This window comes from Mercenaria mercenaria, unplaced genomic scaffold, assembly GCF_021730395.1.
Source record: "Mercenaria mercenaria strain notata unplaced genomic scaffold, MADL_Memer_1 contig_2827, whole genome shotgun sequence".
Taxonomy (NCBI): Eukaryota; Metazoa; Mollusca; class Bivalvia; order Venerida; family Veneridae; genus Mercenaria; species Mercenaria mercenaria.
Window position 1 is genome coordinate 1 of NW_026460910.1, and position 57,722 is coordinate 57,722.

At 36.6% G+C, this 57,722-nt stretch overlaps 2 protein-coding genes across 2 annotated transcripts; both read right to left on the reverse strand.

Moving 5' to 3' along the window:
• Positions 1–19,794: 19,794 nt before the first annotated feature.
• On the reverse strand, positions 19,795–22,497 carry LOC123532195 (uncharacterized). The gene has a single exon (XM_053533508.1). The coding sequence runs from the start codon at positions 22,495–22,497 to the stop codon at positions 19,795–19,797; it is 2,703 nt and encodes a 900-aa protein (XP_053389483.1).
• A 53-nt stretch (positions 22,498–22,550) lies between these two features.
• On the reverse strand, positions 22,551–24,155 carry LOC128552469 (uncharacterized). Its single transcript, XM_053533509.1, has one exon. It carries the CDS (start codon positions 24,153–24,155, stop codon positions 22,551–22,553), a length of 1,605 nt encoding a protein of 534 aa, XP_053389484.1.
• Positions 24,156–57,722: the final 33,567 nt, after the last annotated feature.

A 57,722-nucleotide genomic window follows, 5' to 3' on the forward strand; every position in this document is an offset into this window, starting at 1 on the left:
AATCTGTATGAACTGTCATAATTATAATACAATGTATGTAGTAAAAATAAACAAGGCAGTCTGAAAGACAGCTAAATCCCCCGCCACTGCTATGGATAGTGAAAGGGTAAAACCTTTGATTTTAGCTGTGACCTTGACCTTGAACTGACATGGCTGACTCATGAATTCTGCACAACGTCTTGATGGGGTGATCATTTGACCAAAGTTTCATGAAAATCCTTCAAGGGGTTTAGGAGATACAGAGCTGAAACCTTTGACCTTCAGTTGTGACCTTGACCTTGAGTTGACATGGCTGATTCATGAGTTGTTGATGAGGTGATCATTTGACCCAAGTTTGATGAAAATCCTTCAAGGGGTTAAGGAGATACAGAGTGGACACCAAATGGAAGGCTCAAACCTTCAACCCTTAGTTGTGACCTTGGCCTTGAGCTGGCATGGCTGACTCATAATTTCTGCACATCGTTCTGATGAGGTAATCATTTGACCCAAGTTTTATAAAATTCCTTCAAGGGGTTTAGGAGATATAGAGCGGACACGAAATGGAAGGCTCAAACCTTTGAAGTTTCATGAAAATCCTTCAAGGGGTTTAGAAGATATAGAGCGGACACAAAATGGAAGGTTCAAACCTTTGACCCTAAGTTGTGACCTTGACCTTGAGCCGGCATGACTGACTCATGCGTTCTGCTCATCATCTTGATGAGGTGATCATTTGACCCAAGTTTCATGAAAATCCTTCGAGGGGTTTAGGAGATATGGACCGGACACGATTTTGCTACGGACGGAAAGACGGACGCAGACCATTCCTATAATCCCTCCGCCACGGCGGGGGATTAAAAAAAGTTATTAAACGATCAAAATTGATGACAGCAGATAATTCAATATTTTTGTTAAATGATGTATATATCTCAGAATTATCTTGAAGCATTTAATCCGCTTTACATCATCCATAACTAGCGAGATAAATCCTATAACATTTCAATAATCTGATCCATGTAAGGCATATTACATAGGTTGTTGAAGTCAGCATCACCCAGAGATTTTTGCAAAATGCACCACATATTTTGTCTTAATTAAATTATGATTTGTTCGACAAAACAAAATGAGATATACAGCGACTGATTCTGTCGCCAACTTACATTTAGGACAGATTGCATTTAATATACGTAGTGGTAAAACTTTACTGACTACGACGACAACAGTCTTACAATAAGGCAAATAGTTCCTATATAGTTGACCAAAGCGCCATATATTTACATGGGATTAGTTTTCCGTGAATGCTCCTAAAGCCATACAAACTTTCATCGAGGGCCAAACGTAACCTATACTCATACGTTGCTAGCCTTCAGGAGTAGCTCTTTTTAACAATTGACTCCATTCAACAGAGCCAGGAAATTTTGCAGTGATCACATAATAATGCAATTATTGTCTTAGACCGTATTTTCCAAGTATACGATAGATATCGGGCATATATCCAAAGATTTTGCTAGGTTTATTAAGTACTGTATAACACGGACATTAAATAATTCTTTCACTCGTTTATGTGGGTTCATATTACTCAACTGACCAAGAAATAACAGTTTACGTTTATCAATTTCTTGCTCAAGAGTTAGGGCACCTATGCATCAAAGAGCTACATCTGTCCTTGTACGTCGCGGCATTGACAGCATAAATTTAATACACTGCCGATGAGCCCTTTCAAGCGACTGTAACTGCATGTCCGTTATGCTGTATCATAGTTCGCAGCCGAACAAAGCTTTCGGTAAGACAATAGTCTGATATAGAAATAGGTAATAAGGTACAGTTACCTGCCCTTCGTTACCCAACTAAAGGAAGTGTATCCGAGAGAAAAGAGGTCCCTCATTTCATGATGGATTTGATTGTAAATAGATATCCTGAGCTTCTGAAAGTAGTCAAATTTTATAGATCTGATGTAAATGAAGAGAAAGTGGTAAAACATTGCTGGAAAATCATGTTTTTTTTGGCAAATGACTGTCTGCGGATTTGTACAAAAAGTAGGCTGAACCGCTTCACTTTGTAAAAATGCAATACACTATTCATTCTGACAGATGTGAGGAGAAAAGTAGCAGGTCAACAGGTCACTTAAAAGTGATTTTTGTGTTTCTCTCGGATATATTTCTAAAGAGCAGGTATTTGCATTTGTCTTCAGAACATTGTGTCAAAGCCTTGCATTGATATATTTGTATGTAACCCTATGGGAAATTAATTGTACTTTTGGGCCTGATATGAATGCAGAAAATGAACCGGTGTCCATGTTGGAAATTCTGTACAAGCTTTATTTCTGCTTGGAATGAGCTGAAACTTCATAGACATGTTGTAGATATATTCTAAACATTTACAATTGATTATTTAATCACTTTGGCTAAAATGTTTCAGTTTTATGAGGTTTGAAGTTGAATATATGCCCTCGGCCGAGGGGGAAAATTAAAAAAAAAAAAAAAAGTTACTTTCACTTTTGACAGGTCTAGGAAAGTGGAGTATTTACAGATTATCTGTAAATTTACAGATAATCTATAAATTTACAGATTTTTCAATCTGTAAATTTACAGATCAAGTGTTTGAAAACTACTAAAATTATATTTAGACACAAAATCGCAGCTTGAAATTAATTGATTTACTTACGGTATGTATAAATAAAGGTCAATTGTAACTTTCAGTCATTTCTGTTGACTTTGATTTTTCTTAAAATGGCAAAAACTCAAAGTCAACAAAAATGGCTGAAACCCACAAATGACCTTAATTTATGCATGCTGTAAATAAACCAATTAATTCCAAGCTGCGGTTTTGAGGATAAATGTAATTTCATTAGTTTTCATACACACAATCTGTAAATTTACAGATTGAAAAATCTGTAAATTTATAGATTATCTGTAAATTTACAGATAATCTGTAAATATTCCACTTTCCTAGACCTGTTTGAAATGTTCTAAATATAGAAAGATGTTGTGTAGCAGCCTCTTTTTGAAATCCAGACCTGAAATGGAGGGCTTTTTTCAAAAACATGCTGAAAAATTACAAAAAATTTCTGTGGCGAGCCAGGATTCCAGTTGCCGTCTATGGACTGGTGCCACCAAACAGGGCCATTATATATATGGAGTTCTCAATGTTAAATTACCTGGCCGGGATAGATGGTCTACTGTAACTGTACATAGGTTCAGTTACATGGTGTCCGACAGGATCTTGGTTTTACCCGAGGGGGACGTCTCACACCTGTGCCACCAACCTCTGTGCATTTACCGAGACCATCTATCCCTTGAGCCCCACCATATTAACTGTATGCGACAGAGGTGCAAACACACTGGACATTGTGTAGGGCACAGGCCATACAAGGACTGTATTCTTTAATGGTATGCGTACTATTTGAATGTGTCCGAGCCATGTTTGAAATTAAAATTGTCATGAAACCAACACTGATCCCTGTAGAGTGTGGCCTTTCAAGGTGCTGTATGTACACTGGCTGCAGATTCTCTTACAGAAGTGCTGTGCACTCACATGACCTTTATGTACTCAGATGACCTATATGTTCTTAGTAATGTACAATATTATAGCTATATTATAATCCTCATTGTTTTACGTAAAGACAGAGTCGGCACATCTCGTGATCAGCTTATTTAGCCCGATAAGTCAGCTAATTTAGCTTACTCGGTGAATTTTTACTTGATCGGGATTTGACAAGAACAATAGAAAAAGTACAGTTTATAGAATAACTTTCTCACTGGACAACACCGGAATTATATTTACATTTTCAGATTTCAGATTAATTGAATGTATATATCTTGACTTGTCGTTAAAGGGTATCAAAAAAAAAATCTTCATTTCATAGAGAAAAAGTCAACACAGTATGCAATTTCAAATATTTATTTATTTATATATTTATTTATTTATTTGTTTATTTATTTATTTATTTATTTATTTATTTATTTATTTATTGAATGGTATATATCACTATTGGTTCATTTTGCAGGTACAGTCTTTGCCTCAATCACCTCACATAGAGTAAGAGTGGTCAACATTGTCTCCCCTGGATGTGGATGGCCTTGGATCTAGCTGACCTTTGCTGTAGTCCGATGTAGTGGTATGTGTCTTTTTATACTCTAAATGTTCTTTCAGATTTCTTCCTTGGTTTAGTAATTTCCTGCGGATTGTTTCAGGTTTTTGTTGGTACACCTTCATGTACTTTTCACTACTGTCCATTTGTTTCAGATAAGACCTAGTCTTTTTTGAGAGTTTCACCCCAGAGTGTTCACATTTCTGTATAGCAGAAGTCCCAATACCATTATTCAGTCTGTGCACAGTGGATGCCAGCCGGCCACCAACATTCCTTCCATAGTTAACATTCTTCGGCAATGACGTACTGATTGATCGGTTCACTGCCTCACATTTCTGTGTACTGGTGAACAGACGCATTGTTTCAATAGCAGAGACACTCAGTTTCATTTTGATGATTTCTTGTAGTATAACTCTGTCATTATTGTCCATATTCAGGTTGGTTATCTGGTAGTGATGCAGGAACTTGGACCTCTGCCACCAGGAATTGAGTCGGAACCAGAGCATACGTAGGAATGACGGGCACACTTAGAGCAGTCTCCATCATAACAAGCCACAGTCGCATCCAGGACACTTGGTAAGACCTTCTTGATAGCATTAATATCCCCGGCCTTTTCCTTCCATAGTGCTTTTAGAGTCAGACTACAACGGGCTTTAATGTCTGCACTGAAGGCTGTTTGGTAATCTTGCTTCTGTCTGCGGGTTGAGCCAGGAAACATCTCTGTACTGAAATTTGCTCTGTAGCACTGACGGAATTGAGCTTGTCCGACATGTGTCGGATCAGCCTGTCTTTCTACCTTCCACATTGGGTTTAGTGCCTTAAGTGCTGCATCCACGCCCTCAGCTGATCTGGAATCCCCGTCTGTTGTAACGCATTTGATCAAAGTCCCTTGTAGTGCTAACTGGGTGCCGATAGATTTCCCCATTTCATACTCTGACAGAGGGGCATGTGTCTCATAGTTTGCTGTGCAGTCTGCATGCCCTCCAGGACAAGTCACATTCATTCCTTTACCTTTCAGCCAAGCACCTGTCCAGCACAGTTTATTTTGAACACAGGCAGCTATAATAAACTGTTGGGAGGTCATAGTCTCACATGCTAAACCGATAGCCTGAGAGGCATTCTGTCCAGGCTTCCTGCGGCTGGCAATGATCGGTGAGTTGTACCGTCCGTCTATGGCTATATTTATTATGTTCTCATCGTTGCCACGTTTCCTGTTTACTTCTTTGAGCATCTGCACCTTCTCACTCATGTCGTTATTGTTCAGGTTTGTCACAGCTGTGGCAACTTTGTTAGAAGACTTTTGCATACTGCGACTGGATGGTGGTGGTATGTCCATACATGCTGCCAGATACCGGAACCTTGTATTACCAATTGGAGTGTCCTGTAGACCAGTGGCCAGTCCTATATTTGGAGCTGCTGGGTTAGGTCCAGGCTTGGGAGAGATGACTTCCTTGTACATTTTCTGCTCAGGTGCAACATAATTACAGTTCGAGCATTTTAGTGTAACCTTCCACACATACCCCATTTCTTCTCTCGAGCAACTTCGAAGTCTGGCTGTTGGCATTCCGAGGAGTTCATATGGCCTTGAATAGCTGTGTTGAATGCCTGTGTCATCTTTTCATTGTCTACTAGTCTCATGCCTTCACATGGTTTTGAATTATTTCCCTCTGATTTCAGGTCAGTGTCGGTGTTTGGTTTCGGTCGTAGCAGCCGTGGAGCTCTAGAGAATCCCTCACAGTCAGGGGTGGTTAGTGTTGAGCCGTCTGCAGACATCTTGGTCACCAGAGAGAACTCGTCAGTGTTCATCCGTGAAGTGGAAGGCTGTATTTCAGGTTCATTGTCATCGGAAGAGGACACAGGCAGTTTCAAGCCTTTGTTCCAGGGAGTATAACCCTTCTGGAAATGTGTTTTCTTGCGAGATTTTTCACCTTTTCTTTTCATGGTTGTTTGGATCAGTAATGAAGCAAATAGTGTTATGAATAGTGTGGCTAAAAATTACCATATTTATAGTGAAAACCTGTGTATTAGACAGAATAAGACATGTGTGGCATTTTTGGCAGGACACAGGACCCCGTATATTGAAACAGGCCTCTGTGACAAGAGGTGTGAACGAGAAACTTGTGAATTCAATCGGGAGAAATGACATTCTTTAAGGAGCTGTATATTGTACAGTGTTTGACATGTACCCTAAAGTTGCCTGTCACTTAATGGGCATACAAGTGTTCTTTAAAATGACACAATATATTGCATATACAGGTTTTCTGATTATTTGCTGACTTTTGACATTTGACTGTAATGATAAAAAAAGTGGGTTCTTTTTTTCAGAAAGATACTTTCTGGCAGAATTTAACATATGCATTAAGTCATGTGTGTTTTCAGATGACAATGAATGCAGAAAGAACATCATTTTTTATTTCATTCAATTATTCCTACTTTTAAAGAAGATATTGCAATTTTAGTTTTTTCAGTGCTGAAATTGTCATTCTCAGAATTGTAGCAAAAATAATGTTTTCACCTGTCATAGCTATATTGCTGGCATTTTTCATATGCATGAGTTAGAATGTCCAAACTTCACCGGTTGTTTGCTGATATATTAGATATGAACACCACGAAATATTATTTGGGTTCGGCAAAGATTTTGGGTTAAATAGGTAATAAGGTACAGTTACCTGCCCTTCGTTACCCAACTAAAGGAAGTGTATCCGAGAGAAAAGAGGTCCCTCATTTCATGATGGATTTGATTGTAAATAGATATCCTGAGCTTCTGAAAGTAGTCAAATTTTATAGATCTGATGTAAATGAAGAGAAAGTGGTAAAACATTGCTGGAAAATCGTGTTTTTTTGGCAAATGACTGTCTGCGGATTTGTACAAAAAGTAGGCTGAACCGCTTCACTTTGTAAAAATGCAATACACTATTCATTCTGACAGATGTGAGGAGAAAAGTAGCAGGTCAACAGGTCACTTAAAAGTGAATTTTGTGTTTCTCTCGGATATATTTCTAAAGAGCAGGTATTTGCATTTGTCTTCAGAACATTGTGTCAAAGCCTTGCATTGATATATTTGTATGTAACCCTATGGGAAATTAATTGTACTTTTGGGCCTGATATGAATGCAGAAAATGAACCGGTGTCCATGTTGGAAATTCTGTACAAGCTTTATTTCTGCTTGGAATGAGCTGAAACTTCATAGACAGGTTGTAGATATAGTCTAAACATATACAATTGATTATTTAATCACTTTGGCTAAAATGTTTCAGTTTTATGAGGTTTGAAGTTGAATATATGCCCTCGGCCGAGGGGGAAAATTAAAAAAAAAAAAAGTTACTTTCACTTTTGAAATGTTCTAAATATAGAAAGATGTTGTGTAGCAGCCTCATTTTGAAATCCAGACCTGAAATGGAGGGCTTTTTTCAAAAACATGCTGAAAAATTACAAAACAAATCTGTGGCGAGCCAGGATTCCAGTTGCCGTCTATGGACTGGTGCCACCAAACAGGGCCATTATATATATGGAGTTATCAATGTTAAATTACCTGGCCGGGATAGATGGTCTACTGTAACTGTACATAGGTTCAGTTACATGGTGTCCGACAGGATCTTGGTTTTACCCGAGGGGGACGTCTCACACCTGTGCCACCAACCTCTGTGCATTTCCCGAGACCATCTATCCCTTGAGCCCCACCATATTAACTGTATGCGACAGAGGTGCAAACACACTGGACATTGTGTAGGGCACAGGCCATACAAGGACTGTATTCTTTAATGGTATGCGTACTATTTGAATGTGTCCGAGCCATGTTTGAAATTAAAATTGTCATGAAACCAACACTGATCCCTGTAGAGTGTGGCCTTTCAAGGTGCTGTATGTACACTGGCTGCAGATTCTTTTACAGAAGTGCTGTGCACTCACATGGCCTTTATGTACTCAGATGACCTATATGTTCTTAGTAATGTACAATATTATAGCTATATTATAATCCTCATTGTTTTACGTAAAGACAGAGTCGGCACATCTCGTGATCAGCTTATTTAGCCCGATAAGTCAGCTAATTTAGCTTACTCGGTGAATTTTTACTTGATCGGGATTTGACAAGAACAATAGAAAAAGTACAGTTTATAGAATAACTTTCTCACTGGACAACACCGGAATTATATTAACATTTTCAGATTTCAGATTAATTGAATGTATATATCTTGACTTGTCGTTATAGGGTATCAAAAAAAAAATCTTCATTTCATAGAGAAAAAGTCAACACAGTATGCAGTTTCAAATATTTATTTATTTATTTATTTATTTATTTATTTATTTATTGAATGGTATATATCACTATTGGTTCATTTTGCAGGTACAGTCTTTGCCTCAATCACCTCACATAGAGTAAGAGTGGTCAGCATTGTCTCCCCTGGATGTGGATGGCCTTGGATCTAGCTGACCTTTGCTGTAGTCCGATGTAGTGGTATGTGTCTTTTTATACTCTAAATGTTCTTTCAGATTTCTTCCTTGGTTTAGTAATTTCCTGCGGATTGTTTCAGGTTTTTGTTGGTACACCTTCATGTACTTTTCACTACTGTCCATTTGTTTCAGATAAGACCTAGTCTTTTTTGAGAGTTTCACCCCAGAGTGTTCACATTTCTGTATAGCAGAAGTCCCAATACCATTATTCAGTCTGTGCACAGTGGATGCCAGCCGGCCACCAACATTCCTTCCATAGTTAACATTCTTCGGCAATGACGTACTGATTGATCGGTTCACTGCCTCACATTTCTGTGTACTGGTGAACAGACGCATTGTTTCAATAGCAGAGACACTCAGTTTCATTTTGATGATTTCTTGTAGTATAACTCTGTCATTATTGTCCATATTCAGGTTGGTTATCTGGTAGTGATGCAGGAACTTGGACCTCTGCCACCAGGAGTTTGAGTCGGAACCAGAGCATACGTAGGAATGACGGGCACACTTAGAGCAGTCTCCATCATAACAAGCCACAGTCGCATCCAGGACACTTGGTAAGACCTTCTTGATAGCATTAATATCCCCGGCCTTTTCCTTCCATAGTGCTTTTAGAGTCAGACTACAACGGGCTTTAATGTCTGCACTGAAGGCTGTTTGGTAATCTTGCTTCTGTCTGCGGGTTGAGCCAGGAAACATCTCTGTACTGAAATTTGCTCTGTAGCACTGACGGAATTGAGCTTGTCCGACATGTGTTGGATCAGCCAGTCTTTCTACCTTCCACATTGGGTTTAGTGCCCTTTAAATGTTGCATCCACGCCCTCAGCTGATCTGGAATCCCCGTCTGTTGTAACGCATTTGATCAAAGTCCCTTGTAGTGCTAACTGGGTGCCGATAGATTTCCCCATTTCATACTCTGACAGAGGGGCATGTGTCTCATAGTTTGCTGTGCAGTCTGCATGCCCTCCAGGACAAGTCACATTCATTCCTTTACCTTTCAGCCAAGCACCTGTCCAGCACAGTTTATTTTGAACACAGGCAGCTATAATAAACTGTTGGGAGGTCATAGTCTCACATGCTAAACCGATAGCCTGAGAGGCATTCTGTCCAGGCTTCTGCGGCTGGCAATGATCGGTGAGTTGTACCGTCCGTCTATGGCTATATTTATTATGTTCTCATCGTTGCCACGTTTCCTGTTTACTTCTTTGAGCATCTGCCACCTTCTCATTCATGTCGTTATTGTTCAGGTTTGTCACAGCTGTGGCAACTTTGTTAGAAGACTTTTGCATACTGCGACTGGATGGTGGTGGTATGTCCATACATGCTGCCAGATACCGGAACCTTGTATTACCAATTGGAGTGTCCTGTAGACCAGTGGCCAGTCCTATATTTGGAGCTGCTGGGTTAGGTCCAGGCTTGGGAGAGATGACTTCCTTGTACATTTTCTGCTCAGGTGCAACATAATTACAGTTCGAGCATTTTAGTGTAACCTTCCAGCACATACCCCATTTCTTCTCTCGAGCAACTTCGAAGTCTGGCTGTTGGCATTCCGAGGAGTTCATATGGCCTTGAATAGCTGTGTTGAATGCCTGTGTCATCTTTTCATTGTCTACTAGTCTCATGCCTTCACATGGTTTTGAATTATTTCCCTCTGATTTCAGGTCAGTGTCGGTGTTTGGTTTCGGTCGTAGCAGCCGTGGAGCTCTGGAGAATCCCTCACAGTCAGGGGTGGTTAGTGTTGAGCCGTCAGCGTTGAGGACTCAGGCAGTTTCAAGCCTTTGTTCCAGGGAGTATAACCCTTCTGGAAATGTGTTTTCTTGCGAGATTTTTCACCTTTTCTTTTCATGGTTGTTTGGATCAGTAATGAAGCAAATAGTGTTATGAATAGTGTGGCTAAAAATTACCATATTTATAGTGAAAACCTGTGTATTAGACAGAATAAGACATGTGTGGCATTTTTGGCAGGACACAGGACCCCGTATATTGAAACAGGCCTCTGTGACAAGAGGTGTGAACGAGAAACTTGTGAATTCAATCGGGAGAAATGACATTCTTTAAGGAGCTGTATATTGTACAGTGTTTGACATGTACCCTAAAGTTGCCTGTCACTTAATGGGCATACAAGTGTTCTTTAAAATGACACAATATATTGCATATACAGGTTTTCTGATTATTTGCTGACTTTTGACATTTGACTGTAATGATAAAAAAGTGGGTTCTTTTTTTCAGAAAGATACTTTCTGGCAGAATTTAACATATGCATTAAATCATGTGTGTTTTCAGATGACAATGAATGCAGAAAGAACAGCATTTTTATTTCATCCAATTATTCCTACTTTTAAAGAAGATATTGCAATTTTAGTTTTTCAGTGCTGAAATTGTCATTCTCAGAATTGTAGCAAAAATAATGTTTTCACCTGTCATAGCTATATTGCTGGCATTTTTCATATGCATGAGTTAGAATGTCCAAACTTCACCGGTTGTTTGCTGATATATTAGATATGAACACCACGAAATATTATTTGGGTTCGGCAAAGATTTTGGGTTAAATAGGTAATAAGGTACAGTTACCTGCCCTTCGTTACCCAACTAAAGGAAGTGTATCCGAGAGAAAAGAGGTCCCTCATTTCATGATGGATTTGATTGTAAATAGATATCCTGAGCTTCTGAAAGTAGTCAAATTTTATAGATCTGATGTAAATGAAGAGAAAGTGGTAAAACATTGCTGGAAAATCATGTTTTTTTGGACAAAAAGTAGGCTGAACCGCTTCACTTTGTAAAAATGCAATACACTATTCATTCTGACAGATGTGAGGAGAAAAGTAGCAGGTCAACAGGTCACTTAAAAGTGATTTTTGTGTTTCTCTCGGATATATTTCTAAAGAGCAGGTATTTGCATTTGTCTTCAGAACATTGTGTCAAAGCCTTGCATTGATATATTTGTATGTAACCCTATGGGAAATTAATTGTACTTTTGGGCCTGATATTATACGGACAGAGGGTGAAGGCCGTTCTTGTTTACGTCAAAATTTGACATACCAAAACACGTTTACGTATTTATTTTAGAACATGCATCTTTGATATTCTCATCAAGAGACATGTATTTATCGCAAACGATTCCTAGGTGAACATATGACTCGAATTCATTAATATTTTGGGTACCTAAGCTCCATTTTCTATTAGTTTCCTTAAATACCTTTTCAGCCTCGATAAAAAAATAATACCACATGTACTATACAGCAAAGCATAAGCCATCTCTTATTGATGTTCTTTTATCTAGTGCAAACACATTTTAGAGAAAATCTGCAATGTTAATGCGGAGTGATGTCCACAATATGATAGCATTTCAGCTGGAAGTAAAAATGTTGACATCGATAATTTTAATAATGAACCTGAAAACAAAATTGGCAATCTTGATTTTAGTAACAGTGTAACTCATGATGTCAATAATGCACATGTACGACTGTTTTAGTTCCATCTTTTTAGAGGTTACAAATAAACATGCACCTATCAAAAAGAAAAAGAAAATTCAAAACCTGCTCCATTTATGAACAGAGATTTAAAGCAAGCTATTTCTAAAAGAGGCTGCTTCATAATAAAAAATACGTTAAAGATAAAAGAAGTAAAACATGGGAGTCTTTTAGAAAGCAGCGTAATTTGGTAAAAAAACTGAGACGGAAATCAGTTAAAACTTATTTCATTAAAAGATGTCTTGGGGGAGTCAAATAAAGGGTCTTTCTTTCAAAAAGATATAATATTAAATAAGAATAATACATTAATTAATGACCAGCAGGAACTCTGTAACACTTTTAACATTTTTTTGTTGATGTGGCTAAACACATTGAAGAAAACTCTATTCCAGTTAAATTTAATGGCAACCACCCATGTATTATTATGACTGAAAAATATTGTACATCTCGGAACTCAGTTTTCGCCCAGTTTAAGAATCATTTTACATAGATAAGCAAATAAACAAATTATGTCTCAAAAAGCCACTGAGTATGATGGGCTTTCATCTTAACTAGTAAAACTGGCTAAACCCTCTATTGTGAAACCTCTAACAAAAATAATTAATAGATTATTTGAGTTATCGTCCTTTCCAGATAATCTTAAGGTTGCACAAGTAGCCCAATTCATAAAAAGAAAAGCACACTAGAGAAAGGTAACTACAGGTCAGTTAGTAATTTATCCAAGATTTTTGAAAGGGCTATGAATGAAAAATTATCTGTATTCTTTGATATGCATTTCAATACATATCTTTCAGCTTTTAGACCTGGTTACGGATGCCAAAACATCCTTTTAGAAATTATTGCGGACTGGAAACTAGCTTGCGACCAAAACAAATTTGTGGCGGCAATTTTAATGGATCTTGCTAAGGCATTCGACTGCCTGCCATAATTATGACTTACTTCTTCTGACATTGCAACATTATGGTTTATCCGGATCTTCTCTAGATTTAGAAAACTTCTATCTTAATAATAGAAAGCAATGTGTTAAGATTGGACCTCTTACTAGTTATTTCAAAGAAATATATAAAGGCGTTCCACAGGGCTCCATATTAGGCCCCGTCCTGTTTAACATATTCATTAATGTTATTTTTCATTCTGTAGAAAACATTTACTTAATATATAATTATGCAGATGATAATACTTTATCGCATGCAGACTAGTGTATTCAGAACGGGGATCTCGTGCGATCGGAAAAAAGATTAATGGCGACATATACCAAACTGTTAGACCATGTCTGAAGGTCACAAAATGACATGTCGCCAGTCCGAGTTCCGCGACTGGACCGATCTATGACGTCATCAAAATGGCGGCAAAGTTTGAAAATATAACTTTGCGTAATTCATTATCTATTTACATTACATGCCAAAACCTTAAATCTTATTATCTTCGGTTTTCCATCCTAGAATATATAAGTCAATGTTATAACAATATTGAAGTATATAAACAATTAAATAATGTGAAATAATAAAAATATTTCTTACCCCACCAACTTTATTTCATCAGATCATTTTCTTATATGCTATAGGTTAAAGGTCAGTAATTCAAATCCTTCTTTGTTTCATATAAAAAAATGACAACTTCAGGTCGTCTTTACGTATCTTTAGAGAACATCACTTTTTCCTACTCCTATTTTTCATGAAAGTTCTATCACAAATTAACGAAAAAATGAAAAGAAAATAGGGGATTATATAGTTCCTAGTGAAATGCCAGTCAGTTGTGGTCTGCTACCCTAAAAATGGCGCATATTTGCTCTCGTCCGCGCAATAAACACCGTCTTCCGGTTTCGATCTGCAAAACTTGCCAGGTGGGGTGTATGAATATGAAAACCGTCTCATTTCATGCAGAATGTATTCTAGTAGTGAAAAATGGTGATTAAAGCACTCGTTCTACACGAATTAGCGCAAAAAATGAGAAAATTTGGATCTATTTATTATGGACTTGTTTCGATACACTACGGAAGCACATTTTCGACCGAATTACTGACCTTATACCTATACCATCAAATTAAACGAATATCATCATACATAAATAGTGTTGTAGCTGTTTATGTGTGTTTTATGTTTCTGCTACAAATAAACACTGTACAAAGTTGCTGGACCACCATTCGTATCGCGTTGAACTCCACGTTGACTTTAAACATTCGCAATTAATCAAATGCAATGATAAGAATTCCTACCTTTCTTCTAACGTTTCTTTCTCGATAGATATGTTTTATTTTGATAGAAGCCTTTCAAAAGTTAGGATTAATAGTTTCCATAGGATCTCAAAACGTTATTGATAAACAATGGAGTCTTAAACAATAAACATTTACCATAGTCCATAGTTTGGATTTTACCTTCATGTCGGTCATTTAAGCCCAGTCTGCGTCCAGCAGTTTTTGAAAAAGAAACTTTTCATGATGGATATCACGACTGGGTGATCGCCTGGAATTCCGAGAACTCGAAAGTTCTGTGATAATTTTATCAATTGTAAACACTTCTACGACAGAATTCTTGCTATCAAAAGTGTCTTTTTTGAAATCATAATTGTCAACGACAAAGAACATATAGTGATTATTCACAAAGCTTCTTGGAATATAGGTAACGTAATTAGAGAGCGGTTGCCGTATATTATTATTAGATATCTGATTCTAATGAGCTAAGAGTACTCTATTTAAATACATAACCCATGTGAGAAGTATTTTAGTTCTATACTTCTTGATGTTTAATGTATAATACACCGGCTGCAACCCGTAAATGTTATTAGTTATAACCATGAATAGTTGCAGTAGGTTTGTGGATATATGCGTACATGTAAAGGTACAGCACATAAGATTCTGTGCCGAGTTGGGAACGTGAGTGTCCTTGACATGTTCAGGTTGGCATTCTTGCTTGCTTACCGTGGAAGGACCCAGAATCAACCAACGTAGATAACGTGCAATGAAATAGGTATGGACTCCCCATCATCATCAGCAGTAACTGTTACTGGTACTGTAAGTGCCAACCTGAGGGATGAGTATCATTTTTCCCTACATAATTTAGCTGTAGAGGAAAGCTTTTGTTTGTTAACCTTTCTGTCCAAAATCTGAATTGCTATGTATTCGTTTCATCGACAATAGCTTGGCATATTTTATGTTTATTGCCGAATTTAGACGTATTTGAAATTTTGTAAGACTTTTTGATTGCCGTTTGTAATTTTTCACCCACAGGGCATTGGCCTCTTTCAGCAACTAATATTTGCAATTGCCTGTCTTGACAGATAACAAACAGGCTTTTTATACGTCAGAAGGGGGCATATTATGTTATGACGCCGATGTCCGTCTGACCACCATTCCGTAAGCAATTTCATGTCTGCTCTGTGACTCTTGAACCCCTTAAAGGATTTCAAAGAAACTTGACACAAATGCTCACCACACCAAGACGAGGTACAGAGCGTATGTTTTGGATGAAACGCTTCATGGTCAAGGTCAAAGTAAGGGTCAAATGTGATATAAATCTTGTTTCGTGTCCGCTCTCTGTAACTCTTGAACTAACTGAAGAATTTTAAAGACACTCGGCACAAATGTTCACCACATTGAGCCGACATGCAGAGCGCATGTTTCGGATGGCTGGCTTAGTTTAAACATATTTTATTTCAAACAAATTGATATGATTACAACAGAGATATTAACATTAACAATGATACAATCAATTTGAAAAGGGATACGATCGAAAGCCTAGCTTATAGAGGTCTTCTCCCGACTGAAGTGTAATTACTTATACATCTGACGGTCAAGTATATAATGTTTGAAATATGATTTTAACAATAACAAAGACATTTTCATAAGAAGTATGAAAGGAATGACGATGAAAATTGGTTTGGATTAACGAATGCTGGAAGCAGATCCTATATGTTGTGTCATGGAAAGCGCCTACTGTCCCTTTTGAAATCTTGAACAGAGAGAAATATTTCAGTGTTAGTGTTTTCACTAAGATTTGGATCACCGTGCAACAACGTATAGAGCGTGACTGTACATAGATTAGAGATTTTTTGGAACAAGAAAGCTCTGATATTTGTGTAAAGTGGACATTCAAAAAAGAAATGATGGTTACTTTCTATAAGGCCACACTGACAGAGAGGTGAGGGAGAAATATTTTTGCTATGTAAGTGTTGATTTAGGGAACTGCACTCGTTGCGTAACCGAGCATTATGAATTTGCCATTTCCTCGTTCCTATATAGAAATGTGCAGGTGTTTTGCGAATGTTACCGCGGATTCTGTGTTTGAACGAAGATAAAGAAGGGGAATTTTGCAACTGAGGAGATAAATCATTCCATTCTCTTAAAGCCGATGGAAGAAAAGAATTATAGTAAAGTGCCGTACGAGTACGTAGTTCCTGAATGTCGGCGGCATTTCTCAAGTTGTATGTAGCTGTTTCTCCCACAGTTTGCGGAACAAGCGAAGACAAATATTCAGGTGTGAGACCATTTTTCATTTTATACAAAAGAATCAATTTGTGATGCAATCTACGTGTTTCAAGTGATTCCCAGGGAACTTCTTTATGAAGATTATGAAATGAAACAAGCTGTGTCGTTCCAGACACAATTCTAGATGCTTCGTTCTGTATTTTGCCAAGCGCCTGTTTTTCGTATTGGGTACAATTGCAGTAAACAACGTCGGCATATTCGAGAATGGGTCTTATAAAGGAAAAATAAATGATTTCGAGAGATTTTCTGTCAAGTTGAAATTTAAGTTTGTGCATCAGATGGATCCTCTTCCAGGCCCGTTCTGTTATGTGTGTTATGTGATTATGCCAGGAACCATCCTCAGAAAGATGAACTCCAAGGTGTTTATGAGATGTTACAGTTGATATTTGTTGATTATTCATGAGAAGTGGTGGATGAAGTGGTTTTTTTTGCTCTGCGTGAGATAAGCATAGTTTCTGACTTTGATGGGTTAAATTTTACGAGCCATGTATCTGCCCAAGTAGAGATTTTGTTGATGTCAGTTTGCAAAACTTGAGCGGAGATTACAGGATGGTCAACTACAATATGAAGGCTAGTACCATCAGCAAATTCTAGCACCAATATCTTCAACGATATCGTTTATATAAACTAAGAAAAGGAGAGGTCCTAGGATTGAACCCTGAGGAACCCCAGCCTGGAGAGAACACCAGTTAGATTTAGCACCAGCTGGTAGAATGACAGATTGACGTCATTTTAAGAGATAGTTAGAGAACCAAGACAAGAGAGGTCTCAGGACCATCAACACCAGCTTTACGAAGTTTCAGAAGAAGACCATCATGCCAGACTTTGTCAAATGCTTTGCTGATGTCAAAGAAGACTGTTCGGATTTCAAGGTCATCGTCCAAAGCTTTGCAGAAAGTGTTATATAGGTACGTTAATTGGTTGACAGTGGAATCGCCTGGTTTAAACCTAGATTGCAGATGTGAAATAAAGTTGTTTGCATTTAAGAAGTTGAACAGATACTTGAATATTATTTTCTCAAAGACCTTTTCAACACAACAAAGAAGAGATATAGGGCTATACTTGTTTGGCAAAGCTGGGTCACCTTTTTTTGAAAATTACGCAAACATGAGCGTCTTTCCAAAGTGGGGGTACAATACAACGTTGCAAAGAATGATTAAACAAGGAACACAATGGATATTTAATGGCCGAAGCAGTCTCTCGAAGTATTCGATTATTAATTTCATCGGGTCCAGTTGCTTTGTTTGTCTTTAGTGTTTTGAGAGCATCTTCAACATCTTGCGGGGAAATTGATATTGTTAAGAGATTGTTTGTTGGCTCCTTATAGTAATTATGAGGTAGTTCTTTGTTGGCTATATCCGGAGAAGATTGGCCGCAGAAGAATTCATTTAATAGGTTAGATTTTGATTGGGGATCGAAGACTAGTTCATTTGTTTGTTCATGTTTAAGTGCTGGTATTGTTTGTTTTTATTAGGTGATAACAGTCCTTTGATTAATTTCCACCAGTTTGTTTGTGAGTTTGTATCTGATTTTAGTGAATCTGATATTTTATTGAAATGATCTTGTTTAGCACTGCGAATGAGTGATACTATTTCATTTCGAATTTGTCTAAACTTATGCCAGTGTAGAGGTTGTTGTGAGTGTTTAGCTTTTCGGTACAGTTTTTTCCTTGTGCGAATTTTCTGTTTTATTTGTGTTGTTATCCATGGCGAGTCATTTGATTTTACAGTTATAAATTTGGTTGGAATGCATTGTTTCGATAAATCTAAAAATGTTTGTGTTACTGATGTTGCATATGCTTCAATATTGTCATCTTTAAGAATCTCCCAATTAGTGTTGCATATGTTTCTACGCAAGGAGTCGTAATCACCACGATCATATTGCCAAACAAGACGCTTAAATGATTTCAACTTAGGTTTTGAGAAAGCAAAAAGAGCAAAGATGGGACAGTGAAAACGTACATTTTGGTCCAAAACCAGCTCTCCCACGCCCGAGACAATTACACGGTGACTGCATGATACAAGAAATAGATCAAGGATGGAAGAAGATGTCTCAGTAAAATGGGTTGGTTCAGAAATAAGCTGGTTAAGATTAAAATATTGGCAGGTGGAAGTAAGTTTACGATATGAATTAGGATTAGTGTAAAGTCCTTGACTTCCAAGAAGAAGACGAACAATAAACGATGTACTGTTATATGTCTTTATTCTTTCTTGATGACACATCAGATAATACTTGAATGTCCACTGAGACAATGATAGATGACCATAGGAAATACTGGATGGCCACAGTTATATCGGATGCTCACAGAGAGTAAAAGACTGCAAAGAAAACAAAAAAGATCCTTAGAAATGAATTACAAAACTATTGAGTTAAGACATATAGATAAAGTATTTTGGTAGCAAAAATTATCAAAGAGAGACAGCTAGTGCACAGTCAGATCTAAAACATTAAGTAGATGAAAAACATTTGGTAGTCTGATGCCTAAAACAAACCGGACAAATCGTACCGGAAAAATGACGTGACGGACTATAGACAATCTAACCGAACTTCACAAATAAACTGTTTTTAAGCATATTTAAACCGTGGAACCTTAACAAAGTACATAAAACAATTGTAGAACATATAAAAATGATCATACAATCAAAGAAACCTACACCATGGGGCCATAATACCGATAATTATTGATTTTAAGGTCCAAGACATTTCCTTTCGACAAATTACAAATGGCGTGATAACCAACAAGGGAGTTAACTCTAGCTAGATAAAGGTCATATACCACTAATAAATTCCGACTCTTGGAGGTCTCCTAGAGACCACAAAGACTCTTCGAGGGATCTCCTTGAGACCCTCTAGAGCGCACTCTGTGTAACAACATACTGTGCAACAACACACTCCCTGCCTGATATAATTCTGTGAAGTATATCACTATACAACAAAATTAATAATCATTTATAAAAAAGATTCAAAACATCAATCATATAACTCACAGTTACCGAAAATTTTAAACACAAAAAAATAATTTTGCAAGTTACGACATTATACAAATAAAGTGCATGCATTCATATAAGAGTGACATTATTCAAAGTTTATGCAAAACATCAGAATTATCAAAGTAGTGACTTTAACTGAATCATAAAATAACAAAACTAGTATTGTGCATTTACGAAAACAATCAAAATCCAAGACTGTACTTAAGTACGCTTCAAAATACTTAATGTAGAACACAAGTAATTTTAAGCTTCTAAAACTCACACATAACTACTCTTAAACCTGTAACAATTCATACATGTACACAGTTATGCTAAGAGCTCTAAGCTCATACACAGTTACTCTAAGAGCTTTACAAGCTCAACTATCGGACGAATATACGCGGTAGGTTTATTGTCTTTAATTACTTTAACGGCTACTTTTCTTACGAGACCGTCATCACTCGCGTAAACAGTTTCAACCAGTCCAACTGGCCACTCATTTCTCACTACTGATTTGTCTCTTAAGAGTACTAAGTCACCTTCCTTGATATCTTCTGATTGATCTTGCCACACTTGTCGCGACTGTAAACCAGACAAATAGTCGCGCCTCCATTTTTTCCAGAATGTCTCGGCGAGAACTTGTACACATTTCCATTGTGCCTTATACATGTCCTTGACACCTAAGTCTTGATAGGTATCGACTGAACTATCAGCCGTCTTCTGGGTCAACAGCACTGATGGCGACAAAATGAATGGATCATCTGGGTCTGTAGAAACGGGAACAATAGGCCTTGCGTTAACGATGGCACAAACCTCGGCCATGAATGTACAAAGAACGTCATGCGTTAGGTGTTTATGCTTGTTTTCTAGTAGAATAGCGTCTAGGATACGTCGAGTTACGCCTATCATGCGTTCCCAAACCCCACCGAAATGCGATGCGTGAGGTGGGTTGAACAACCAAGTGGTACCTGTATCGTCAAGAAAGTTCTTAACATTCCGGTCTTCGACGTTGATGGCGTCTATACTCAAATCGTCTGTAGCGCCGACGAAATTGGTACCTCTGTCTGATCGGAATACTTTGACCTTTCCTCGAATAGCTAAGAATCGTCGGACAGCATTGATGAAGGCCGACGACGACATTTCGTCTATGACTTCGATATGAACTGCTCTCACGGCTAGGCACGTACAGAGTACTGCCCATCGCTTGGATGAGGAATTGCCGCCTCTGGTACGCCGCGTGACGATGCTCCATGGACCGAATACGTCCACTCCGACAAAGGTAAATGGCGGGGCTGGAGTAAGTCGATCGACAGGTAAGTCGGCCATCTTTTGGTAAGTAAGTTTTCCTCTTAACTTTCGACATGTGACACACGCGTGGATCAGTTTTGCTATCATACGTTTTCCGCCGGTGATCCAGAAACCTGCGCTTCTAACTGCACCTTCTGTGACATGTCTTCCTTGATGGTGTATTTCTTCATGGTAAAAGCGTACTATTAACGAAGCTACGTGGGACCGTCCAGGAATTAGTATGGGATTCTTTTCCCGAGCTGCTAACTGGGATTTCCTGAGTCTCCCTCCTACCCTAAGTATTCCACGTTCGTCAAGGAATGGTGACAGTTTTACAACATGACTGTCCTTCAGTAAGGTTTTCTTGTTCGTGAGACATCCAATCTCTCTTGAGAACGATTCTTGCTGTATCTGTTTAATGATACACTCCTTGGCTCTGGACTTCGACTCTTCACCGTTGGAACTCTCATCAGCGGTAGAAGCTTCTTTCCTAAAGCGTCTGATAAAACGAATAAGTACTGCGACTGCTAGTATCAATCTTATCCAGCTGAAGAATTTCTCAAACCGACTGACTCCAAGTCTTATGTCTGTTTTCATGCTCTTGACTATGGGGCGAACTTCAACGTCGTCATCTGGATTCTGTAACTGGTAGTTGGCGCTGATGTCATTGGATATGGTCAACAATGGTTCCCCAGAAAGCCATATACACTGTTTTAACTCCGAAGGTTTCATACCACGGGTTCCTTCATCTGCAGGGTTATTTGATGTTTCTATGTATAGCCACTGAGAAGGTTTAGAAAATCTCAAAATTCTGGACACTCTGTTTTCGACATAGATGTAAAATCTTCGGGTCCGGTTGTTTAGATATCCAAGAACCACTTTGCTATCTGTATAGTATGTGATCTTACTAGGGGAAATCGACAGCTCTTCAGATACAGCTTCTGTTATCTCAACGGCGAGGACTGCAGCGCATAGCTCGAGCCTCGGTATGGTATGTCCGTGTTTTGGCGCTACTTTAGCTTTTCCGAACGCGTAACCAACATGAATGTTACCGTCCTCTGTAACTGTCTTGAGAAACGCAACCGATGCTATGGCTTTCTCTGATGCATCGCAGAATACATGTAGCTCACTTTCAGGGTTGAATCTTACGTGCTGTGGGAAATATGTACGTGGTATTCGTAGCGTTTGAAGGTCTTGCAGGGATTCAAACCATGACAACCACTTCTTTCGCAATGGCTCGGGTATCGGTTCATCCCAGTCGTTTACTTTACTTGTGATATCTCGAAGTAGTATCTTTCCACAAATGGTAAATGGAGATAAGAAGCCCAACGGGTCGAACAGGCTATTTATAGTTGAGAGTACATTCCGCTTTGTGTAGCAGCTTTTCTTGTCTAACGTATACTGAAACACAAAGCAATCTTCGGTCAGATCCCAACTCAGTCCAAGGCTTCGTTCGGTTGGTGAATCTTCTGTTTTCAAGGCCTTAGCTAGGTCTTCCTCTTTAAAGTGTTCGAGTACCTTTGGATTGTTCGATACAAGTTTGTGGAATCGCAGCCTGCCTTCTTCTTCAAGCGCTCTCTGTGTGTTCGTCAGTAGAGCTACTGCATCATCTTCTGAAGATAGTGACGTGAGACCATCGTCTACGTAGAAGTCATTCTTTACGAAGTTAAACACTGCGTCACCATGGACTTCGGCTGCATTCTGAGCTATTCTACGAAGGCCGTAAGTGGCCACCGCTGGCGATGGAGAGTTTCCAAATACGTGAACGCACATACGATACTCTGTCAATGGTTTACTAAAGTCATTGTCCCTGTACCACAGGAATCTCAGGTAATTTCGGTGATGATTGTGGACTGATAAAACATTTGTTCTATGTCGCCGGTGATGGCAACCTTCTCTTTCCTGAATCTCATGAGAATTCCTGCTAAACTGTTAGTTAGGTCTGGTCCACTCATAAGAACACTGTTTAATGACACACCGTCGTGTTTGCTTGATGAATCAAAGACTATTCTTATCTTGTCTTTTTTCATTGGGTGATAGACGCCAAACAATGGTAAATACCAACATTCTTCTTCGTCTTGTAGACTTGGTGCAAGCTCCGCATGCCCTTTGTCGAGAATACCTCTCATGAATTCCATACAGTGTTTCTGTTTTGTAGGGTTCCGTCTTAATGATGCGTCTAGACTCTTGGCTCTTCTATAAGCCTCAGCTTTGTTGTTTGGTAGTCGAACTCGCAGAGTACGAAAAGGTAAAGGTGCTGACCAATGACCGGTTTCGTCCTGACAAAATTCTAGGTCCATCATCTTCACAAACTCCTTATCTTCTATGGATAATCCTTGTTTATTGTCATTCGCAGTCTCTATGAATATATCGTTGTTTGTCGTTTTCACGGCAATCTTACTTTCGCATGGCTGGAACAGCGACGGCCTTCCATCACTATGTATATACGTCTTCATTACGTTGACGTTTGATTTATGCGCATCTAGGCACACCTCACCTACTACTACCCAGCCCAACCCAAGCCTCTGTGCGAATGGAGCATTAGGTCTTCCAAGGCGTTGTTCGTATACATGGTGGGCGTCTGGGACATCACGGCCTATCAACAATACTATGTCAACATCTGGTCTTAGTGGAGGAATCGGGATATCACTCAGGTGATCGTGGTACTGTGTAACTTCCGGCGTCGGTATTTCAGAATGTGTGTCTGGAATCTGTACACATTCTAGCACTCTGGGTAGCGATATACTAAAACTATCATCAAGTGCAGACACTGTAAGCCCACTTAACGTCCTACCACTAGTCTGGAAACTTCCTGAACACGATACAAGGGTGTAGCATTCTTCACCAACGGACTCCGAGTCTGTACACAATATATCAAAAAGTTCCGGCCTACACAAAGTACGGTTGCTCTGGTCGTCAAGGATACAATACACAGTTCTGGCCCTTGCCGGCTGACCATTAGGGTAGACTTTGGCTAGTACGGTTTTGGAGCACGACTTACCAGAAAAGCCCTTACCACATACCTTTGTGCAACTGCTACGCACCTGCTGATCTGTACCAAAGGTAGGTGGCCGCTGGTTGTTCGTAGATGGTCTCTCCCTGCCGTGATCCTTTTGGGATACACTCTGAAAATAATGTAAGGCAGACGGGTGTCTGTCGCTATCACATTCGCTGCATCTACCTGTAAATGTACATGATTTAAAATTGTGGTCTACAGCATTGCAACATTTGTAGCAAATATTGTGATCTTTCAGAAACTTTTTTCTTTCAGACACAGATTTTTTCTTAAATGTTTTACATTCATTTAATGTGTGAGTATCTGTATTTGCATGAAAAGGGCATGTGTTACATTTAAACACCTCGGTTTTACGTACACTAACTCTGGGCCTAGGCTTTTCAATAACCCCTTGTTTGTCTTGTTTCTCATACATACTATACGTTACACTTAACCCGGGGTCTTTAACATTGAGCTCATTTCTCTTAGAAATGCACAGAATTCACCAAAAGGTGGGAAGTGTACTTGATTCACTCTCTTGTAGGTAGATGCTCTCGTCATCCATCTGTTTTGTAAGTGAACCGGAAGTTTGTTTACAATCGGACGAACTCCAGTAGACGAATCAAAGTAACTCAGCAACGTTGAATACTGGGGATCCTGTTTCACCGCGTTTGATTCATTGCACAAGTCTGATAACTCATATAACTTCTTGTTGTCTTTTCCAGTGAGCCTAGGAAATCTATCAAGCCTTTGCTTAAACGCTGATTCCACTAATTCGGGCGAACCGTATCTTTCGTGTAAGCGCTCCCATAATATTGTGAGACCATGTTCAAGATTGTTCGAGCTTGCTTGTCGTACACTGATAGCATAAGTTTTCGATTCCGGTCCAAGATACTTCATTAAGAGATCAAACTCTTCTGCAGGCGATGCTTCAAGGTCTTTTAAAATGGTGCGAAAGCTGGTTTTCCACATTCCAAAGTTCTCTGACTTGTCGTCAAACTTGTAAAATCGTTCCGTTAATAAGTCTCTCCTCAGTAGGTATTTTGAAATGTCCGAATACTGTTTATCTGAACTCAATGGCCGGAAGGGCTCTGCCCCCTGGTCCAAACCAGATGTGCATCGTGACACCGCACTGTTTTTCATTACGGCAGTCTGTTGAAGATTGTCAACATATTCAGCAGGGTCCCATTTAGGCACTACAGAGGGTTCTACACTTAGCTTTACTGAATCTACTTTGGGTACAACACTGGGTTTTATGTCTAACTTGTGTGTTTCTATTTCGGGTTTAACACTGTGGGATACACTTGGTTTGACCATATCTACTCTAGCATTCACAACAGGAATAGCTGTTTGATCCAAATCCACTTGGGGTTCCATTGTGGTAATGACTGTTCTGTCCAAATCTAATTTGAGGTTAACAGTTGACTTTACACTTTCAAACTCTTCTTCATAGGCTTTCAGTTCGACTTCTGCCACCACAACGTCTTTTTCCTTCTCAAGCACTCTTATATCTGCATCGAGTTCTGTTTTCTTCCTTTCTGTTAAGGCTTGCATGTTCGACTGCTCCTCCACTAGTCTTGCCTTTTGTTTTATAAGCTCTGCTTCCTTCCTTTCGAATTCGAGTCTTGCCTTAGCTGCCACTGCTCTTGCTTTCTGACTGGCAACACTGCTGTGACTGCTTTTACTACTGTGGGATGAATGCACTGACTTAGCCGACGATGGGGACAAATTTTTTATCAGTCTCTCCATTTTATTTAATGTACTGACTACTGTCTCGGACGTTGTTCTGTGAATCACCTCTTGAGATTCTTGTTCTTTTAGACTGTCTTCAGTACGAGTTGACGACAGATAGTCTTGGCATTTCTCAAATACGGATTCATAAAATTCATAGCAATAGTTCAAGTCGGACTTTAAATTCTTAATCACATCTCTAGACAGATCACTGTTTTCAAATTTAATTATTATCTGTTCAATGTCTCTTCGACATGATATTAAGTCAGTTCTGTATTTATCTACTTGTGTGATATATACTTCTTCTGCTTTTTCTGTTAACTTTCTGACTCTTTTCTGTTCTTGATCACTGTCTGACATCTTGATATATTTGTATATGTGTCCAGGTTCTTTTACTGTAAAGTCCTTGACTTCCAAGAAAGAATAAAGACATATAACAGTACATCGTTTATTGTTCGTCTTCTTCTTGGAAGTCAAAGACTTTACAATTAGACAGGTTAAAGTTGAAATCACCAGTTACAACTATGTCTGAAATGTTAGTGTCAAGAACTAAACTGAGAGAATCTTCTATCAAAGACGTGTATATGGCATTTGAATTTGGGGGTCTGTAAAAGGTACCAATTAAAACTCGTTTCGAGTGGGTGAAGGATACTTCAACCCAAATACACTCGAGGTCTGTTCGTTCGAGATCTGGTCGTCGAGTATAATGTAGGCTATCCTTAACATAAACAATAACTCCGCCATGACTATCTCCTTTTCTGTCCTTTCTTTCTGGCGCATGAAAACCTCTAAATCGTATAGTCACTAGAGCTGAGCCATGTTTCGGAAAAAGAAAGGACATCAAAAGAGCTGAACTCGGCTTCCAGAACATCAACCTTGTTAAAGAGACTTTGTACATTGTAATGCAGCACAGAGAGACAACCAGTTCCCGACATAAGATCTGACAATGACTGTGGTATGGTAGAAGTAGATGAGCACGTTGAGCTAACAGAGTGAGTTGATGATGGACCAGGATTCGGATGAACGTCGCCAGAAAGAACCAAGAGGCAAACCAGCCATGTAATAAAGGTCGTAATGAAAAGTGTGCTAATAGATTTATTTACGAAAGAAGTATTTCGTAAATAGTTAATTCCAGTAAGGGATTGTCTATATGGGTGACTAATATTGTGTTTTATTTGAATTTTTACCTGCGTGTAAGCACTGTACGTGTATATGTTATTTGAATAGCTGGACAAAATTGTAATTATATGCAGAAATATAGACAGTTTCCACGGACTTGTGTATGACTGCATGATCAGCGAAAGGCGATTATTACACACTATGTGATTGATGCAACCAACAACATGAAAGATATTGTAAGGAGCATACAATCATACACAAAAAAAATGTGCAGATCGCAGTCCAACATTCAAAGAAATCCAAATCAAATAATGGCTGCAAATATAAAACAGAGATGAAAAATCTTTTATGACACACTGATGAAAATAAATGAAAAGAAAGAAATTCATAATCGTTTGATATATGGGATGTAAAAAAAATAAATATGATGAAAAATATCAGATTTCATTTACAGCGAAAGTTTTACACGTTTACTAGAAAGATATTTGAAATATATATATGATACGATATATCGTGATTGTAACAGAAAACTGTGGTCTAATTTGATATTAATATTGCTTATACAAATTTCCTAGGAATTAATATTAAATGAAGATAGCCTTGACAGAGGAAAGTTTACACAACTAGAAGCGAAGCAGTGACTAGAAGACAAAACAAAAAAGAGAAAGATTTGGACTTGTGAATAGTATAGACATGATAAAAACTTTTATTTTATGTTTCTATTAATATTAAGTTAAAGCCATACGATCCTTTGGTATTAATTAGAAAAGTGTTTACCTAAAATATCATCTAGGTTATCAGATGAAAACTCTAATTGATTAAATTCATTTATCTTACAGAAGAAAAGGAATTAATTTACAAGAAAAGTGTTATAAATTTGTACATCTGACATATCTAACATAAGTTTAAAACATAAGCAATGATTCAAAAAACAATTGATAAATTTAATGATAATTATGAATGATACTGGAGTCCAAAATATAGTGCATGTAGTGAGCTTGAAGAATGTGTGTTTCTTACTTTATGCAGACAAATATTGTAGATCGTGTTTTATATATTGGTTGTAGAAATTATAATTCATTTATTACGAACAAAATTACATAAGTAGATATCAATCATCAATTTGCATGAATGAAACATCCATACGATAAACACATTGAGAATACACTACATGAATGAACGATAAAATGTAAAAGCTATTGTATAATCAATCATCAATTTGCATGAATGAAACATCCATACTATAAACACATTGAAAATACACTACATGAATGAACGATAAGATGTATACGCCATTGTATAAAAAGGTAGTAGAGTCCAAATCATAATCGTCAAAACCATTTTTAAACAACAATCGATGCTGTCTCGTACAAACATTCCAAGTCAACAGCATGATAAACTAGTGTAAATATAGTTTACAGGAAATCGGCGAGAGTAGTCTCCCTTTATCTCACCTCGCAAAAATTTATTTAGAAAATTATTTGATAATAAATCATCTATACCATTACAAATCGTTATATCTGAATTGTCATTAATACAGCTAGAGCATGTAAATACTAGATCCGCTATGAAGTGAACATCTCTTTGACGCGATATTGGCATTTAAGGTATTGGACCCCTAATAGTGATGTTTTAAAAATGGCATTTGCTTGGTATATTCTTAAAGTTGACCATGTTTCACACTGTGTTGCAAATTTTAAACAACTTTCACCGTGCCGTTTTTTGTAAAAATTGTATAATATATGGTATTTCCTCACACTCAAGAAGAGACAAAATTCAATGTGATGGCCACTATCTAAAACGCTTGCAGATAATTCATTACAACATTAATTTTGATAAAAGAAACATCAAACTATTGTTAAACAATTATAAAACACAAAATAAAACTTTAAAAATTTTTTTTCTCTAGGGTGCCTGAAGAAAACAAATTTAATGAGACAGAATTTTAACTCCAACATTGAAAAATCAAGGTCGAATCCGGTGGGTCTGTTTTGAATTTTGCTCACTTCATTCAAAAATAACCTTGGGGCAATAGTAAAACCTACCTACATTTCTTCCACAACATGTAATCTAACGAATGAAGGCAAAATAGAGAACTTTTACCGCACGTAACTCAGTATTTTTAAAAATGTCTAACTCTACCCCTTCTGATTCAGAGGTAAATTCACATTAAACAGCAAAAAATTGCTTATAAAATGAAAATTTTCCACTTTTGTACAATTCATCCATAATTAGTCTTGAAAGAAGCAAAAACTTACTAGAAAAAAAGGAAAACATGGGAAAAAAAATTTGGTCCCAGTGGGGTTTGAACCTACGCCCCCCTGAAAATTGCAGTCAAAGTAGGTTTATGGTAGGAATTGAATACTCTTCAAAAAGGAGATACTCTATTACGGGTCCAATACCTTAAAAGATACATGTACTACAATTACGAGTACAGCGCATTTCAGTAAATATGAATTGCTTAAAAAATGCATTTAAATTGGTCAAGTATATATAATGCCAAGATATTTCAGCGTTTGTACACAAAATAGTTAAGAGAGTAGCGCTTCTTAATCTACTCAGAAAAAAAAATCGTCTGTATAATTTCATATCAATAAATGGGTTTAATAGGAAACATTTATTGTACATGTATTATAACGTATTGATAAAAACCACCTTCGGTTAAGTCACACCCGAGTTAGTGTGTCGAATACATTGATCAAGTGCAAACATGTATAAATATAACTTTATGACAAATCCAGCTATACTGTTCAACAAAATCATGGTGCCCACAGCACAGTCACTTGAAGACAAGTTAATTCAAAGGATTTGATGCAGCAGTCGCTGCCGCATATGAAGCTGGTTGGTGAGGAATTGGCATTATGCTTTTCACCTTAGCAAGATCGGACTCGGTTGTGACACGGTGGATTCTACGACCGGCGTCCCTCACCATGACAGAGCCGTCATGGGTCCAAGCTCCTAAAAGTTGACGTTCTTTAAGAAGCTTCCTCGCCTGATAGAATAAAGTTGAGCGTGATCTAGTTAAATCCTCATTCACAAATTTACCTGGAAATCCATGTGACTTCAGCTTGAACCGCGATCGATAGAAATTGCTCCTCGCTCTGTATGTTGTAAATTTGACGATGATGTCACGTGGTTTACCGGTTTTCGAAGGGCCAATACGATGGGATCGGTCTATATCGGTTAGAGACACCCTGGCTTCCAGAACAGTAGCAAGCTGAAGTATTTTGCAGTCTGTAGTTTCTTTTTGGTCAGAGTGACCATCGGTATTGGATTCTTGATCGTCGTTTAAGGATAACATTTCGTCAGTACTGTCCTTTTCTAAGGATTTTCCGTTCATGTTCGTGTTTTCGGACACAAGGGTCAAACCTTCCTCTGGTACGCCACTAATACGCAAACAGTTACGCCTGCTATATTGTTCTGCAGTGTCAGCATCAAATTCAAGTTTGGCAACACGCGCACGCAATGATTCATTTTCATTTTCCAGATGCTGAATTTTTGAAGACAACCCAGACACAACCCCTTCGATAATAGCCTGCATTTGACTTTCATTGTCTGATTTAAGCTCGGATCGAAATGTCCTTTTTAAAGCTTCGCTGATAGCTAAAATGTCATCACTCGAAAGGACAATATGCGGCTCAATAGTTTTTGATTTCTTCAATTCAGAGCTATCAAGTGGCGAGGATAACTGCCTTTTCTTGCTATCTGACTTTGATGTTCCGATTATGAAAGACAAATACTTCATAACATCATATCCTATAAAATCAGCATTTCCGAATCGTAACTTTCATCATATTTCTTCGTTTTTGTTTGTTTATATAAAACTGTGAACCGCCATTGTCGGAAGCGGAAGTATCATAGAAGATGGCTGGCTTCAAGGTCAAGGTCACTCTTAGGCGTCAAATGTCATACCTTCGGGCGTATATTGCTCCGCATTGCGGTGTTCTTGTTTCCTAAAAGAATCATTATAACACTTCTAGTTAGTACTAGGGGCGTTTGTTTATTTTCAGTCACATTCGACTCTATTGCTTTAGATGCAACGTTAGTATATTTCAGAGAAATCACGATCATCATATTAGTCCTCGAATGGCAGAAAAGACGGGGCACATTTTATCACCGTACGTTTAACATATCATGCCCGTACATTATAAGTTGTGTTACTGGTTTTCACTGAATGCTGTGTATATTTTGCGGCAGAGTGATACTTTATTGTTAAAGGGTTTCGCGACGACACATGGGTCAATAGCAAAGATATATAAACATAACAACAACAGCAACGAAAAGTAGAAAGTAACTTATAAATGTGAAAGATGAATTATATATAGTTATACTATATTGTATTCTATAGTTATGTCCAGCTGTGTTAAATAGCAAGACAAAGGTCACTAGAAAGAAAAGAGTTCACTCATTCAGAAAGATACGTTTTTAGAGTAATATCACAGACTATATAAATATACAATTTTTGAAGGGTCGTGAGTACAATTCCCTTCGAGGTGATAGTGCTTTTGGTTATAAGTTTGTGTAATCTATTATTACTGTTTTCAATTACGTTAGATTATTGATATTAGATAATAATAATCAACAGGTTTCTATTTTTGATTTACATTTAATTACGATGCAGCATAGAAAAAAAAAATCATCAAAGCTTTTCCTTTATTTCACGTCCCTTTAAAGATGTACTATGCTCACATTTTACATGAATATTTCATCATTGCATATTGATCTAAATCTAGAAAATCCCCATTAAACATCTTTACCTTGGCTAAACATATAAACTACTGAGTAAACAAAATCACATTTAAATGTCTGACTCAAATTTGATTCAAACAAACTTCCAGAGTTTTAGTAGCGTAATATATTCATTCTGTGTTACTTACACATTAATTAGTATGAAGTATTTAAACCTTACACACTACCTTTAGTACTTGCAAACATGTTTATTTTATAATTCCATTTTATCATTAATTAAAAGATATGAGATAATTGTTCATATATTCAAATATGAAATTTGGGCATAATATATCTTTAATTTTGTATAAATGACGTAACTTTTATTCAAAATAACATAATGCTAAATAATTATGTATGTGTACTATGTAAACTACAACAAACTTCACTTTCAGCACCAAAAACGAACATCTCCTATCAGTCATTTGAAGATGATAATAGATTTAATTTTAAAAAATGGCCGCCATTTTGATGACGTCATAACTCGGTCCAGTCGCAGAATTCAGACTGGGGACATGGCTAAGAATGAACTTCAGACATTATGGAACAGATTGGTATATGTCGCCATTAATCTTTTTTCCAATCGCACGGGACCCAAAATATGGCTCTAAGCGAATACACTAGACCATTATATTTCAAATGTAGTAAAATGTCTGGAATCAGATAGTATGTCTCTTGTTCAATGGTTCACAAATAATCAAATGAAAGCTAACCCAGATAAATTTCAAGCCATTTGCTGTCGGTAACAAAACCAAAAAAGAAAACATTTATTTATAATCTAGTTTTAATCTTGATAAAATCAATATTCAGTGTGAAGATAATGTGGTACTTTTAGCTGTAACTATTGATTTTTAGCTTAAATTTGTTGCACATGTTTCCAACATACATGTATGTAAAAAGGCTTCAAGGCAGCTAAATGTCCTAAAAATTGGAAATTGGAAAGGCGACTGGGAAAATTCTGCATTTATCATTCATTTATTTTGTTAAATGAGAATTATTGTCCCATTACTTGGCACTTTTATGCGTGTGTGTGTGGGGGAGTGGGGGGGGGGGGGGGGGGGGGGGGGGGGGGGGGGCGAGGGGGTCAACACCAAAAAGATTCAGGAAAGAGCACTCCGTTTTATTTATAGTGATTATACTTCTGATTATAATACATTGAATTGTCTAAGTTTAAAATGCAATCCTTAAACATCAGGAGAATGAGGACCATAGTTTTTGAAGTCTTTAAGATCACAAACAAACAAGGACCAACTTATTTACATGATCTGATCAATATTAAAAAACAAAATTATTCTTTTAGATATACTGGAACAGCCGGTATGCCTCAGGTTATGGTGTCAACTCTTTCCGCTCATATCCTGCCAAACTATGGAATTCTCTTCCACAACATTTTAGAAAAGAAAGTAGTTACATGTATAACCAATTTAAGAGTCTATTGAACTCTTGGAGCGGGGAGGGATGCGCCTGTACATTTTGTTCTGAGCACTGTTAGTCTGCATGCTTTCATTTTGATGTTTTTGTGCAGGCTTTTATCAGTTTATGATTTGCCTGTTCTGCTTGACGATTTGTTGATATACTGTATTTCTGTTTGTAATCCCGCTATTCTATTTTGTGCTTGATGCTTATATGATATTGTGCTTCATTTTAGTAATCTAAAAGTACTAATACTAGTAACTGTGCACTACAAATGTTTGTTTACTGTAATCTGGTGCTTTATATGTACTTCATAACTGTGCTTGATTGCTCTATGTATATATGTGCTTTATTTGCTCCTTCTAGTAGGTCTACATATCTGTGCTTGATTGCTCTGTATGTGCGTCAAAAGTGTATGAGATGTATTTGGAATATGATCTATCACGGGGGAGGAAGTGTCACACGAAGGATGGAGTTCTTCTGATAACCTGTCATGTTTTCTTCTGATAACTGTTACGGAGTGCCTGGAAAACGTTACAGAGTTCTTCTGATGTCTGAATGACGAGCCAAGGAATCGGTGGATGAAATGATAATTATTTATCTTTAAATAGAGAGAATGGGGTGTAAAACTAAAGTTTGATGATCAAGGTTGCTCTAATGTCTTGTGCTATGCGTCAGAAAAACTGTTTAGTCTAACAATCAGGGCCACTTCTTTGAAATGAAAACATTTTGAGTAAAATATCGAAATCGTTTGCTTATTCATACAAATTGTTCTTCTTATTCACGTTCTTCATCCTCTCCACATGCAATAGTATAATTTTAGTGTAAAGATGCAAACATAAACCACTTTCTAACAATTTCATGCCCGAATTTTCAAATGTTACGGAATTCAGGTGATAACTCCGAAGATGTCACAGAGTTCTTATGATAACTTTTATTATTACCAGTGTGTTTCTTGAGCTATGTTAGGATACTTTTTAGCTAATTTTATTATTTACAAAGAGCGTTAATGATCTTTTAACGTAATATATTTATCCAAGGCACAGTATTGTGGTTATATAATGTACGGTATGAGTCTTTTGTAAAGTTTAAAACTAAGTGCAGTATAATGACATATATAGTAAAATACGAATAGATGACAAATGCAGTAAATTGGTTTTTTTTCTTTCTATCAATGGATGTGCCAATCTTTTAACGTATCTTTAATTTAGGGTACATCTATTTGCTGCATTTGCAGAGGCTGTCTTTTTCTGAAGCGGTTTATCGGATTAATATGTATGACTGTGGCAAATTTAAAACACGGACGTTTGATTTACTAGGCGAAGACATCGGACAGGACGAATCAAAAATATCCTATGATGATTTACAACATGAGCAACTGCTTCAGACGTCAGGAATCTTTTGTGACAGTATTTACATCTGACTGTCGCATCCTGAAACAAAGGACAATTATCTAAAGCTTTACCTAGCATATTGGCCTTTTCAACCTATCACATATTAACTCAGCGTAAAGGTCATAATATGAATATGCATAACTACACAAGTAATTGAATTGCATGCGATGACAACAGCAGTCATATATATTAATCTGATAAACCGCTTCTGAAAAAGAAAGCATCTGCAAATGCAGCAATTAGATTTACCCTACAACGGATTTGTTTTCAATTCAGTGATAAATCAAAACGGAAACCAATAAACCGTTGTTCACGAACATTGGCACATTAATTGATTGAACGAAAAATACAATTTACTGCATTTGTTATCTATTCGTATTTTACTATACATGTGATTATACTGCACTTAGTTTTAGACTTTACAAAAGACTCATACCGTACATTATATAACCACAATACTGTGCCTTGGATAAATATATTACGTTAGAACATCATTTACACCATTTGTAAATAATAAAATTAGCTTAAATGTATCCTAACATAGCTCAAGAAACACTCTGGCAGTAATAAAAGTTAATATAAGAACTCTGTGACATCTTTAGAGTTATCACCTGAATTCCGTAACATTTGAAAAATCGGGCATAAAATTGTTAGAAAGTGATTTATATTTGCATCTTGCACTGAAATTATTCTATTGCATGTGGAGAGGATGAAGAACGTGAATAAGAAGAATAATATGTTTGAATAAGCAAACGATTTCGATATTTTACTAAAAATGTCTTCATTTCAAAGAAGTGGTGATGATTATTAGACCTAACAGTTTTTTCTGACGCATAGCACAAGACATCAGGCAACCTTGATCATCAAACTTTAGTTTTACACCCCATTCTCTCTATTTAAAGATAAATAATTACCATTTTATCCACCGATTCCTTGGCTCGTCATTCAGACATCAGAAGAACTCTGTAACGTTTTCCAGGAACTCCGTAACAGTTATCAGAAGAAAACATGACAGGTTATCAGAAGAACTCCATCCTTCGTGTAACACTTCCTCCCCCGTGTCTATGTTGTATTTACTTTTAGTATGTTATCTATATTAATATCATCTTATGTTTTTGTGATGCTTTTAATTGATGGAACAATTTTTATTGACCCCCTGGGAGAGTAGTGCTAATCAGTTTACCTCTGATTTGAGGTAATAATTTTTTTTTTTAATATTTCTTAAATATACACAGTTTGTGTCTTTTTTTCATTGCGGGTTTTATGCTGTTACGTTTTAGAAAAGTATTTAAGCCTTTGGTTAAGATTAGCGCAATTCCCAAGGTCTTAACACGTATTTATATTCAATGCATATGTCCATGTTGTGATAACATATGTGTAATAACTCTTATGTCGATTTGCATGTTACTTGTTTTTGTTATCTACGTCGGTAAATAGCTATACATAGCTGATGTTTTCTGTTTTATATGCACCGACTTTAGATAACATTTGTATTATATTGTGTTGTAAAATCAGCACAATGGAAAATTAATTCATGGTTTTAAAATAACATAACAGTTAAGAGAGGATATCTGTTTGTTACAGTATAAGATTGAAAAATGAAACCACTACAGTTGGCTCTTTCTCACCATCTCATGAGTCTACTTTTTACGACACCATTGATACCTTATCTGTATTCTGTTGTATAAAACATGTACGTTTTCTACCTTCTTCCATAACCGTGAAACTTCAAAGGAAGTACCACCTCCTACTACTCTTGTTAATTAGTGGAATAGAACCCAACCACGGGCGTGGAAGTGATATCATTTTTCCATGTGGCGTGTGCATAGAGGATGTTGAAGACTTTGGCGCCAGAGCCCTGGTATGTGATACATGTGACCAGTATGCTTACAGCCGAGTATAATGTCCTGAAGAATACATCTGCACCTTGGTACTGTCCAGATTGTGGGGCACCACACTACTCCGACATTGTCTATCATGCACTAGAGAATAGCAGCATTGGAAGCACATACTCTGAGCTTAGTGTAGGCACGCCATGTACGCCTGACAGCATATATCAGTCTCTGACAAAATCTAAACTTTACTGACTTCAGCATTGGCAGCATCGGAGAGCCCGGAAGCTACTTCTTCAGCCAAACCTGCAACATCAACACCACAAAGCAAGCAATTTCTAAGAGTCTTGAACATTAATTTCTAAAGAATCATAACGAAAGTCAGGAATATCTACATGCTGTTGGAGTCCACTGCACCTGATATCATCATAGTTACAGAAACATATGGATATCAGATGATATCCAGTCTATATTTTTCTTTAATCATGTGGTAGGCTTTAACATATATAGGAGAGACAGACCTGAAGATGCCCATGGTGGTGTCCTTTTTGCTGCCAAGAGAGACATAGAGGCTTTAGATGTGCAAAAAACAAAATACTATCGAACTGTTGTCGGGTGCTGTTTAGGTTGGAACATGTTGTTAACTTTCCAACACGACAACAGAACATATTGGACCTAGTATTCATGTCGCACCCCAGCTTTAAGATTCACTGCAAACAACTACTACCTATTTGCATCAAACATTTTCTACAGTCATTTCCATTTAACTTCAATACAGATGACCAAACTACTGAACACATGTGGTACCAATAAAAGGTATCGAAGACACCATACCTACATGCTGCATGGACATACACCAGAGTCTGTTGACAGCGCCAAGTACTTAGGGGTTAACCTTAGTGAAGATTTTTCTTGGAAGACACATGTTGGCAACACCGCAGCCAAAGCCTCAAAGACGCTTGGATTTCTCAGGAAAAAACTATATAACTGCACACAGAGTGCACGTGAACACACATATAATACGCTGGTTCTCTCCACGCTCAAACTTTTACGCAGCAGCCGTATGGGACCCATACTTAGCTTGAGACATTAATCAACTCGATAAAGTTCTAAGAAGGGCGCTAGGTTTGTCTGTAACAACTACTTGGAGAGAACTCTATGCTGTGTGACCAACATGATCACCCAACTTGGCTGGAAATCCTTACAGGGGATGAAACTCGACCTTCGATTGATCTTAATGTTTAAAATCCAGAACAAGCTGGTCGACATAGATCCAGGGCCGATCCTACAACGTAGTGACACCAGAACAAGAGGCAGTTAAGACTGCAACAATTTTCTGCTGGATCTACAGTCTATAGCAACTTCTTTTATCCACGGCGACATAAGTTAGGTTATAGTGAATTTTTCCAGCTTGGTGAAGGAAGACCCCAGATGCCTATTGCGTAGGTTGTTTCTGACAAGAGCGGAGCCTGGGTGAAACCACTGACTTTCTGTAAACCAGCTGGATCTCGGGCTTCCTCAAGAATTTGAACACATAGCGGTGAGGGGCAATGCATTCGAGATCTGTGAGTTTAACAACTCAACCACGGATGCACTTTCTGAATAAGATGACAATTCGTTTTTCCTTTTGTATTTAGGAAATATCATGAACATCAACAGGTCGTGTTGACTTAGATCTGAGGAACTTCTGGGTCATGGAAATCTTCCAGTTATTTTTTATAACATTATAAAATGTTAAATTGATTTAATCATTAAATTACCCGACGATTCTGATACACTGCATCCGTTCACGCTTTTCTTTGATGGTGCAGGTGGAGGATTTTAATAGAAATTTCTAACAGCCAACTGGGACTGAGTTTCTTGATGCTGATTTTAAAAGTCCGTTTCGTCGGGCTGTTAATGGTGTTTCTCTTGAAGTTCTGCCTTCTACAATGGCCTTGTGTACATTTCGTATATGGTTTCTATAGCATTTCTTTGACAAAAGAATTTTTGTGTTTTACATATCGTGTGAGGGAATTGGTCTGGCATGGACGACTTTTAATTACACTGTCATGTTACTCCGGAACAATATGATGTGTGTGGATTAAAGATGAATGTTGGCGTGCAATCAACTGGATTAAAATCTCCACTGGTGATTTTGCCACTGACCGTCAAAAGCAGGCGCCCCATTTGATTTACATTGTTTATTTGATTAACTTCCTCTAGGCATATTTATGTAGGTATATGTATCATTTGTAAATATTCATACACACATTGCAATTGGATTTTGTTTTTACAAGAGTGTGTTCTTGAAACGGGGTTATTCCTATCACACCGTTGTCCTTGTTTTTTTTGTCAAAATATTTTTGTCGAAACGCTTTAAAACTTGAGGTGATATCTGGCCCCGTGTTCACAAAACATTTTTCGGTCTCAGCTGAGTTTGAGTTCGAAATTTTAATATCAATTTTAGTAAAACGACAAGGCTGAATTTCATCTGAGACTGACTATCAGTACTGAAAAGACACTTGAAAATAGTTATTAACTTAAAATTTAGTTTTGAACATGCCATTTAGATATAAATGACAAATAAAGTTTCATTATCAAACTCAGCTGAGATTGAAAATGTTTTGTGAACACGGGGCCTGATCATTTAGGATTTTATATAAATTCATTTATGGCTGCAATCGCAGTGTCCAGTACAAAATCGACCAATTAACTTCCATTTGGTTTTGCAATAATTCGAATAACGGATTTGTTTGTGTAGCAAATTTTCTTGAGTGGGAAAATTGACAAATATCACTTAATTTGTGGCATAAGCCGGCGTATCTATTCTTTATATACATGTATATTTCAGGTAAGATCTTCGCGTGGTTTATAGCCTGATCTAACACGGTTTAAAGTTCACGTGCATAAGAATTAAACCACGAGGGTGTTAACTGGATAAGTCTTTGCCTTCGGTCACAAGCTTTCAAACGAATTATGCTTATCATTAGGCGACTTGAGGGCCATTAGGCTAAGTGTCAAGGTCACAGCAAAGTCGATGCTGGAAGTGGTTTCCGTTCTTTCAATGAATAATCGGGTGACTGTATGCGACCACTTTTGACCATTTTTGTGATATTTCTTAGGTCTGCGGCATGCAAACGTTATAAAATCATTGCATGTGTTTAATCCTTGATATGTGCTGGTAATGGATCAATACATTAAAAATCACACTGAAATCGAGGCTGAAAAATGTTTAGTTTAGTTTAGACTTATTTGTTTTAGCTCGATTGTGATGAAAGCTTCAAGCTTATTGGAACCACTCTCGATTACGCTTCCTGGAAAAACCAGTACTGGTGTCATATGAGAAGAAAAATGTTTCCCATTTATACGTGGAGAACGCAAACTTCATAGAAAAATTGCTTATGGCTATAAGTATTAGCCTACGGAAAACATTCTAAAGGATCAAATGTTTGACTTGTGTGAGTTATTTCCTTGTGATGTACCTATCAAAATCACTGGGTACGACTGGAAAAAGAAAGAACAAAAGAAACGACTACATCTTTTGAAAGAGAGTTTAATTATAAATACCAAATAGAGCAGATAGTAACACTTTTTCTAATTACTGAAGATAAATATTTTAGGCATACTAAGATACAAGAAAAATGTACATACAGAAATATTTCAAAATATATATCGTTACATTCATTATCTTAAGTCATTACTACTTATTTAAGGATTAACTGATATGTTTGTGCATTTATGCGGGTATAAACAGCATTGTGACTTCTTGCAAATCCAAAAACTCTTTATTTAATTCTTATATTTGCATTGCTAAAGATGGCTACAAAAAGTGGTCTGCTTTCCTTGAAAACTTAGTCTAGAAAATGAAACAAATTTTCAAAATGTAAATAGAACAGGAAAAAGGACCCGCCCACGTTCTGTAATTCACCTTCCGATAGAAATACAGTTCCCTGCTTCTATTTAAAATATCGTTGAATCCTATGAAAAACAATATAATGATGTTGATTCAGATTTGATCTTTACCGTGAGAAAAATATGATTTAGTTTTAATTTACTGTTCTTTTTGAAATTTTGGTGTCAAATCTTGAAAGAATTTTACGAACGACGACCTTTTACTCGTGTTTTCTTTTTTTTTTTTTTTTTTTTTTTTTTTTTTTTTTTTTTTTGTAAATGACGTCAGGTTGCGCGTGCAAAATACCGTCCTTGATATCGTAACGTCAATGTGTTTATACGAAAATGATTCTTTTTCCACACATAATATATGGTGAATGTAAAAATTACATTATGTTTAACACTTCTTGCAATCGCGAAATGTCATTCGTTCCTTTTTCAGACTCGTGGACCCGTAATCACACCAGGCAAGATCCATGCGATTGCATTTTCTTTATAGCACAAGGATGTTCATACCTGCTAGGAAATGCCAATCTGATCTGTTTAAAATACATATATTTACAATCGCATTATTCTTTTTCATTAGCAATTATGACGTTCATTTTGTACGAACAGCACATGAAAGGCAAATGCTGTTTAGTGATAACGGGCCGAGGTTTTGTTCAATGCAACAAAATGTGTGCAATTTGTAACATAATCTTGTATACAAATTGAAAGGAAATATAATGTAAATATAAGAAATGAATTAATGTTTTTCGGAGTTCATGCAAAATGAACCACAGAATAGGATCGGCAAATTAAATATGAATCGCTAGCGCGACTCATGGATTGGCCGTTCTTATCCTGTCTTTCATTTCGCATGAACACCGAAAACAAATTCTTAAGTATAATCAAACGGAAATTTCCGGTAACCATTACGGGTCCCTTAATTCAGAGCATGATAAATATGATATTATAAGTAAACAAGAATAGATGTATATCAAGTTTCAAAAAGGTACAATATACATATACAAATACACAGAAGCGTTTTGAAGAAATTAAAAGAAAAACAACAACAACAAATAAAACAACAAACAAACTCAGGACTGTATTCCAGTACGAAATTGTTAACAGCCTCTGTAAACATAACTCTGATAGTAAGAAGAGCAGTCAGTAAAACACTTATGCCCCAAATGATGGCCTGTCTGAGGTAACTAGGATTGTAATTTCCATAATCTTAAGTATTATCTGACATTGACCTTTCCTTTAACATTATGACATAAAAACAATAGAATTCATATAATCACTACAGGTAAGCATGCTATAAAGTTCGATGGTCATATGCCTAAGCGTTCTCTGGCTTATCATCCTAAAATGGCTTTGTGGCGGCTGTAAAAAGTCTCCCCGTACTTGGATTCAGTGTTGTTATATTTTCTGGTCCTTTGGGATCATGGAGTCCATTCAACATATGTGTAATAGTGTTCCGCTTAAGCCGGTGCTAGAGGGCGTGAAAGGTGTTGCACATTTCATTACCTCGCATGAACAGACTCAATCAAACCGAATCTGCTATTATTCTTCTTGGTTGCATTCTTTGCTTCCGAAGGATCTTTTTACAGATTTTATTATTTAATCTCAAGGCCAGTGTTACAGTGACCGTTAAAATTCATAAGCTATATTCATATAAACTGAAGTTTTACTGTTACAAGGAAAATCATGATTAAGATACTGGTTGGAAACTGTTTTCAGTCCCGGAGTCACTTCGACCTTGACCTTAGACTTGCTTACTGCCAAAAACAATATAAATCATCTTGTGACCACAGGCAATTATCCTATTTAGTTTGACTACTGTAGAGCAAATCGATCTCCAGATATTGTGATCAATGGGAAATTGTTTTAAGTCTCGATGTCAGTTTGACCTTGACTTTTGACATAGTGACATTAAAACTATTAGGCTACATGCCAGGCAGTCATCCAAATTAGTTTGATTACCGTTTACAACCAAAACGTTCTAGTAATGGATCGGAAAGTTGACCAATCGGCAAAACAATCTACCTCCTTTCTTCTAAAACAGACATAAAAACCCCATCAGCATGGTCCTAAGTCGATCACATGGCCTTAAATATTTAGCTCATGTATGACATACTGTATCAAGAATAGTGACAATTGTTTTATTGCATGAACAAATGCTGAAAAGCATAGAGGTAGTCAAAAACAAAACCAGTTTTAAACAGCAGTATTATATGTAGTAATGTGAAAAAGAAATCGTTAGGAAGGGTAGAGTAGGCGCGGTATATGACCATTTTTCTTGCAGGAGTTATCACTTATTTTTTCAAAGCTGTGACGAGTGTACATGTATATAATCATACTGATCACAGGTGTACTGTCAAAACCTTGCATTTTCTTATCTTGCTTATGGTTTATTTGTCGCTTTTACAGTTATTTGTTTGAAAGATAAAATTAATGAGACCGGTTGTAAACAAGAAACAGTCAACACACCAAAATATTTATCAGACTTACTTGTGATAGGATGGCTTACACAGGAACAACGTGTAATGGCACTCTTTAATTGATCAGACAGTTTTTCATTAATAAATCATTTATCATATATAATGTGTGTATCAAAACAGAAATCTCATCTAATCTCATATACATCTAAATAAAAACATGAGATTTTGAATCACAACTTTTACCCCTGCTTGACTCACAGGGATAAAGCAAAACCTATTAAGCGCCTGCTACGAGCATGCAAGGGTATGGCGGTGGTTCCAATTCTTTTTATTCATAAGTTGTCCCAGAACCACATGCACACGCCTTGGTGAATTGTTATACAACTTAACAAATACTAAATCATTTAAACATCCGTAGACCTAATTATTTGAACTTCTCTATAATTCGCTTAAAGATCAGTATCGACAATAGAAGAAATAATTAAATCAAGAGGGTTAAAACCTACTTTTCTTTGATTAAAATCCTTTATGGAATAATGAGTGGAAGCTTTCTAAGTATAGGTTAGTGTTTATTAGTAAGCATTTATCAATTTAATTTGATAAATATTTACTAATAAACAGGTTATTAAATACTTACTAATAAACACTAACCTGTTTAGTGTTTGAAATTATTTTATGTTTACAAATTTAAGCTCCGCCTACAGTATGTGACTTACCGGGTTAATAAACGACAGGAAGTAAATGTTGATTTAGATAGATTTCCCGATAATTTGAAAAATACTGCAATGCCATTAAGTTTTGACAAAAGATAATTTCAAACAGTAAAAGATTATTTGTACGCACAATAATTAATGACAAGTGAGAAAATTCAAATATCAAGAAAGAAAATTCAAATATATGTATCAGTACAAGAATTCTATAGTATTTACATAACAGTTTTCAGACATCTGCTAGCACAATTGTGCTGTTCACATTTGCCAACTGAATTTTAAAATCAAGTGAAACAGATAAAATTGAAATAGAAATGTGTACTTATTCTTAGTGTTGTTAACTGATTTAATTTCATTACTTATCATGAACAGACTCAACTATCATTTCGATTAATTGCGTTGGAATGTTTTACAGATTGTAATTTACTTTATGTATGAAACAAGATGTATTAACGCACTGACAGCATATCAAAAGAAAATGTGAATAGCTTTTACAAACAAAGAAAATACAATAATATTAATAAATAGGATCAGGCTTGTTTCCTAAACTATACCAAAGACTTCAGCTATATATAATACTTGATATATTTACGTAAGTTATTTGTAAAACTAATTAAGTTCTTATGATTCTGTTTACTACATTTTCATTTCGAACAATAACATGTTTACATTTATAAGATCAATGCAAGAATCAATTTCATTATTTTAAACAGGCAACAAGATTCAAATTTATCCGATGTGTCGATGTAATACAACACTATGAAATGCATGGTGATAATTTTCACAATTTACAAATATTAGAATTATAGATACTCTGAAACTGAAAGTAGAGTGAAAGGACGACCGAACCATACACTGTCATTATTTCTCTTGATATTTTCATGGATTTTTACTGCGGTTCAAATGATACAAGATATTCTGGATAGGCTTGTGTGTCGTAAAATATGATGAACAATCCTGGTGAGCTTGGTCGATCGACAACAGAGTCATAGAAGGCTGTTCTCCCAGCGCCACCTTTGTAAGGCGGTACACGCATTCCTTGTTTGCCTTGGGTAAACTCCCCTGTCAATACACGACAAAAGTACATACTATTCACTCTGCTAGGATCAGGTCGGGAGTATAGATTTCTACATAAATACTGTGCACTTACTGCAAAATATACGCCGTTACCATACATCGTGGCTGAAAATATATGAAATAGAACGTCTAAATGAAAAATAAATTTCTTTCCAGATCGTATTAAAAACCCAATCAAGAATTTCTAAGACGTTTTCTACTGGCTAAAATTTGTTATATTTTCTTTATGTACCTAACATTTCACTCCAAAAAATGCGTGGAACAATTGTGCATATCCTGTGAAAAGTATGAAACTTGGCATGATTGTAGATGGATGTATTGTCTTTCATTTTGACTGGGAAGCAGATTGTAGATATTCAAAATGGCCACCAAAATTCAAGGTTGTGAAAATACACATTTTTTTGTAAAAACTCTAGCATTGTATACATGGCGGAAAAAAAGTAGCAGAAATTTATTTTTAGCTAGAGATAAGCTTTATATGCTTACAGAAAGAAAGTCCAATATGGCGGCCTAATCCAAGATTGCCGCCATAAAATCTTTTTTTTTCCATGAAAATCACTCTTCAAATGGACGAATTGTGCGAAAATGATACAATGTTGCATGGTACATGTAGACCATATTTGCAAAGTACACTCCTCAAACAATTTTACACGAACAGTGTATAAACAAATTCGATATGGCCATTTGGATGGGGATGTACCTCAAGCTACATCTTATGGGGTTTATATTTCTCAATTAATTCGGTTTGCCAGAGCGTGTAGTCATGTCAAGCATTTCAATGAACGTAATCAATATATTACAAGTAAACTTCTTCAGCAAGGCTACCGTTATTACAAATTGCGTAAATATTTTGCTAAATTTTACTATCGTAATTCTGATTTAGTTTTAAAATTCAATACTAATTTAAAGACACTTCTGCGAGAAGGTATTTCTAAACCCATTTTTTATGGGAATGTGGTTTACAAACTTCGTAAGATCTTGGGTCATGGTAATTTTCCAAATGTATTTGGTAAAATTATAAAACGTTTTATTAAAAGAGGTTACGACCCAACTGTTTTGAGACATACCGCTTGTTTAGTGTTCAACCCGTTTACAGTTGGACACTACGCTTCCCTCTTTGATTGTGTCTGACGGAAGAGGGGGAGGACTCAATGACAAGCAGTTTTTAAATCCTACCAGGACTGAACTGTTTTGATATCTGTCTTCTGGCCTGTTTCGTCGGACCCTTAAGGATGTTTCTCTTGTTGCTCTGTCTTCTGAAAAGGCATTGAGTACATACGTTTTTGGTTCTAAAGGTTTGCTTTTTATATATTTATACACGAGCATTTTTGTGTTTAACATGCCATGCCTTTTTGTTTCCATTACGTGTGTTAGAGATTCACCTGGAGGGGATTACTTTTATTTACACTGTCCCGTGTCTTTGGAACATGGTGGGGGTAAGAGTGAGGTTGGGTGCGCACCATAAACCGGTTTGAGCTCCCCAGTGGTGTTTTAGCCACTGACCGTTCCAAGGCTGTGCCCAACTGTGTTCCTTTGTTTGTTCGTTTTGTCCTCATGTGTTGGCTTTGTGTGTGCGCGCGTGTATGTGTATGTGTGTGTATGTTTGTGGTGTGCACGTCTGTGTGCTGTAGGTTTCGTTTAGGGGAGGCTGCGTTTTTGGTACGTGGCATTCCCTGTTTGATATTTGTCTTTGTTTTTTTCCACAATTCAAAATAGCTACCACAAAATATTTTTTCCGTGAAAATTGTGCATCATTTAGTTATAGAGTGTGGAAATTTTGAAACGTGGAATGGTAGTATATATTTTGTATAATACACTCTTCAAACAATCGTAAAACTGACACTGAATAAAAGAATTAGTATTGCCAATGAAGTTCAAGATAGCAGACATATATTTTTTTCCATGAGATCTTCAGCTGTACATATTGTGTGAATATTGCGGATGATGGTATATAGATTTGTAAAATATGCTCATGAAAAATTAAACACTTACATTGGGTAAATAAGTCCATGAATTTGACCAATGAAATCCAAGATGGCCGTGAAAAAAATCAGAAAGAAGAGATTTTCCTCGGAAATACACACCTGTCCCCGTATATCTACATCTGGTCACAGTAATTGCCATTGGATTAATTATCTATATACAACCCCGATTGCTTATGTTGGTATATGTTGTTCTTCTGTCATCGACTGACCCTAGATTAAACCTGTCCTTTTAGTTTAAACATGATTCATTCCATCAATTAATGAAACATTTACAAAATAACAATGCTTAGAATCCCTCCCATGGTCCGTCGCATTAAGGCTGCCAATGTAGACATATGTACTGTTCCTTATATGCTAACAGCTCCATTATGGCAGTATAAACACAATGATTCTGTTGCACATACGCATGTACCATTAAACTACCCATATAATGACAATAAAACATTACCCTGGGAAATCGCAGATGCCACACTGTAAGCCCCGATGTTGCTTTCAATGAGAGTGCTGGTTTCTTCCATTTTTCACAAAAGAAGAATGGGGTCTGATTACAATGAGCTTGGAGAATATCCTAAACTAGATTTCAAATACGGTGTCACACCTGTTGAGAATTCTACAAGTATGGTTGATGTATCTATGGTGAATCCTCAGTTAACACTTGAGTGGGGCTGTTTTCAGTCTGTTAAAAATTGCAGCCCCATTCAAATAACACTGTATTCATAATGGATGATTCAGTTGATGCGACACTCGTAGACAGATTCTCAAGTGTTGGCAGTAGTTCTAGAATTGTTTCTGATCGTGCGAAAATGAATTTTAATTTTTCAGTTAACTGGGCAGAATGTAGAAAATTTACGAAACATGTCAGAATTCTTTTCTGAAGGATGACAACGTCTCAGATGTCAACGGGTAACTTTCTTGAACAGTTGAGTGAGGTCAAATATAGAAACAAACATTGTGTCTACTGATTCAGAGTCTGAACGTGAAGTATGCAGTCCTTTTTCTATTGTCTAGCAGGTCACAAATAGGCTTCCATTCGGCTATTTTTATATATAATCCACTCAGTGATCAAAACGTTATTATCACCATATGTCACTGGCCTACTCCGCTTTACTTGTTTGGCGATTGCATACAGAGGCTGTTCATATGCCGTAACTGGAGTTTTGTGGATATTGAATGGATTCCATGATCCTTATATTGAACGAATTCCGTGATCCTAAAGAACCATAGAATATAACAACACTGAATGCACAATCAAAACCTAGACATATTATTACTATTGTTTTATGCTTAAAGAAAATATAAACAGTTCTAGGCTACGGTATAGTAATTTTAGTAATATAACAATACATAGCAGCAAGGCAGATATGTTGTTTACAAATTAATTGGTATGTAAGTAGAAAAAAATAAAGAGTGCTTATATATAAAACAATAAACTGACAATAGCACAAAGTCAGTACTTGATAGTTCTTTCAAATTCATATATTTACAAACTGTATTTCATTGTAAAAAATAACTGATTTGGATATCAAAATATGTAGTTCAAATTTTTATATACCCATTATACACATCTGGACTGGAAATTGTATTTTTGAACTTTTGTTGTTAGTAAATCATCTTAACTTTACATCTGTGTCTGTGCTGCAAAGTTCTTTTTTACTTTTCGTCTCAGCTTTAAAATAAACTAATATCGATATGAAAACAGTTTTTCCTTTTACTTTATGCACTGTACACTTACATATGCATTATTGACCTTACAAGTATCTGTAATATACCTATCTGAGCCGATTGTTGCACACAAGCATTGTCTCATATTGACAATGATAAAACTTATAATAAAATAAGTTGGTAAAATAATATTTGGCTGATTTGAATGGGTTTGAAATCAATTTCTGAGCTTTGTCCTTTGATATTCAATATACTGTTTTAACTTACGGCTGCATTAAAACAAAGGGGTGAATGGGGGTAACTTTCATTTATTAATATGGATGTAAACAAAAGAAACAACCAACTTTTATATATAACTGTTTAGTATCAAAGACTACAAGTAACATAGGATAAGGTAATGTGTATTTTCAGTCCGGACAATATACACAAGTAGGCTTCTTTTAAAAAATAAACCTAGGAGAGGTCCAGTGTTGCTCCTTTTAAAGTTATATCAGAGACATAGATAATAATTGTTTTCTATGTCTCTGGTTATATGATAGGTTGTGCTATAGACGAAAAACAGTTTCCCTGTTGCAAGTCACTGTGACCTATTAGGGGTAATAGTCACTGTGACCATGACCTAATGACCTTAAAATCAATAAGTTATCTTCAGGTTATGATCAGTCTCCGCCAATCCGAGGACTGTAGGCCCAAGCATTTCCTTGTTACTGAATTTCATTTCAAAATGTTCAAAAGATACCACTGCAATAAATTGTACACTGAATTTAGCCCTGGTGAAAGCTTCCAAATTAGCATCTTACCATTTCTGCGAGAATCTCACCTGACAGGCTTGGTTGTCAAATTTCTCGTTCGTTTAGGCATAAGAGAATAGCTTCCAAGAAGCTTTAGAAAAGCTTAGAAGAAAATCCCAATTGAACGGACGTCTGCCGGAAGTGAAAAAAATATCATTCCTTTTTAAATGTATTTTTCGGAAATTTTTATTGTTAATGTGCTGTTTGAAAAAAAAATTCTAAACATTTTATTTCTTCTAGTTTATTACTCAGTTTGTAAGGTTTATATGTCGAATTGCCGCCTTGTTTTGATCACGTGATTAACATCTCCGACTATCGGGTGGAAGCTCGAAAGAACTCTTCTTATTCCAGCAGATCTTCCGAACAGGACAAACGAACCCACCAGTTAATCAATAAATTTATTTAATTGAACGAAATACATTTTAACGTGATTCAATTCATATGCATGTCTTTGAATACTGCGAACGAAGAATAGTAAATATTATTTTTTGTTTGTTAATAACTGAACCGTTTCCAACATTTGTAACAATACAATTACACTATATTTCTTTACTTAAACGAACAATTTTTTTCGTCTTAGAGGATTTCAAAACATACTTGTGCGCAAGCGCATTGGGCCATTTTAGACTGGCTCATCGTAATTTGCGCTCGAAAGTGAAAGCTAACGCCGTAAAATTAATTGATCAGTCTAAATCCTCCTAGTTTGAAAGCTAACACTATGGAGAGGTCTTGATAGAACTTTCCAATAACATGGCTTTTATACTTTAGAAAAGACAATCACGTGTCAGTAGAGAATCTATAAAGATATTCATAGTGCTGTCTTTCTTGGAATATAATGGCCTTAATAGTTTTTGTCTTGAATATATAATGGTATATATTTCATATTATTGTTCAAAGTAACATCCTTTTACGTTATGTAATCATCAATTACTTCGACATTTTTATATAAAAAATGAATTTTGGCTGCCATATTGACTTTTCAATATAAATTGCAAATTTATTCGAAGCGTAGTATATATTTCATTATTATGGCAAAGCATTTTTACAGGATACACACACTAAGCTTGTTTTGTCATTTTCTTAGTATACTGAATTATGGCGGCCATCTTGGATTTTGGCGACCATCTTGGATTACCACAAGCCGCTTCCCTTTTTTAAATGAAGCGTATAATATTTATATACTACTATGCCAAGCGTCACGCTTTTCACAGAAGGTGCACAATCGCCTTTTTTATATGCACGGGTTTCTTGGACTAAACTTTTAATGCACAAGAAAATTAGTTTTCACTTTTAACATACCTTTTTTGTGGCAGTAACTTCTATTAAATCCAAAGTTATTAATAAAGTCTACTGTTTCCACTGCTGTGTCATGCCATAATAATCTTTCATTTGTAGTATTGGCTGGGTTTTGATCATCAAGCTGTTTTTTCTTTGCCTGGTACTGATCCCAAAGCATCTTATTCTGCACACGCTGTACCTATATTAACATAAATAATGTTGTGATCAATAAATCCACATCTTTCTACGTTTTATTTCAAACTAAAACAATCACTGATTACGGAGGGTTTTGAATATCCTAAGATGATTCTTTTCGAACAGGAAAAATAGAAGTATGCGGTCATTATCATTAACCTTCAAATGTAACCTCGACCTTGTACCTAGTGACAGCAGTTGTGCACTATGCATGCTGTCTTAAGGTGGAATGCCCCTAATTTGAAGTTGTTAGGTTCCGATTCGAAATTTTGTTTAATATAAAATTCAACATATTCCTCATAGAATGCGTATTTTACTTTTTTGATATTTCTGTAACTTTTTTCTCTACAAACCTTCAAACAGGGCCCATTGACGTCCATTTTTGATGAACCATGATTTCACGTCCGTCAGACTGTTTTCTTAAATCGTTCTGTTCAGTCAACAATTATCGATTTGCTTGTTTCTCATCATAATTTCATTTAAAAATGTCTTTGAAATGGTGTATAATTTGTGGAGATCATTTTAACGTTGAAGTCGATATTTACGTTAAAGTGACGTCAGAGCGACAAATATGACGTTTAGTTTTGAATAAAAAGTTCGCGTTAATCTTGTCTCATGTAAAACCCAAACGATAGAATTTGACAAAACACTAACATGATCATGAAAATTTTATTTTCTGTCGTTTGAAGGAATAAAATTATGAGGTCACCGAATTCATTTTCGCGTAATATTACGTTACGCTACCCCTACTCCTCAAATCACAAGATACGCAATTGGTATTTTTTCATGTATCTCCTCCTTTTAAGATAAACTCTACTATTTTATTTCCTAGTAAAATTAAATCAAAATAGCCTTTAAACTCTGTTACATTAGCGAAAAAAATTTCTGTGTAGAACTCAGATTTTAATGTTTATATTATATTTGTTTATATGAGAATGCGACAAAATCAAAAACCCCGTTACCCTTTCCCGCTGAATTACATTACTCTACTCCTAGCCCAGATATAAAAATGCTTTAATTCAGTGGATTTTCTGACTTCGTGATCAAGACAAACTCATCTTTAACCTATTTAAGTAGAATTTAATCAAAAGAGGCCTTTACAACTATTAATGATTTAATTCAACGTTACAAGTGAAATGATTTATCTCGCATGTTAATGATAATACATGAAAACTAATGTATCGATGCACATTAAATTGTTAACATTTATAAAAAAAATTAAAAAAAAACGACAGAATATAGTGAAAATCCTTTATTTGAATTATCTCAACCTTTTAATATTAACAAGTACCAGTATAGAATTCCATCACAGGCCGCTATTTCCGTGACGTATTATCTTTGTGTAAACAATTGTTACATAAAGAATTTTATGCATCTAATAGAACTGAGGCAAACAAATATAAGGCCTACATTATAAATATATGTCATAAATATCTTAATAATATAGTTAATATAGGTGTATTCTTAATGAAGCAGATTCGAACAACAACCAGTCTTCAGAAAATAATACTGGGGTAAACAGAACCTGGCCAACCTCGGCACAGTACGAAAAAAGTAAAACGTAGGTGAAAATGAGAAATATTCAATTTAACATAAACACATAACTCGGAAAAAAGTGCTAATACAACTTTTTAAAATTAGAAAGCCTTTATGTAATTATAACATCATGTTCGAGTAAAAATTATTTTATCTAACTTTATTACAAATTTTACGTTTTGGAAATATTTCGATTGCTTGGAGAGTAGTCGGACACACCGATTTCGAATAAAGTGAATCCTCCTCATAAACGAGGGGGAAAACAGTATATTTGTTGTAAGGAGGCTGTTGCTCTGAAAAGGTTAATTTATTTAGCAACTTGGCTAGATAGAAACACCATCCTTTGCAAAGAGGTTTTAGCTCTCCGGAGATGTGTGTACAAATGTTACCCTTGTATTCATAGACACATAATAGAAACATATTCCATACATAATACTGTTTTCTAATATTTGAAACATAAGAAATACGAGTAAAGAAAACATTCCATGACAAAAAAAAGAAAGAATTTTTTTTAGCTCCGTTTTTCTACGTTACTGCGGGAAGTTAACCTAACCAGTGTTCGTGGATTCTGTATTCCCAACAAATAACTTCTATCTTCACCACATAAATCAGAGGTGGAGGACGAATGATTTCGGACAGGTGCCTTCTATCAAATCGTTATGCCCTACCCAGGGACCGAACTCGCGATCCATAGATCTGCGCTCCAACTGAGCTAAGCGGATAGGGTAAAAGTAAGAAAGAAAGCAGCGGTTGTGACTGACACTCGCTGTAACTCAACGAATCCTCTCTTATGTCATGAATACTGAACTTGTAGAAGTTATGATTTATTTTTAAGAGCGTCTGTGGTATCAAATTTCAAAATAATGAAAAATTAAGTCTGACCCGTAAAAGACAAATTCCACCAGCAAATTATGCGAACATATGCGTGGAGCGGGTAATTTACCGGGCAAACCCATGGTAACTTATCTCATTGTCAGACGTTACTAGGGTGGTGAAGTAAGAAACGAAATAATAAAAATGTAAGAACTCGGAATGTGCGTGCGTGCGTGTGTGCGTACTTAGGGAGGGTTAGGGATAATATTATGAAAAACAAGATACAAACAACCTTTACTCCCTTGGAGGGGCGGTTGAGTCAAGGGTCATATGTCTGAAATCACAACCTTTAGAATATTTGAATCTGTTGTATAATATTGATCAATGATATTGTATAATAATGATGCTTTCTGTTTGTGTTTCAAATGTGAAAACTCCGAACAATAAACACTATTGCATATGCAAATATTCTTCATGTTAGCAGTGTTTTACAACGGAAAACGTGTTTATTGGTACTTTGAATAAGAAATATTTGAAAAAAAAGCTTTATCATATAGAAAGTATATTTAAAGCACCTTTCAAAATTAACATGATCAGTAATTTAATCAAAGTTGTCTTATTGGTGTATGTAATACATTCTGCATTCAAACCATTTCTCAATAAAGTCGCCAATTTTACAGTTATAAGGACCTCTTTTGAAAGGAAATCTCTTTTTCTCACGTTCCATGATACGTTTCACGCCTGTAGTGAATAACTGATGAATGAGAATGTAAAATACTAAGATTTGAAAAGAGATATATCGGGAAAGACAGCCAAACTAAGCTATGCTGTTGTTTGTGGGTAGGGGTAGCGTAACGTAATTTTACGCGAAAATGAATTCGGTGATCCCATATTTTTCCCTTCAATCGACAGAAAATAAAGTTTTTATAATCATGTTAGTTTTTTTGTCAAAGTCTATCGTTTGGGTTTTACATGAGACAAGATTAACGCGATCTTTTTATTCAAAACTAAACGTCATATTTGTCGCTCTGACGTCACTTTAACGTAAATATCGGCTTCAACGTTAAAATGATCTCCACAAATTTTACACCATTTCAAAGACATTTGTAAATGAAAATATGATGAGAAACAAGCAAATCGATACTTGTTGACTGAACAGAACGATTTAAGGTAGTTCTGCACTTTTGAAAAACAGGAAGTGATGGCGTAACGTCACTTATCCGGAAAACGTAGAATAATGCCTGGATTCGGCGTACGGAAACGAAAATCAGTTTATAAATAAAGGACAACCTGTAAATAAATGTATTAAAATGGCACTGTTACTATCTTTCTAAAGTTAAACTATGATATTAAAACATCTTACACGTTAAATAATTCAAAATAATGTCTTAAAATTAGCTTGAAATAGGCGGTTCACTTTAATTATAGCCAATTATCTCAAAAATAAGCACACGGGCCTATATATTATATTTCACCATATTATAGGCCATATGTTTATTTATGACTGTGAGAAGTTTCATCAAAATCTACATTGTAGAAATATTTCTATTCGCGAAAATGTTTTGAAAATTGCGTTTTTCCCATAGACTCCCATTTCAAATCAGTCTAGCAAAAAATCAAGCACACGACCCTATCTTTTTTATCTGCTGAATTTTCTTAGTATATTTTTGAAAAATCAGAGTTTAATAAAATTCTACATTGTAGAAAAAATTTCGATCCTAACGTGCAGAACTACCTTAAGAAAACAGTCTGACGGACGTGAAATTATGGTTCATCAAAAATGGACGTCAATGGTCGTGTTTGAAGGTTTGTAGAGAAAAAAGTTACAGAAATATCAAAAAAATAAAATACGCATTCTATGAGAAATATGCTTAATTTTATATTAAACAAAATTTCGAAACGGAACCTAACAACTTCAAATTAGGCGCATTCTACCTTAATGACGTTAACAACTGTTACTACTTTTATGAAATCCTTCTAATCATTTAAAAGATATAGAGCAGACATAAATTTGGGCTATTTGACCTGTGACTTCTAAGTATGACTGTCAGAATAATTTGTATATTTAATATATTGATAACGTAACACATAAGCACAGATAGTGCTTGACTCCCTTTTCATGTTGTCATTGCTATAATTATTGTTGAATTGCTGTAATTAATAGATTTTGGGTCATTTATCGCTGATTTGGGTTCATTATATAGATAGCTGGATCCCAGCATCACACAATATGTCATATACAAAAGTTAAAGGGAACCAGATATTTGACAGAGCAAGTACTCGTTGTAAAACGTTATGTTTAAATTTGGACCAATCAGAAACAAGTTCTAAAAATAGCACGTCTGCTGGGGTATAAATAAGTAGATGGATGACAGAGAGCTCATTCGGTATCCAGCGGTTGAAGAAGACACATCGAGGATTCAACTAATAATTTATCCCAGTACCTTGATAAGGAGACTATTGCAGTAACCCTGTCAGGGCGGTTAATTATTAAAAAGAAGATTTTGGAAGTTTATAGACTAAAGAAGAGTTGCAGAATTTCAATAAGGTTTCGAGCTATAGGGCCAGCGCATAGGAGTTTTACCTTAAGGGTAGTTGAATGCTATATACGATAGCATATATAGGCTGAGCATCGGGAAGCTGAGACAGAGACCCAGAGTTTGGTAATCTACTGAGATAGTAGGAGAGTTCCAGCTTATAGACGGTTCAGCATTATTGGCGAAGTACAGCCAAGGCATCGGGGATAATACCTATATGGTAGTTGAATGCTATATATGATAGCATATAGGCGCTGAGCATCCAGGAGTCAGGGCAATCTTATAGAGTTTGAGAGGACAGAGGCCGAGCATCTATGCGATAGGACTCGTATGTTGTTGATTCAAAGACATTGTCTGACGGGAACTTCAACAAAAAGACCAGTCAAGTATAGAGTCTCCAGCCTATAGGAGTTTGAGCTAATCATTTTTAATTGAAGATTGTTAGTTTGAAACATTTAGTGATTTGCCTGATTCCTGAAATTGTCTAGCTCATAATAAGAAATCATTTACGAATCATTGGTACACGAATCATTTAGGCAAGGTAGCCAGAGGAAAATTCTATATCTGAGATATTTGGTCTCACCAGCTTTACGTTTTAACAAAGGACATTCTACATCGTTTGTCAGCTAGTCTAAGACATAGTCACCTTAGCGATTGGACCCAAACCATTGTTCAAGATACTAAAGGCGTAGGCACTTCCCTGGGTCATATAACCAGTATCCTGACAATTTGGGGGCTCGTCCGGGATCTATATCCAAGAAGGTACAGAGACTAGTGGTTTTAACATTCTGTTGGTGTACCAAAAGGCTCTGTGACTGAAGGTAGCCTGAGCTACATACACTCAGAGATAGTTCCAGCTTAAGTGTTCAAGATGAACTACGATAAATGGGTTGAGATGGGCGAACGTATGGGTCTCTCAGGGTCAGAGCTCATAGAATTTGTGGATAGGAAAGAGAAAGAGTATACTGAACGCGAGGAGAGGATGCTGAGACGAGATGAAGAAAGGCGGCGTCATGATGATGAACAACGTAGGTTTGAGGCTCAAGAAGCTGAGAAGAAACGATTGTTTGAACTTGAACAGGCCGAGAAGTTACGGCATTATGAGGAACAGCAGGCAGAAAAGAAAAGATTGTATGAGTTGGAACGTTTGGAAAAGGAAGGAACTTTAAAGGAGCAAGACTTAGCTTTGAAGGAGCATGAGCTGGAAGTACTTAAAATAAAAGCTGAGGCTGGGGCCTTAGGTGTTGATAAAGGTGATGAGCACTTGAGCAGTAAAACATTACGGCCAAGACTCCCAAAGTTCGAGGAAAGTAAAGATGATATGGATGCATACCTCGAACGATTTGAGCGGTTTGCGAAAAGCCAGGGATGGAAAGAATAGACATGGGCTGTGAGCCTCAGTTCATTGCTGACAGGAAAAGGCCTGGACGTATATACAAGCATGCCTCCAGACCAAGCCAATGACTATCCTGCATTAAGAAAGCAGTTCTGAAGCGTTATCAGTTAACAGAAGAAGGTTTTAGATTGAAGTTCAGGGAATGCAAGCCAGAGCGTGGTGAAACTGTTTTTCAGTTTTGGCAAGGCTGGCAGGTATTTCAGTCGATGGACAGAAATGGCAGAAGTTGACAATACGTTTGAAATGCTGAAAGACCTTATGATCAGAGAACAGTTCATCCAAACTTGTTCCACAGACCTTGCTTTGTTCTTAAAGGAAAGAGTTGCAAAATCGAGAGCTGAGATCACGCAGTTAGCAGAACAGTACATTGAAGCGCATGGTGGTACTATAACCTCAAACAGGGTTTTGAAAAATAATTCCTCATCCAATAGGCCTCCACAACGTTTAAGTATGACACCTTCATCTCAGCCCCAACAAAAGAGAAAGGCCAGCTTTTAAAAGCCTGTTGTTTTATATGCAACAAGGAAGGTCATATAGCTAGAGAATGCAGAAACCTATCCAAGAGGAAATTAGCGGTGCTGCTTTAGCTAGTAGGGGATCCTATGAGGAAAGACAGAGAAATAGGCATGGCATGCAAGATTCTACACCTACAGACTGGAGAAAGGACGGTCAAGCGCAGAAAGACAGACAGTCGGGTGACAGAAAAGTTGCAGCCTCAGTTATAGCAATATCATTAGATGACGAACGGTTAAAAGACTGCATAGAAGATGGACGACTTATGTTAGCACATGGAAAATCGATTTCGGTCATAGCAAGCACCTGTACCATTGATTCAACAAACGGTGAAAGGAACTTGATATTGAAGAAAGGATTATATAGGTGATAAGAAGTTCAGGTGTTGAGAGATACAGGGTGTGAGCTGGCGGCTGTCAGGAAAGATTTTCGTATCAGAGAATCAAATGTTAGATAAGAAGTATTTATGGTTGCAATTGATGGGCGTACAAGGATAGTTCCTTCAGCAGGATACAGGTTGATACACCATATTTTACAGGAGAAGTTGAAGCCATGTGTTGACAACTTTGATCTGCGATTTAGTTATAGGAAATATAAAAGGGGCTTCTGATAGACCAGACATTAACTGGAGTAGTAAGGATGGAGAACAGTCTCCATCAAAAGAAAACATTGTTGAGCTGTGGTAACAAGAGCACAGGCTGAGAAAGAAAAACAGTCAATAAACCTTTGAAGGTCACAGAACCTAAACATGATGAACTTAATGTCGAACGTTTAAAAAAAGCTCAGAAGGAGGACAATACTTAGGAAAGCTGTGGACGTATGCCTTTGATAAAAAGAAAATGAAGACAAAGAGTGGGTTTACATTTATGTACGAAGTCAAGAAGGATGTATTGTATAGAACCTTCGAAAGAAAAGAGAGGCTGTATTATCAAAGAGATAAAGCAGATTGTAGTTCCAACTCAATTCAGAAAAAGGGTTATGTCTTTAGCTCATG

Bases quoted from the DNA above. Each gene is read 5' to 3' on its own strand.
- LOC128552469 (XM_053533509.1), bottom strand. From the start codon at position 24,155: ATGTATGAGAAACAAGACAAACAAGGGGTTATTGAAAAGCCTAGGCCC.
- LOC123532195 (XM_053533508.1), bottom strand. From the start codon at position 22,497: ATGTGCGTTCACGTATTTGGAAACTCTCCATCGCCAGCGGTGGCCACT.